Source organism: Labrus bergylta, chromosome 5 (genome assembly GCF_963930695.1).
Source record: "Labrus bergylta chromosome 5, fLabBer1.1, whole genome shotgun sequence".
In the NCBI taxonomy this organism is placed as follows: domain Eukaryota; kingdom Metazoa; phylum Chordata; class Actinopteri; order Labriformes; family Labridae; genus Labrus; species Labrus bergylta.
In genome coordinates this window covers 6,992,869-7,064,957 of record NC_089199.1, presented here as the reverse complement: position 1 = coordinate 7,064,957, position 72,089 = coordinate 6,992,869, and the positions used below count along the sequence as shown (strand labels likewise).

The window sequence follows — 72,089 nt, the reverse complement described above, 5'->3', positions numbered from 1 at the left end:
TAATCATAATTCAATTAAAAGGTTACTCACCTACTCAGTCACTCACGAGGGCGGATGAACACGGCTGCTGGAGCCGCATCTTCCAGTCATAGAGGAAGATCACAGCGCAGCCTAATTGAGGCCTGTGTCTCTCATTTTGTGTGTGTGTGTGTAACGAAAACATGGGGAGCCTCGAACGCCTCCCAGGGGCTCCTCTCCTAATTGGTTAATTAATCCTTACAGAGCTCGTCTGCAGAGCCAGGGGCGCCAGGCGTACAGAGGGAGGGAGAGAGAGAGAGAGGTATAAGGACAGAGGGCTGGAGGGATGAGGGGGAGTGTGTGTGTGACAGGAAGGAGAGCGAGTTTGACAATGACATCAGCAGCGGATATTATCCCTTAAAGCGCCACATGTTTCTCACTAAGTCTGAAACAATCTGTTTCTTTTATGCGATCTCTGTTTGAGTCTGCGTTTTGACAAAGTAGTCTTTTTTTTAAGGTTTTGATCACAGTGATACAAACTTTTTTTTTCACTTCTGAACTCTAGTCACTTCTTTCTCTTTCTCGTTACACTCCTCTGTCTCTGTTTCTCTTCTCTTTTGCAGTGAAGGGTTACACTGGGCTGGAGGGAAGGGCAGCCATGTATAGAGCTTGTCTGGATGATACTCACTGAAAGAGACAAGTATGTAATTTGCCCTTAGATGAAACACAACACATAATCCACACTTGCATAATATGCTGGTTGCATGGGGGTAAAACGAGGACTGTCAAGTATACGTGTTAATGCTCAACTCAAGTAGCAGTCATACAAACGAGCCAAAGTATTAAACTTCATTGTTAAAGAGCAAAGAAAGTAAGAGATGATTTATAGGATTTGTATTAATCAGTCACTAAAAGAGGTGTTCTTTTAAATAGAGGAATTTATTTTTTTTATTTTTGTCTTTAGTGATAGGTTTCTGTTCTTCTGTTCATTAGTTCATTACAACCTTTTTTTTTTTTTTGACCATAAGAATGTGTATCATACGGTGGCCCTGAGGGTCAAACACAAACATTTTAAAAAACATGACAAAACTTTTTTTTTAAATGCAACATTTCACACATGGTTTCAACAAAACTACAATTAATACAACATATTTCACTTTTCAATTTTTTGAAAAACACAACAATATTTCAGGAAAAGGACATTTCTCACTTTTTTTCCAAAACAATTGCCACCTACATAATGTCAGTTCAAGGTGTGATATTTACGCCCATTTTTCGCCTCGTCCACAATGTGTAACGCATGGAGGTGGAATGGTCCGTCAAAGTTGTTCACCCTCGATTTGTTATCGGAGGTAGTAACAGAGGGGCAATTGGGAGGTGATGTGTAATTCAGCTGGCAGGGCAGAACAGCACTGTGTGTGTGTGTGTTTGTTGTGTGAGTGAGGCTCCTGCTGTGTGTTTACACACACTGTGCCTCTTGTGCTTCTTAAACACTGCAATGCAATGTAAGATCACACACTAAGGCACCAATATCACGCCATTGCAGATGCAATGTATGTGGAAAGGCATAATGATGGTTGTTTTGGTTCCAGCGCTGTGGCTAATATTTCATGCAGAAACAGCATTTTAAAAAATAAAACAAGATTTCACAAGATTTCACAAACTACATCATTCATATAAGCTGACATTTTATAAAATGCAACAACGTTTCACAGGACAAAATGGAATTTCACAAAAAAATAACAGCACTTTACAAAAACAAAACATTTCTCAATTGGTGACAACATAAATCACAACTATCTCAAGAAACACAGGGTATCTACCCAACAGGGCGTCAAAAAACAGATGTGTTGTGTTTTGTGAAATGTTGTGTTATCCGAAAATGAAATTGTGTTTTACCCGTCAGCGCCACTTTGTCTTTTGTGTTCAGGACAGCTGTTGTTTAGATTGGAGAGCACTTAAACAATGACAAGGACTTTTGTATTCAATGAAGCGTTAAACTGAGTTCTGACAACATAACTGCATCTTTACAGGATAACAGGATTTTTTTAGCGTGATTAATCCTGTTTTGTGAGTCACTGTGCAGTACCACCTAGTTCTGATTTCTCTAATACAACTTGCAGTTGACATTTGCGTTTAGTGCTCATAAAATTCCTCCACGGCGGACGGAGTCAACAAATGCACACCTGAGCACACAAACACAAATACTTGTACACGTATATACACAAAAACACACACAGAGGCAATCCAGTGCAGATTGAGATGCAGACAGGAAGAAATTACTCACCTACCATCTTTCTTTGACACACACGCGCGCTCACACACACACACTGGTGCACACTGGGGAATGCTGCCTTGTGCAGCTTTGTGTATGTGAACAGGTTCAGTTATTTAATATAAAGGGTTTGATGACTGAGGGAGCCTGTATGCACACTTCTTAATCCCATTCACACTGCTGCTAAAACAAACTAGGTATAATGAGCACACCCAAAACGATGGGCATGTGGTGATTTAAGCGGTAAAGCAAAATTTGATCTAATTTGCTAGTTGGTGCAGATTTGCTCATATGACCAACAATCTTGGAATCACACCCACGGGTGTGACGTGCCTGGCTTCCGGTGTGACCTGCACCGGATATCTGCACTTGCATGCAGATATCTGTCCTTACATTAGTCAGACCTTTATCTTAGTCAGGTGATTTCCATGTATTGGGATTACTTCATGGCGTGTTGCATTCGTCCCCATTTGCGCAACACATCAACTGTTTCCCTGCATACAACTAATGCCTGCTAGAATTTTTCAAAGGACACTACCATTTATGCTACAAATGAAAAACCTGAAAAATGTCCAAACCAAAATCTGATCCCATGCACACAGGTGCATTAGTGCAAAAGTTTTGTGCATCTAAAAGAGAGCTCTGGAATAGTCAGGAAGATTTAAGGGGGAAGGCTGTCGTGAAATTTTCTAGAAATTTCAGCAGTGCATTTGTAGAAAAAGCTTATGTGTTAATGTTATCAGTTGCAGGTTTAAGTTTTGCTCTTTATACCCAACAAGTTTGAGTATAGATTCATCAATATGCAAAAGGGATTTTGCAAACTAAGCAAATTGTTGCTATAAAAGTTTAGTTTTGAAAGTTACATTTTAGGCTCTATAATCACAGCAAATTGTTGCATCATGTAAAACTCAACTATTTTTAACTTTTAAGTCAGCAACGCTCATCATTTGTGTGTTTGTGCATGTGTGTGTTTTCGGGTATGTCTTTTTTGTGGAGACAGAGTGAGAGACTCGGGGTGGGGCAGAAAAAGAAAAACCACTAATTTGCCCATAAAAACTGCAGCATTCATACTTGAAGTCATCACCCAGTTCTTCCTCTCCCGTCCATGTCGTAAATGTAAATGACACAATGAGCAGCCTGCAGGCCTCGGCATGTTCGTCACTGCTGTGGCACCATAAATCAACCATCACTTAACCACCTACAACTATACTGTTTTTCAGTATACAGTCTTTTTAAGAGGCTTCAGTTACATGGAAAATGCTTCTTTGGTTGTTCACATTTGTTTACTCAACTCAGCAGAGTCATGCGAAGTCTCCTCCTGCAGATTTGCTCATACTGTCTACATAATGATATTAAGTTAATGGCACACTGTTGTTCTATTTACTGCTGTAGTTGCACTAAGACATTAGAAGAGATAAAAATGTGAAAGTTTCATAATATCTTTGAGGAAACTTTACATTTGTAATCAAGTGCAATCATTTGTTGGAGAATATCAACAGTTTACAACTTGCATCTGTTTCAGTCTGAAATTAAAAAGTATTATTTAAATTTGTTATTTTTGGGTCATGATTTAACTATTTATCTGTCTTGCTTTGTTAAATCACATTACACTTTGCATGAACTACTTCGATGAAACTCAAACGAGGTTTTATCAATGGATGAGAATCAGTGACTATGTAGTATAACGACGTGAAGACGTATATACATGAAGTGACAGGGCTCGATTGGGGCAGAAGCAATGTGAGTGCAGGCCAGCTGGGGAAAGGGGATGGTGGATGGTGGATAATCGTGCTTCAGCACGTTACAGCACAGCTGGGTGTAGTGTGAGTGCACCTTATGACTAACAGAGAATTTGTAAATATATGAAAGAAAGTGAACAAACCAACATTAATGATGATGTCAAAGCAGATTCAAAGCATCAATACATTTTCTGTCCAGCTGATTTGCACATAGGAGCAAAGGTAAAGTTATGTATTTATTATACGTTAGGGGCGGAATGCAATCCACTGTAATGCCATCAGGCTCCCTTTGGTGGTCAACAGGTGTCTGCATGCAAGTGCAGTTAACAGTCCCCTCTCAGATATCATTTCTCAACACCAACGTCATTATTGATTTCCAATCTGCAAGCCAGGCTGCAAACGAAGGCAACACACAGGAATGGAATGGATCCGTTGGGTGTTGCTCCCAGAGGCCCCAATGTCATCAGACAATCGCTGATGGGCTAAAGAATTGCAATTTGTTAAACTACTTCTATGTAGTATTTTTTTAATAAACAGCTTAACCTTTTATCTCATGCTTTTTAAATCATGTAGTTTTTTTTTCTAAACTTTACCACTAACAATGTTTAGTGCTCCTCTGCTTCTGTGACACTTCCATTTTAGATGCATCCCTGGTTCATTGTGGTCATAAGCTTGGACGTTGAAATACAAAAAAAGGACCCTTCTCTGTCATAGCTAAGATCCAAAGAGTTCAGTAAGGATGAGCCATTCTAGATAAACATGGCCCGAGTCACATCAAGTGCATATCTTGGACGAGTCCGGCCTGAGGCAAGGACGGCCTAGTGCAGCACCGAGCAGACTGTATGTGACACGACAGAGTTTCAAAGCAACCCAAATGGACACACACTGGCTGTCCAGACAAATAGTTTGTGTGTGCTTGTGGTCAGTCATGGAGCAGTGAATGATTCAGACATACATGCACATATGTTTGATGTAGACATGTAGGACATAAACACAGATAGATGGAGCAAGGAGGCAATATGGGAAATTCTTGTTGTTGCGTCTGTGTGCACTCTGTCCCCTGACATTCCTCCTCCCCCAGGCCCTTACGAGTCCAGGTCAGAGATGTTAAAGTAAAACACATGTAGGGTAAATAAACACAAGTAAATGAAAGCAAACAGAACAAGCAACTGTCATGTTTCTGCTTTGGGAGACACTGGAGCATCAAATTTTCCACCGAATCTTCCATCAGAGGACCGAAAGAGCCAAAATGTGAAACATCTTGACAAATGTTCCAGTTTTCTGTGTGTGTTTTAAAACATGTGTATGTGTGTGTGTGTGTGTGTGTGTGTGTGTGTGTGTGTCTTCTCGTCTCCTCAGACATCCGACAACAAGGCGAGGAGTGTCAGAAGTCATTTGGCCACGATGGAGCCACACGGCACGCTGCCATTCACTTCGAATCAGCCGCACACTGAGAGATCCAGCTCAGCCTGAGGGGGCATGGCCACACACACACACACACACACACATACACACACACACCTCCATCACCCCACCTCATTCTGCCTCACAGACACACCGAACACAAGAACTCGAACACGCCTCATCACCCAGCCCCTGGCCACCCCTCTTGACCTGCCTGGCCATACAAACACACAAAAGAAACACACGTAAACACAGACACCTCAAATCTTTACATGTACGCACACACGTCAACAAACGCACACATTTAATACACATGCACATGCACCAGACAAGCCCTGTCTCTCCCATTTATCCTAACTCCATCCTCAAACCTTCTCAGAGATATGTCTTTCCTTTATCACTGACTTTCATATCTCCCTCTCTTCTTCCTTTTCCTTTCCTCGTCTCCTTCCCCCTCCCTCTCTTTTTTTTTTGGAGATTTCAGAGAAAATAGCTAAGGGCAAGATTAGAGGTTGGCTGCCTCTTTGCGTTACCAGCAAAGATAAATATTCCCAGGATGACTCCCAGTGCCTTGAGGATGTTTGTGTGTGTACATGCTGCTCCTAACCCCCCCCCCCAAAAAAAAAAAAAAACAACACACACACGTATGTGAGCAGATGTGCTAGTTTAAACCCACACACACACACACACACACACACACACACACACACACACACACACACACACACACTCTGCTGCATTTCCTCTCTGCTCAGTGTGACACAGTAGATTGAGCGGAGGGAGATCGCTAACATTCTCCTGCCTGTTACGGGAACAACTCGCCGTTACCTGTTGCCTTATCACTGTGTGGCAGTGTATAAATGTGTGTGTGTGTGTGTGTGTGTGTGTGTGTGTGTGTGTGTGTGTGTGTGTGTGTGTGTGTGTGTGTGTGTGTAGCAGCCAGGTGATAAATGCCAGCAGCTGCTCATTGATGTCACTGTCACAGGCTGTGGGAAGAAGATAATGATCAGGCATTCAATGTAGGGATATTCACCTTGAGTTTTTTTATCATGTTATGTGTGGTATATTGCACATAGACTAAAGTGTGTCATCAATAAATCAATCAGTAATTATTACAGATCAAAAAAACATTCAATAACAAATTCATTTTTGCTCAACAATTGATGACAGATTGATTTGTGAAAATTTGAAGTACAGGAAAGAAGAATTTTAAAGCATTCAAGTCAATTTCTTTTCTTTCCTAATTTTAGTCAAATGTCAAACTCCTGATAATAATTTTATAAATAATTTTGTTTCCACTCATTTCAAAAGAGAAAAGAAGGGAGAATGTCCAACTCTGGCTGAATGGCGGCCACTGTGGCTACAAGTTGTAACTGCAGGATAAAGGCACATTTAACTTTCTTCCAATTCTGTAAACTCCTCTCAGTCAAATACTTTGGGGACCTATCGGAAAGCTATCTGAATGAGAATATTAACATCCGTCATAAGAATTAGACGTGAAGATAATTTTAGCGACAACTGCTGGCCGAGTCTGACTCTTCTTTGACTCTTCTTTGTGCAACATATCATAACTGTTTTTCAAACTGGACCCACTTACATTATTATACTGCTGTTTCTAAAATGTGTTTGGATTACATAAAAGTCCTATGTATAGGCTCGAACACAAAAGCATCCTCTGTATAGAAAATTATAATTAAATTTTATTAACTGACCTTTCCTGCAGTATCAGAAATCATTTCAACAGTTTTATAGATGTTTTAATCATGGTTACAGTGATGGGCTTTGGGAACACTGCTTTTACTGCAGTACATCCAGATTTCACTGCGACAAGTTGGCAGAAAATGTAAGTGTCTGTCTCGTTTCCAGCTTTCATAATTCACCCCATGGTGAAATGGGACCACAGACAGACATGTCTCCTGCTCATGTTCAATTTGTTTACTTCCCCTCATACATTTTAAACTCGTGCATTTGGGGGCACTGTGGTGACAATGGAGTTTTAAGGACTGTCCATAAGAGGCAAATCTGACAGTCATTCTAATTTCCTCTCTTCTAATTTCCTGTCATCTCTCTACAGTTGGCTGTATAATTTAGGTATAAAAAGCCCATTAACCCCTGAACATGTTCGACTAAGAAAGTTAGTAAGAGTCACAAAGTGATGTACATCAACAAAATACATTACACATAAAAACATAAATGGATGGCTCATAAAACGACAAGATAAAAATCCTGCAGGACTGACAATGCATAATCATGTACAATAAAGGACACGATAAAAAACAGAAGATTCACAGTAAGTTACAACATGCTTTTAATCAAACAGCCTGTAAAAAGAGTGATAGCTATATTATACATTTCTGACATGAGTAATCAAGCTGCAACCTCCAGTGTTAAAAATTAAGCCTATACTGAAGTGCAAGAAACTGCAGTTCCTCGAGTGTCCACTTAAGACTGGCTCCAAAAGCCTTGGAAGTCACATACACACCCATTCAAAAATGTGCATTTTAAAAACAGAATTAAACATGTTTTTTCATTTCATTTGTTTTATTTCATTAATTTTAAGAAGTACAATATAGAGAAAGGTTTTACAGCCTGGTACAAACAAAATCATTTGGCCTGTATAGTTCATGTCTTTATCGGCACACGCTATCAAGGGGTGAGGGTTTTTTTTACTTTCTCCATTTTGATTTTATCGAGGGTAAAAGGCTTTTGCAATGGATTTCAAAAGTATTTTTCAGCTACCAATCACTGAGACTATTTCCATGTTTTATACAATCTGAGTTAAAATGTTACAAAAGCATCTAACCACCTTCAGGTCGTCGTGCTTAAGCACCGTACAGGACAATGCTGCCTGGTGTGAGTGTGCCGTGAGATGCAGGACAGCAGGTTGGTAGTTCATCGTGACCTTTGATTTTACTAGAGAGCAAGAAAACAAACAACTAAAACAAGAATCACGTAATTATCAGCTTTGTTACGACATTAACACTACATCCCCTACGTTTCTACCTCTCACATTCTGATGAATCTTGAGAAAGAGCAGATGAATACATGCATTTCAAGTGATGCAGATGAAATCCCTAAAGGGAACTGCTTTAAAAGAGACATTTAGAGGAAATTGGAATCCGATGGGGATTAGACAGCTTAAAATGAGTTTCCCTACAGAGGTAAAATAAGGAGAAACTGTGATACAGGGGTGAACGGATGAAGGGTCAGAGTGGAGCTTACAGCATTGTGGGGCTGCAAACACAGGAAAGAGACTTAAAGTGTTAGCTCCTCTGGACAGCATCTTTTCCCCTGTTGACATCTACATTCCCTTGAAATAAATCGACCATAAATCCAACAGTTTGTTAACCTTTTTTCATTGTTTTGTCTTTATTTGTTGTTTAAAAATCTCCAAAATGCAAATGAACAGAAACTCTTACTGAACACAGATACTTTACAGCACAGAGTTACTTTCTTTTCTAAGCTGACTGTAGCTGATCAGGTGTCTGCGCTATCAGTTTGACAAATGCAGAAACATTTGGTATCATGTTTTAGATTCAGATTTTATTTTGTTAGAATAAGAAAGCCCCAGCTCTGTCTGAAAGCTTTTGATTAGCTATATACAATGTGTCAGTAAATTGATAAGAAGAAAAGAAAAAGACAAATTTGATCCATTTAGAAACTTTGCGTTCTTTGACTGTCTTGCTTTGGATCAGCTGGTGAGTCTGCAGCTACTGTCAGGCTGTTGAGCAGACAGCTGTGCTTGAAGAGGCCGTTGGTTTAGAGCCCAAAATGATGAGACATGTCGGAACAAGAAGGAGATTTTCAAGCTTCACATTTTTCTCCCTGCTTGAGACTTGTGTCTGTCTGTTTGCACAAAGCACTACACAAACACACACACACATTCAGACTTATACACTCGCACATTTGTGTAATCATAAGTACTCTGATTCATAGTCAGTCATGAGCGCAAAGACGAAGAAAACACACGCCACACAACACAGCTGCAGAAGTTTTGTTTGTTGTTGTAAGTGTACCTGTTTGTTTGTTTGTCTGTTAAAGTCTCTTTTTAGTGTGTGTGTGTTTTTATGAATATCTCTATATCGTAATAGAATGTATAAGTAGTATATAGTGAAAAATCTATCATGTGTAAAAGCCCAGAAAGTGCCAAAAATATGTATATCAAAGATTTCTCCGATTTTGTTGCGCTATTTTGTATGAAAGTCATGTTTGAAGACATCTAGTGTCTTATATCTCATACACACACACACACATACACACACACACACACACACACACACACACACACACACACACACACACACACATACACACACACGTCTTCCCAGGATGTGTAAATGACAGTGTTTTATGAATGTCTGATTTCCCAACACTGACATGTTCCATCAGTAATATGAATGATGAAATATGTCCTTTACATCTTATTTTTATTTCCCTCCTTGGCACATCCACTTCCTTTTGATACAAACTGTGAGTGGAAAAACATGAATGACGGTTTTCTTCTCCTCCCAATGCTGGATAAAACGAAGGTTTCTGGCCTATACAATCTGCACATTCAGTTTCTGTCATTTTCTGCAGGTACAGCGGACGATGTTTGTCTGAATGGCGTTGAAAGAATAGGATGATAAGTGTAACACCTCTGTTTCTAACGCAGCGATCAGATAGTACACAGCAGCAGTTCTCTGAGTGTAAACATGCTGAGATATGAGCTTTATCAACCTTATATCATCACAACAGGGATCTCCTTCTCTCTCTCTCCTTCTCCCTTGTTGCTCTTTATGTTCCCTTTTTTTTTTTTTGCTTCCCCATACAGGCCGGTTTGTTCAGCAGCGGTTGCATCAGCACAAACGTTGTCCGAGGGAGTCACGCTAAATTAGCTACTACTGTTTTTTTTATTTGCCAGATAGGCAGGTGTGTGTAAGTGTACACAAAAACATAGACGTTACACACATAAACACACACAAACTACTACACATAAACAGAATCACTCGTTGAGTGAGCTGTGCTGTTTGTATAATTGTAATTTGGATGGAGTAGGTATTTACCTAGCTTACTCTATATGTGTAGAAGAAGAGGAAGAAATACCTACTAATCCCTGAGGGGTCATTTTTTTTCACTTCTCTGTTTTTGACACATGTAACACACACGCATGTAGAACCAACTCCGCAGCTGAGGATTTGCAGTGGCGATTCCAGAGTCTGGTGGGGTCCCTGGCAAAAATCAATTGGGGGGTGCTCTCTCCTAAAGACAGTAAAGACGGATAATTCCTCTTCATTTTACTTCGTTGACTTTCATTGACAAACGTTGGGTTTCACAGCAATAATGCATGCCATGCTCAGCAGGGCAACGAGAGTGAGTGCTGTCAGATGGGGCCCCCTTAGGGAGGTTTCCTACTGTCGTTGTAAAATTTGTACATTTTGAGTCACTGTTTTGGTTTAAGTTTGTGAGACCTAAGGGGGCCCCATACTAGTCAGAGGCTTTAAGCAGTTGCCTGCCTCGCCTGTTGACAAGCAGCGCCTCTGAGGATTCGACGCCTTGCTCAAGGGCACCTCTCCAGCAACCACTCCCCATGCTCACAGGGGCGGCTGTGGCTCAGTGGTAGAGTTGTCATCTCTCTAGTTACTTCTGATGGACACTTTACATGGCAGCCTCTGCCATCAGCGTGTGAATGTGGTAGGTGTTACCTGCAGTGCAAAGGCTCCTTGAGTAGTCAGATGACTAGAAAAGCGCTTGACAATCTCTTGACAAGTCCATTTACCATTTACTCTGTTCCAGGGCTAGTGACTGCCCAGTTCCCAAACCAAGTCATAAAAGCTGACCTACTGCTCCCCAATGTGCTATTACATGTGTGTCATCGTTGCTGCTACTTATGTAATACAAATATACAGACCACAAGATAAAACAGTTTATATTCCATTTATTATATTCCATTTATTAACGTTAGTCTTTCCTTGTGGTATCAATTTAGCACATCTGATTATGATTCACCAATTTCCAGACACTGCTCAAACATCTTAAACAAGCACATCTCAGCTAGTTCAGACACTTGACATTTTATTCAACTGTGTGGTTTCCTGATTTAATACACACACACACACACACACACACACACTTCACTCATATACAGCCTGAAGACATCATTTTATTATTTCATTCATGCTGCTTCCATATTCAGACATCAATCTGTCTTTTTTTCTCTTCCAGGCTTATAAAAGTTTGCATTGGTTTGGTAATATTTGGCCTTCTTATTCTACAGCAATCATTTTTGAATCCCTGTTGTTCTGATTTAAGAGGGCTAATATCTCACTGTTAAATTCTTCATAGCACTGCCTCTCAGCACAATCACTGTAGAAAACAGCTCCACTCTCTCACTTTCTCTCCCTCTCTTGTGTCTCTTTTTTTCTCAGTTGTTTAAAGAGGAGGTACGCCAGTGTGACAGTGGACACTGACACCTTTCAACACCACCTCCCCTCTTTATGCAGAAACGGCGTTGTGGCCGGATGCCACGGGTAGGTACTGTAAACATTGCTCCCTTTCTCTCCCTCCCCTTCAACACAATGACTTCCAACATAATTGAAGCATGGGAGTCTGTGGCTGCCATATGCCAAACATGGGGAGGATGGATTGCTGGGAAAGAGGAAAAACGACTCTGTGCCTTAGATTAAATAATTTATGAGAAATTGATTTTAATTAAGGAAGAAAAAATTGGTCGTAAATTAATTTTGATTAAAAAAATCTGGATTGAAAGCTGCTTGTTGCCATTTACATGTATTACCCAGTAGCCATGGCGCTGTCTAACTACTGTTTCTATAAGTGTTACTACATGTTGCTTACGTAAGCATGGCTGTCCCCTGTCTGAGGTGAGTGCATCTCCCTCGCTGTGCACTATTCTGCACTCTGCAAACAAGTCTGGACAGCTTTGTATCTCATCCCTCTTTGGATAAACACAGGCAGGAAATGAATGTGGTTTTACAATGATTCACTCCATACTGGAAGCATTTGCTTTCAAAGAAATCCATTCAAAGCAGCTTTGGCTTCACATGTTTACTATTTTCTCTTGCTTTTGCAGATATGTATCTTTTCATTTGGCCACTTCCTACCTCTAAAATGCACCTTGCCTTATTTGTTTTTTGCCCTGGTTGGATCTGAGTTTTTAAAATGTTGTGTGAGTATGGCTTGTAGTTCTTTTTAGAGAAAACAGTACACATTTTATTCTGTCTGCCCTTCTGTCTTAAATTTTGTCTATTTCTTTTTTTTTTTTAAACTTAATTTTTTTCTTGATTCTTCTCCCCCTTTCTCTGCAGAAACCCATATTTCGACATATTTCCCGGCTATCTTTATTAGTGGAAAGTCAAAGTGCCCGAGGCCACAGCTTAAACCAAGCAGTACAGCTGGTTAGGGACTGTCGGCCGGAGTAATGAGCTTTACCTTTAGCTGAACCATAAAGGCTGGTGCTTGCCTTTAGGCATTCCTGCTCTGAAGTTAGGACGGCACACAAACACATGCACGTGTGCGCTCAACGGTTGTAACAACTCCCGCTCTGCAGCTTTAAACGTTTCCCCTCATCATGTACATTAAGGCAACAAGAGCCGAGTTGTTTACAAGTGTGTGATTATTGAGTGACCTCTGTGAGGAATCATTAGTTGTGCAGTTTCGACAGAGGTCAGTGGGTTCAAATTCAATGTGTTCACTCTGCACAGCTGTTATGTTTGAGATGTTAAAACAGTATGAAGTCATATTTATTTGTTGACCTGCAGTAGTCGATGATGCACCAGTATATTTCCAAATGCTAATGAAGGATATAATGTAGAGGTACAAGCAAAGCATGACTGAAGAGCTGCAGGTAGAGGCATCATTACAGTAAAGTCAGAAATGTTTTGTAGTAAATATGAATATGTAATATGCATGACTGCATTACTATGGTGGCCAACTAGTAAAAACAAGCAATGGCACCAAATATTCCCTTTTGGAGGAACCAGATGCCAAACACTACAAAGTAGTACTACAAATCAATAACAGAAACAACATAAAAATTATGTAAATGGTAAAGAAGTGGTAAAGAGTGAGAAAAGCAAACTAAACATAAAAACGCACTGCAACGCACATTGATCAAAAACCCAGAAAACACACACATGAGCTGCTGCACAACCACATTCTTCTTTCATACTTGATGGAATTTGGACTTGGCTTTTTTTCTTAATTTAGAACCAGCATTTTTGTTTCCCTTGTCGTCCATTGTGTTTGACACTTGGACAATACTTAAAAAAATAAAAAATAAAAATATTATATGGCTTTCTTGAACAGACAGTGTTTATTTGGAGCATTTTTACAGCAGAGCTGGCCTGCTCTTCCAACACACACACAAAATGTTTTTAAATAAAAATATGATTATAACCAGAGAGAGAGCTTGTATTGTTTCAAATAGCAAATATCAGTTATCTAATAAGTCTACCTGTTGTCTCAATTCAATTCAATTCAAATGATTTATCCCTGTAAAGCATCAGTGTGCACACAGCTCACATTGAACTACAGCAAAGCACAAAACAAACCACAAACGCACGTATCACATATCAACATTCAAAGTGCAACCAGAGAGTCCTGAGTGAGTGAAGTTTGAAAGAAGTAACAAATGATTAATGACATATTAGCAATAAATAATGCTAAAGATTATAGGGTTAAAAAAAAAGGTCAGTGGGGGTCCTGACCCCTAATTGGGGCGCTAAGGGGATCACAAAAACTTGAATGGAGTAAAAGTAAAAACAACTAATAACATTAATTTTGACAATTGCATTTAAAAAAAAATCTTTTAAGATGTTATCGATCATTGATCACAACCTACATCCTCTTACAAGGGAACATTTTCTTACTGGGGCACTGATGACCTGGTGATTTGGTCGCACCCCATGTACAGAGGCTCAAAGTGGGCGGCCGAGGTTCAGGTCCGATCTGTGGCTTCTTTCCTGCATGTAATTTCCCACTCTCTCTCCTGATTTACTCTCGCTGATGTCCTATCAAATAAAAAGGCATAAAAACTTAACGATCAGACTGAACAAGACTCAACAGCAAAGATTGTTTAGAGAAAAATGAAAAAAATAAGAAAGACATTTTTTTTTTTATTAATTAATTTAACAGGAACAAATACAATGTACATTGCTTCATGTATTAAATACAAAGTAGAGGTCGTGCATACAGGGTTCTAGCCCTGGATAATTTGCAACCCCAGTCTCTGGCTAGACTTTTAGGATTAAAACCGAATTGTTAGATTTACAGAAATCCAGAAACAGGGATAATATACACATTTAGACATTATAAACTCAATACTAATAAGAGACTAAATTATTTTTTATTTCAGATGGAAAGTGAATGAATTACAAGAAAGAAAATAACTTCAAAAATGTGTTGGTTAATATAAAGACAGAAATGATTAAATACTGTTGAAAAAAAACATTAAGTTAAATGAAATCATAAACTAGTATTTTTTATTGTAATGTACAAGGAACAGAGGAACATTTTGCAAGAGGGGAGCCCTGTCAAAGTGCTACAGTATATACACATGGGGGTCCATGTGTTCATGTCTTTAGACTTTAGAGGTTTACACCATGCATTGCATGCATGTACAACTTCTTATTCAATTTAAAAATTGTATTTGGAAGACTTGGTTAAGAGGTTGTCTCTTGAATAATTTATTTGATGGATGAGATCTTAGACAAGGGGTTCCCAAACTTTGCCCTGCAAATCAGAAACAACCTTGATATTAACGGTCAATAAACTCCAGACCATCCTATGAAACAGGATCATTTTAGTTTTCGAAACACTACATTGCATTTCAAGAAGTGCTCAAAAAAGAATTCCGAACACAAATGGCAGTTTTAGCTTTTCCTTGATATGATTTAACAATAGTACAATATTTGATTATTAGTACTCAATTTGTGAACAGCACTGGAGTTTCAGCAGGTGGTTTCTGGGAAACTTTATAAAACCGCTCCATCATTACTGTAGCATTACCCACAGTGTTGCAGTCATAAGCGCCGTTCCCGGACTTGGGAATCAGCCATGTGACGGCCAATAATGAGACCAAGAAGTGATGATCAGTGAGACACAGACGGATCAATAATCCCTGCTAATCCATAATCCCATCAACAGTAACAGCAGCAGGAAACAAATGGTACTTTTTCATCGATCCATTTAAGGCCTAAATAAAAGTAATCTTTTGTGTTTTAATACGTTTATCCTCATGATCTCTGACTCTGGTAAAGCATTGAAGAGTCCTGTTTGTAGAGTACAGTGTGTGTTTACAGGCCTGTTTGTTGACCAAACAGCTTGTTCCCATTACTGCGCTCAGGCCTAGGTGAACAAGACTTGCTTGTACATTGGTAAGCAGGAGGAAAAGCCAGATGCTTTTCATTAGATAGATCAGTGGCGACAAGCATCTTGTATAATTGAACTGTTTTTGTGTTGGAGTAAATACGAAAGCAGGAGTCCTGGTTTTGTGTGAACGAACTCATATTTGTGTGTTAGAGAGCATCTATATGACTCCTCAACCAACGGCTAATCTCTTTCCAGTTAGCTAAGACTTCTGGGATGTGGCAGCTTTGGAGAGACGGGGGGAAGGCGTTTCTTTTTGTAGCAGAGGCTGCAAGAGGCCAGCAAAGAGTTCCCTGAGAAACCAGGACATCTGTTGTCTGTGAGAAGAGAGCGCACAGGGAGGAGAGCAGGGATTTAGTCGGTCCTTTCAGTCCCCGTTCACGCCGGCAGCCGCTCCTCTGCTGACTAATTGGTAAGAGGCCTCTGCGTGAGCGAGCAAAGGAGGGGCGTCTGGGTGGCAAGCCAGAGAGGAAGCAAGACAGGCCACCTCATTCCCACAAGATGAGGGGAAAAAGGGAAGAAGAAGAAAGAACAAGGTGAACAAAATAGAGAAAAAGAAAGGGAAAAAGAGACAAAAATTGCTGTTTTTGTGCCCTCTTTCTCCCCTACCTCACCCTCCTCTCTTTTCCTCTGTAGCCCTTCCAGACCCAGACTCCAGACTCGCCTCATCCTTGTAATTTAGATTAATTTCTTCCACATTTTCCTCAGGGATTAGGCCTCAACCCCCCTGGACCACCCCCCCCCCTTTCCTACACACTCACACATGCACACTCTGCTCACCCCCCTAAGAGTTTCTTAATGCTCCCATTATTGAAGTAAGTTTCCCCTCACAACAACCCCCTCCTCTCCTGAACCCCTAGCTTCCACACAACACACACACAACACACACACGCACACACACACACAAACACACACAGCTCTCCTGTTGATCATTTAACGTCATTACACATTTCCACTGGTTTTACGAATGGCACAGTTTTGATTTATTTAACTTCATTATAGCAGTATTGTCTTGTTATTGTAATGTCATCAGATGTATTATTAAAATAAATCTACTAAGATACTAATGACATTGCAGCATTTATTGGCCTGTGTGGCCTGTAACTGATTGTTATTGCTTTCTTTTTCTTTACTTTTTCAGATTTTTCTGCTGAATCAAAGGTAATGACTTAAAGCAACACAAAATTGCCCAGATGCACTGAAATGTTTGTCAGAATGCCTCAACAACAGTTTCAAGCAGTGAACATGTGTTCGTCTGGCTCAGCAGGTAAATACCAGCATGGCTCACTCACCCTCAGTATCCAGGTGTTTGAGTTTAATGCCACACAGAAGCGAGTCATGCAGTAAGTAGTCATGAGTCAAAACGAGTAAACAATTCCAGGGAAGAAAGCTAAGAGGTGGAGGTGTTAATCCCATGATGCGTTTTTTCATATCTATTTTTATCATAGAAATGTTTTCCGTGTTTTCTTTATTCTGCCAAATGAAAACGACTTGTTCCCTGCATGCATTCCTTGTTGAGCAGTAAACACCAGCTGTTGACCTGCAGAAAATGTCTCAGAGAAGAAGAACTCCTGCTCATCTTTTAGAACTCTGGCTCTCTCTTTATGGACAGACTTTACACTCAATTCTACTTCTTTTTCATTCTGTGATTTCAGTTTTTTGTCTTCCAGTTTAAAATTAATTCTCCAAAGACATATTTACACAAAATACTGTTTTTTCAGGGACACAACACAACTAATGACAAAATGTGTGAAGAATTAACCAAAGAAATAACTCTGGTCTCAATCCATCACACACAAAAATGTTGTCCTATATTTAACACAAATCAAAGATCTCTGTGTGTGTAGTTCCATTAAGGTATTAGTTTTCAAAACAGCCCTTGAAGGAGAATGGAGAAGGAGATGAAGGTGAACGCATCAAAGTGTTGACAAAGAAAATGTTGACGCTTTTGTTGAAGTATAGCCTGCATGATTGAAGCCAAGTACTGTACTTTGTTTCAGTCATAAATGAGTCACATTGCCTTTGAGAACAGGCCACAGCGCTCTGTTACGGTTACTCTTCAGACAGGTTCATGTGATTCTCATCACAGGTCATTGAAATTCTGTATGAGTAGTATCCAGCAGTGTTGGATGACGTTCAGGCTATCCGTTAACCATGTTTTAGAACCTCGTCCAACATTTCTCCATAGTAGGGATATTTCCAGAAAGAAAATGTTGCCATCCCTGCTATCTTGCTAGTTGAATCAGCTAGGTACTGTGAAGGGATTTTCTATTTGGTGGCACCAAAAAGGAAAACAGCTATTTTTCTCCAGTAATCGATTACTTGTATGTAAAAGTAACTAAATAATGAATGATTTGAATTGAAGAACTAAGGCATTACGTTACTCTTTACAACAAAAATGTCATTTGAGTACTCTAATGGGTTACTTTGTGAGGTGTTACACCCCACCACTCCCCCCCCCAACACTGCTCACTAGTCAAGTAAAATAATTTCTACTTGATTATGACATTCCAGTATTTTGCCAGTAAACATTCCTAAACCTTTTTACTATTTTATCTATTTTCATAAACGACTTAAAGGTTACATATTATGCTAAATATACCTTACCATGTTTTTCTAACACTAATATGTGTCACTAGTCCGTCTACAAACCCCCCAATTATCAGAAAAGTCCGTCCTCTCCATTTTTTGCCTGCTTCACCTTTTCAGAAAATGTGTGCTCAAACAGGCCGTTTGGAGATTTTCCCTTCATGACGCAATAACCCTTCCCCCAGGTGGGTGAGACTTCCTCAGGTGTTTGTTCTGCCCTAAACATTTGGGCGTGGAGTGAGAAAGCCCGAGACACCCAAGCGCTTCCAGAGGGGCGTGGTCAGATACAGCTTATTTGCATTTAAAGCTACAGACACAGAAACAGCCTGTTCTGAACAGGGCTGAAATAGAGGGGTTTATATTCATGCTAAAATGAACTCTGATGCTTATTTAAACTTGTTGAAAGGGAGAATAATATGTGACCTTTAATTATTTATGGAGAAGAAGAAAAAATATCAGTAGTTCTGATTGGTCTTTTTTTTTTCTCCAAATGAGAGATTTATAAATTGCTCTGATTTCTGTCTTCCCTGAGCTGGGATTGACTCGACTTCGCCTCCTGATTTACACATGAGAGTCTTCTGTAGTTGGTATGACTTGTGACATGGGATGTAAGGACTAGAGTTTAACTCATAAAGTGGTTTCAGCGGTCGGGAGCTGCAACCAAGCGATTAGTCTGACTGCAAATGACTCTTAATGTACAACAGATCTCAGAGGCAGTTGTTGAGAGGAAGTGGTTTTTCTAAATGGAAGGGGGTTGAAGAAGTAAAGTGCTAAGTAGCTGGGAACATGTGGAGCAAAATAGTGTGAAATTTGCAACATTCAGGGTGCGTGTAAAAGTCGATATATTTTTAGATTGTTATGAGAAACTGATATACGACTTTCTCTGTCATTAAAGCCTCCTTCTGGATTTTTAAGCTTGATAATATGATAACCTTTAATCATAAAACTGCCACCATTTCAGTGAGTCATAAAAAGAATGGGAAATGAGTAAATATAAATCAAGTTTTCAGCTCTTTGCTGCACTTTTCCTCTCTCCTGACAGCTTGGTCATGTGACGTTCCGTGACCTACATAGAAAAGGTCACTCAGTCAGAGCGTGCGTGAAATACGAGTACAGTTCAGTGAATCTGGAGTTGACAAGTAGCCCCGGGAGTCCTAATGTGATCAAAAGATTCTATATTAGCACGTCAGATATGATCTGTAAGTAAATGAGTTTCTTCTTCTACTTTTTTTTCATTAAGACGTGGAAGGTAACAGGTAAGCTCTACAAGTCCACGCTCGCCTCCTTTTCCCAGCTCTGTGAGGTGTGTCACAGGTGAATTACTCACAGTTACTTACAGTTGAGATTGAAATGTTTGACCAGTTACCATGATAGCTGTGTTTGGGGAAAAAACATGATGAGGAAAGATACATTTCAAACAGGTGCATGGTGGTGACATTAAAAACATGCCAACATGTCTGGATGAACTAGACAAGACAAAAGGGCGCTGTTTCAAGAATGATCCAATGTTATCCGAGTTTATACAACCATTAGTTCCAACTGAGTATTCTGACTGGACAAGAGGGGATTTCATGATTGTTGGTATAGACAAATCTAGGGGGGAAACTAAAGTTGACAAGCTACAGTTACTGTGATGGTGTCCCTTCGACATCTGTGGGTTTGACTGACGGCTGTCCTGAGAACGGAACAATTTCCTACTTTTTACCTTTAATTTTTATGTAACTTAAGCTCTAGAAAACAATGTAAAGCAGGAGTTCTCAACAGGTGGGTCGGAACCCGCAGAGCTGTTTTCAGTGGGTCAAAAAAAGTGTCAAAAACAGCAAGATGCACTTTTGAAATGTTTTTTTTTCTTCTGTCTCTTCTGTGGTATTACATCATTTTAAACAGCTTGAGGTCCAAACTGCCCCTTTTTTCATTAAATACATTTCATTGGATACAAAATACCACAAATATTGGTTTGCGATTTCTCATTAAGGAGTTGGTTGTGGGTTCTGAGGCTAGACCAATTGAGAACCACTGATTTAAAGGATATCTTTAAGAACTTGAGCCTTGACAATCTTTAACTTTGGGAGAAAAAAAACATGAACACAAAAAAAAATAGCAAGAGTGCAGAAGAGTGTTTAGGTTGCGTGGCAACAGAAACATTCCAGTTGAGATGTGGGACTAAGTTTTTACCATCAACATGACGCTGAACATCCTATTACACTGCTCGCTTCCCGGTTATAAGAATGTATCAGTGCCTAGCCGGCCGCAAGAACAGAAATCACAGCTTAACGTCTGCAATTTGTTTCTAAGAGCGTCCATGATGACGAGGTTTTATAGTAAATGGAGGTCATGTTTTTTGCATCCCTATTCTGACACCCAAAGGCACAACAAGACATTTTTTCCCTTAAACCAAGGATCTGGCCTGAGGGCTGTTTGGTGTTTGCACAAAGACTATGATTTCATTTTACACTGCAGTACTTGAAAGTATTATAAGGTATGGTAATCGGCTGGGAACGGCCCAATAAATGTTCAGTTAAAATCTGAAAATTGACACTGTGTTTAAAACAGCTATGAAAGCGATTATAAAGAAGGAACAGCCGTCTCCTAATTCCATTTTTGAAGGATCGGTTGTGAGACAGGCACAGGAGATCATCAGTGAGCCCTCACAATATGAAATGTTACCTTTAAGTGTAAGAGTAACAGTCTTAAGCTCTTGTTCCTTCCAACATCAGTCACGCTGCTGTTGGAAGCCCCTGCTGAACGAGTCCATGCACAGTGCTACATTTATTTTAGCCTTTAGTCTTTTCGTATCTATTACGGTTGTCCAGTCTTGTGCTATGTTTGTTTACTGTAAGTTGCATAGAGCGGTGTATATTTCTCTGCACTTTTGCACAAGGCATATATTCCCCTCAGGGATGATAAAGTATATCTAATCCAATCTAATTAACCTTGAACGATATTTGATCTAGAAAAGCGCCTCAAATGTCAGTCAACGGTGTCCAAACTTTGGATTCTTATCAGACAAGCACTAACTCAAGGAAGAAGCTCTCAATGACAATAAAGTTGAAGAAAGTGAATGGTACATGTGTGTGCTGAAGGTCTCCCATGTGACACTCTGAAAACATAACACAAAAAAGTTGAGACAGAAAGAGAAGGTACGGAGGGAATATCCTCCAATCAAAGCCTCAGACACAGGGAGGTGTCGTCTCAACCGTGTTCAACCGGTAATCAAAGAGACTCCGAATCCACCTCCTCTTTCTCCCTCCAACACCTCCCTCTCTTTCGCCACCTCTTCCTCCTCCCATTATTTCCTCTCTCTCAGGGCCGAGCACACAAGCTAACACAAGTAACTGAAGGCAGTTAAAGTCAACCGCTGCAGTGAGCAGCAGGTTGACAGGTCTGGTTGAACAGGTTCTGAGGGGAGAGGCTGATACTTGTTTAACTGCGAGGTATGGCACTCTGCTGCTGCTACTGCTGCTGTGCTGCTGTCTCTCTCAACATGTAGTGTGGCCTTTGTGAAACACTGCTTTCACCTAGTGACCTCCAAAGATGGATATAGAGCTAATGCAGCACTGATAATGAGAAATATTGGTGTAAGACATTACTGTGCATTGCATAAAAAGGCAGAAACAAACAGTCTTTGTTCTAGTAGCATACTTTAAAGTAGGACAACTGATCAAACTTATATAAGTGAAAAAGTTGTGGATGTGAAATGTGCTCACATATCACATCACATAAAATAAAAAGGTAAAAACAAGACCCAGAGCATACTTCTGCTTGCTCTTTCTGAGTGAACGTAATTGAACCGTAGAAGACTTTTAAATGATTTGACTTGTAGCCTCTTATTGGACATTATAAAGAACTACTTCATACTTAAAGTAATGTATATGGAGAATGTCTTGCTGCCATATTCTGTTATGATGTCTTCAAAAATGCTGTCTGGTCACATGTCTGTTTTTTATGTTATGCACTGAAGGATAGGACAAGGAGTTGTCTTTTCTCTGCATTGTTTTTTGAGCCAGTTCATTTTAAATCTATGGGGAAGAAGGCACACATTGATTAAAAATCATGGAAGCGCAATAAAGCAACAATGCAGGTACAGGTCTTTGGTTGACATGTTGGTGGATTGAGTAAAGATTTGTCAGAAAATGTAATTCTCAAGCAAAGCACAGATACTGGAAAAACTCGGCTTATGTACAAGTATCTATATTTTATTACTTTCCACATATTATACAAATATAACACATTGTAAATCCAACGTTTTGTCCAGTGTCAGTGCCCTGTTTTGGCGAAACCATGGCTCAGACATTTGGCATAGCAGCAAGCTCTGAAACCCATAAACACAGAGACCACATGAATCAGCAGAGACTGGCTCTGGGAGTGATGATGAAGCAATCTTGCGCCACACATGTAAATCCCATCTACAGTTTTTTTGGTTTTTTTGCACCTCTCCTTTTCTCACAGACATCAAAGGAAGTGTCGCCTGCAGAGAGGAACTTGCAACACGACATTTGCATAGATAGAATACACCTGCATAGATAGAGCACACCTGCAGAAAAGACAGGAAAAAATAAAACGAGGTGGAGACACCAGACTATATCATATTCAGGAAGAGAGGATGTCAAACGAAATTATCTTTCTTTCCCGTGTCATGTGTCTCTTCTTTTTAACAAACAGAAAAAAGCCATCATATTGTCAGTTGTGGATCTCATGATGTTGTTTCTTTCTGCCTTCCCAAACCACACAGGCTATTTGTGAAGCTGAAGTGACAGTGAATAATGATGCCTACTGTTCATTTGAGTTTGGGTATTTCTTTTGCTCCTTATTAATAGAAGAAACATCCAATACATGACTTTACAAGCATCTGTGAGCTGAAATGTTCTAAGCGCACTAAAAGAAATTGTGTATTTTAAGCCCCATTTCCAACGATCGGTCCAGTTCAGTTCAGTTCGGTTCACATTTATTGGCGTTTCCTCTGTCACAAGTCGGGAATGGTACCAACATATTTGAACCACCCTACTTAAGCCTCGTTTTGAACAAGCGGTCCGGTTTGGTTAAGTACAGTTTGGTACAGTCTGAAACGATAAACCCTGATCTTGCTTGCGTTTCCCCAGCCAGCCTTACCCTTTGGTAAGTGAGGTGTAAGCAGGATGGGGATAGTCGCGTCAGCTACTGAAGAATGTGACACAGTAAACGAAGGGCAACAATGGAGCACGTCCAGCATTTTGCGTTTGTTCTTTTTGGCATGTGGCTGTTTATCACAAGAAGAAGACAAGCTTTAATTGAGAGAAGGCTGCAGGCCGCAAGGAAAAAGAGTTTGAAATGACTCTTTCAAAATCCAAGGGATGTTTAGAGATGCCGCTTTTGGTGTTTGTCCTTTATTACCGCTGTCACATGTAAAGTGACGATTCTTTTGTTCAATCAACCGACTGCAGTGTGTACAACAGCCCGTTAGGGTCGGGTCGGTATGCTTGGAACCCCTAGCAAATCTTTTTATAGTGTCTAAACAAGACCAATGACTCTCTGAACCAGGCTTGGGTCTTTTCATTTCATTTTTATTTTTCCTGAAACTTTAAAACAGTTTTATTTTACATATTTTCAAAAAAAAAAAAAAAAAAAGTATATCATGCCCACTTCCTAACCTCTACTCGATAAAAAACTAACCCATTTATAAAAGTTGAACACGTCATCATAAAAAGTGAAACCATACACCAGAGGGAAACCATTATTTACACAAGCCCATTAAATTACAACATAAATTAGAAAATATTTACATCCAGGACAAGACACTGGATAAAATTCTATGTTTGGAATTTAATGTCTAATTAAAAACATTTTCAAGAAATAAAAAAAAAGAAATATGTACATTTACGCACACTCTCACAACATACACACATTCAAGCAGGGCTGAACTGGGGGGGGGGGGGGTGGGGTGGGGGGGTAGGTCGATGGTAACTTTGGGTTTAAATACTAAGAATGAGAAATACCTAATATGGTCACAAAAGTAACAAGTTTCTGCTGCTTAAAAGAGCAACAATGGAAGCATTGCTATGCCTGTTATCCACATGAACACTGAAGAGGCTTTAAAGTCTCTGGTTTCTGACCAAACACAGACCGACAAACCAAAAATCGTCTTTTTCTCATTCAGGCCTACATAAGATTCAAATCATCACTCATGAACAAAGCACAATAACACTGGAGCCATTTTGAAGTGGTTGTACAAATCGAGCACAAAACAACAAAAAAATGAAGTGGATTTTCTTCTCTCTATTTCTCATCAAAAATTGTCCATTGCAAGTCCATTGAGACACAGGAAATCAGTGGATTTGCCTCCAGACAGAGCGGGGGGGGGGGGGGGGGGGGGGCTGAGAGGAATTCACAGCCACAGCAACTCATCTTGAAATGATGTCCTCTAGGGAGAAAAAAAAAACAGTATGCACTTTGTTCCTTTTGCTCCTCCTGTCAACAGAAAGCAGGTCCCATGGTTGTAGCTTCAGCACATTGGCAACTGCGTGGAACTGCAAAGTGGTAAGGATGATATGGGTGTCACGCCTCTTAAAAGGTGGGACCAGGACTCGGGCCTTCGTTGTGGGCTAGAGTTGCAGCAAACTGTGACAAGTTCTTATCTCAAACAATCTGATATCAATTCAACAGTGCGAGTACACACACACACACACACACACACGCTAATTCAGCTCTCAAAAATGACAATACTTATCAATCGATTTTTTTTAAAGTCCAAAAAAAAGGGCAGACAGGGCGGCAAGATCGAGGGACTCAAGGGTTTTTCTCTAGTTCATAAGGATTCTCCTTCCAAGCTCTCATTTCCTGTGCTTGTCCATTTTGTCGGTAGATTTGCTCCCACTGTCTGAGGAGCCCTGGGTGTCGCTACCAGAGCTCAGGTACATCTTGTCCACTTGTTTGAGCGCCTCGTTCAGATAGTTCTGCAGCGAGGTCATGGCGGCGCAGATTGCCGGAGAGCCGAAGCCGTGAGTGATGAGACTGAAGTGGGTGAGGCAGCCCTGGATCCCAGGCTCCATGATGGGGGCCGGCCGAGAGTTTCCCAGAGGTGAGCGGTCCTGGGTGAGCAGGTCAGTGAACTCTTTGCAGATTTGCCTGAAGGTAGAAAACCAGAATGATTTAGGAGGAGGGGAAAATAACTTAGCTACATGCACTGATATATTGTGATCTTTTTAACACCCACATCAGTAAACCTTCTATATATGTCGGCTTGGTAAGTCCTAATTTGCTACAGGTCAGCTTCTATTAAAATTTAAAGCATTCATCCAGACACTTACTTTGCAGCGAGTAGCATGTTCTTGCGAGAGTTAACCTCGTTGCGTTCCACGTGCGGCCGGCCCAGGTATTCAGCGATCGCCTTTGCAGGGAACTCCGTCTCACACACGTAACCGAAGTCTCTCGCTAAATGAACAGCTTCGCCTACAAGGAGAAGAAAAGAAAGGAAACATGTAAGATGAAGAATAACGATGTCTTTACCGAGAGTTTATTATTATTTACACAGACACACTGGTCAAAGATCAAATAGTCATCTGGCCGGTCTCAGCCATTTATCAATTCAGAGCATTATTCCCCCCCCCCCCCTTTGAACCTGATTCACACAAGCATCAAGGCACATGAAGTGAAGCAGCTGAAATCCAGAATAATCGTCTATACACAGTCTTCTAGCTCGGGGACACGAGAGCAACAGAGATGAATATATTTCCGTCTTGAGGGTGGTTTGACTTGCATGGTCATAATGGGCTTAGTGAAATAAATGCTATCAAAGAGAGCCCGCGGCCCTAACAGCACCGCTTAATGATAGAAACGCGCATCACTTGAGGACACGGGCGACTATTCAGAAGCACAAGCTTTAAGGTCAGCAGACCCTCCTGGCGAGCCGAACACGAGATAACAAGGCTTAATTCAGCTTTGAAGGTCTCTAAATAACACAAGCCTGCAGTCATTCTCCTGCACAGAACCGTCAGCCCATTTATAAAAATCAAGCGTGTGGTGAGCAAGAGTGGGGGGGGGGGGGGGGGGGGGGGGGGATATTCTACCTTAGCCCGCGGCAGGTGGATGTGATTAAAGTGATAACTATTCATAGTGAAGTGTTACCGCCTGGGTAAGGTATGATGGTGTTTTTTTTTTCGTATTCAAAGTGTGATGACAAGGTAGGGTGAAGGTGTAGAGTGTGTCATCATTAGAAGTACGTAACTCACAGGAAACAAGTAAAGAGCTGCGGCTGTGTGACACAATGAAGACTTTCAAAGAATTTAGGTTTTCAACATTTTACGTACTTTAACTTCTTGATACCGTGTGTTTAAAAAAAAAAAAAAAATTGCATTCTTTGGAAGCTCAAAAGTTTTGAAAAGTACCAAAACTTTACAAAAAACTAAAACTAATGATCTTCCTTTAGCAAAAGAGAGAGAGAGAGCATTGTCTAAATTGGCATTGGCAATACATTGGCAACATATTTGTGCGATCAGTGCAGGAGATTGTCATTTCTTTGATAGTTAAGAACATGAAATTATCCAATATTGGGGGGATTGGGCTTGTTTCTTTGTTGCCATGGTATCAAAACAGATATCGATATCAATATGTTTGATTTTGAATTTTAAAATAGACTAAGAAATATTTGTTTTGCAGTGTCATTTTAAAGAATGTGATCAAGTCAGTGCATCTTCTGCCACATTAACATTATGCAGACACCTGAGATACCTGAGAGAAACGGCGTTCTTTTTTATTTTTAGAGACGCCCAGGTTCCATTCAAATATCAACTGAGTCGTTCTGATTTTGACAGAATCACAAAGGACGCCAAAGTACAACTAATACCCAATCATAACTTGGATAAATCAAACAACGTTCACTCAGAAAGAAAACTCTGCAGCATTCTCATTGTCGTCATACAACGGGGTATTTCAACAATGACTGGCTGTTTAGAGACACTGTGCCCTACTGAAAACACACATGCACTCTGAGAATGAGATTGACGCTCTCGCACAGTTACAGTGACATTCCAGCCGTAGCAAACAGCAATTACACCTGAGAAGGTGCTACGCTAAGCACTGCTGAGTGACATGCCATACCTTCTACTAGTGAGGTAAGTAGAGTTACGTTAGCCGCCTTCCTCCTTCCGGCGGGCAGGTTGAGCCCAATCTTGTCCAGCTTTTCTCTCAGAGAGCGGCCTCCGTTTTTTGACTTGGCTCTGCACAGACGGAAACAGAAAAAAAAAAAGGTACTAAGTTAACAGCTGAACCGTTAAGAAGAAACACAGTCCAATAATGCAAGATTCAAATCTGTTTTTTTACAAAATGTTAAAATCGTTGGAAATGATTTGATGGTGGATTTAAAGAGTCAATAAAGTGCCAATCCCTTTTCATGTAATCTGGACTATTTCACATCCATTAGTATCTGTATTAAGGATATTAACAAATGTTCTTATCATTAGCTTTGTCAATTGTGCTTTCCCTAAGATTCAGACACTACAGAACATGCTGAATTAAATATTTAAACAGTTTGTGGTGTTATATTGTCTATTTCAATCTCATTTTATTGCTGCTTTTGATTTGTTTTTTGGAAGAAAAAAAAGAAACTTTCCTGCCAATGAAGTCTTTTTGAATTGAAATGAATTGACTTAAATAACATGTCCATGAGGCTGTTAATTCTTTCCTGTAGAATATCTTACTGAGCACGCTTGATAACAAATGAACTCATCAAACAGGCTTCCCTGACCCAAAAAACACTGACAAAATTGTTGATTCAACTCAAATAAAAATGGCTGAAGAATCACTTGTATACATCAGCAGGAACGGTTAAACTCCCCAATTGACAAGGAGGATTTTTTTTCCGCCTGACTGGCTGGCGAGCTCTGCCTCTCCATGGCGGGTGCATCTTTAGGGAGGCATGTGTGTACGAGTGTCCTCACCCCCCATTACCCCCTCCTCCCTTCTGTCCCTCTGCTAACGATCTCGCCTCCTATTGCTATATGACCTACTTAAAAAAGTGTAGTATCGTGTGTGTGTGTGTGTGCGTGTGTGTGTGAGAGTGTGTGCATGTCAGCATTAACACAGGCACATGGGAAGTGGCAAACGTGCGACTTCAAGCACAAAACGCTCCGGTCAGCGGCGTTGAGTTTGTACTATAACCTCACAGTCCCACTGCAGACTGCCACACTAACACATGTGCCATAAGGTCAACTGCTCTGCCTCGGATAAACGTACCCATGCTGCAACCCCTTGGCAAACGCACAACAAAACGCCCACAGAGTCTGTAGATTGGTACTAAGTGTGTTGATGTAACCTATCCCCGGAGGAAGCACAGAACCAAAATTGCAGACCACACAAAGAATGTCACGAACCTTACGCAAAAAAAAAAAAAAAAAAAAAAAATGATGAGCTACAGTAACTGAGACAAGCTGTGCTTTTAGAAACGATTTTCCCATGAGCCTCTGAGTTTTAGTCTACAGAGCGGGAACTCTGCAGTCTGATTATTCACTTCTGAGATAACACCACTGCATCATCAATACACTGACAGCATCCTACTTCAGAACAGAAGTTGTGGATCTGGACTCCTTATGGAGTGTCTGAGTTACACTGATTTTTTTAATCAAGAAACAGATCATTTTTTTGGTTTTATAAGCATATTTATCTAAACTTCATGTAAATATAAAGTCCTAAAATGTGTTACCGGAAACACTGACTGCTAAAATTTTGCTAGCTTTGGCTACATTCTGCTCTGGCAGTGCATTGTTTATATTTGCAGCTCAAAAAGGGTAGTTGCCAGAGGAATTGATAATATATATAATGGCTGAGATAAGTAGATTTTTGGGTGGATTTTATTCAAATTGTGTTATCATATTTGTGCATCAGTCACAGCAAAAACCCCAAATTCCATTTCAGGCAGAAGCAGAGACATTTTGTATCAGTATGTCTGTGGTATAACCGAAATATAGACATCAACAAAAACCCAGGGCTCTTCATTATGTTTGTGGTTAGCATCCCTGAAACTTTGTGAATCAGTTCTCGCTCTGTTATGTAGTGGACTTTGGAAACAGTAGTAAATCCAGCCTCCTGGCCTGTTCAAGTGTCTGAGCTCTGACCTGCGTAAAACTCCTCCCAGGAGCGATGCGTTCAGACACTCCGGGGGCGACAGGCGTCTCTGGACCTCAGCCACTGTGACTTTGTACTTGGACGTGGAGCTCAGCAAGGAGAGACGGCCGGGCACCGAGCAAAACACCTCCGTGGGGTTTGATACCATTCCCAGCAGGGACTCCTTCTGGAAAGGAAGACCCAGCGTGTTGCCTTTAGGTAGAGTGACAGGACCTGCAGGGCAAGGGGGGGGGGGAACAAATAGGTTAGCTAAATCATGAAGATGTACAGAGGAAAATAAAAAAAAAATTCTGGTTTGCAATTAAAGTGTTTATATATGCACTTTTCTGTATATGTACATGAGCTCTAATGGTTATAATCCTTTCAGAGCAAAAAGAGAATCTGTGTTTTCTTGTAAATTATCACGAGGAAGAGTGTGTGTACAGCTCTGCATAACTGACAAAACCAGTGTCTGCCTTGGACTTTTAGAAATATATTGTGTGGTTTTCCAAACATAGGCTGGTTAACAGCTGAATTTCCACAAACAGAAACACACACAGACTGCCTCTCATCTAAGCCCCAGATACACCTCAGTACTGTTTTTGCAGTTGGTCTCACAGGCCCTGGATTTTTAGTGTTTTTGTGATCTAAAGTTAGACGGATTTTAATACCCCCCCCCCCTCAACAAAAGCACTGACAAGCATCGGACAAACAAAACAAGTACAGCACACTACAAAACACAGCTATCTTCATCCTCACCCGCAAGAATGCCCCCCTGATAATAAGTCCTCTGTAAGCGATCAAGGTTCCTGCCACCTCGCAGTCCTAATACTGAGACAAAAATCACAGAATCACATGAGTACTTTAAAGCTCCTCTGGGGCACATGGCTGGGAATGACATGCCATTGTTTACAAATGGAAAACCTAAATCGCCCATAGCGTGCCCTTAAGCATGTGCACAATATAATGAGCCATCACTGATTTACGTAGCACATGGTAAATAGGAGGATAGGATTGTAAAACTTTTTCATAGTCATTCTTAACAGAAAACACTGCATGTAGTTTAAAAAATCACACAATAATTGAATAAAACACCAACATAGTCAGGCATGATAATGAGAAGCTAAGGCATATGGTTTGCTTTGAAAATCGACCTTTTATGATTCAATATTACATAACATTTTTACGAGTTTTAACAGGATTTAATAAATGCGTTTATCTTTCATCCCTCACTAAATCCTGTGCATGGTTTGAATAAATGTACCAAAGTGGAAGGATTCTTCTCAAGCTGACCTCTCTCTGACTCAAAGGCCGTTTAATGGAGCCCTGATGACAAAACAGCAGGAATAAGTTCTCCTGCAAAACAGTTCATGTCCCAACAAATTACTAAACTGTCCTTCACATGCAAACCCTTAATGCCACACCCCTCCAAAAGCTGGTTTCGCAGAGCCAAACATTGCGGCGAGATCAACTCGTAATTTCCTGCTAACGTGGACTGAAAAGCGCAGCATTTGCAAGCTTAACCGGCCCAATGATGATCCAAAGCTTTCCTCTTCTCTCACAGTCAACGGCGAAGATTGCTCAATTTTCGTGTCTTGTCAATAGCCTGTCGTTTATGAAAAGAATCACTTTTTTTCCCCCACTGGGCAACCATTCAAACACCTTCACCAACAGAATGGGCTCTGGATCATATCAAGCTTAGATAAGTGCATCGTGTGGCTGTGAGGATTATCAGTGTATGCAGTGCAAGTACAAATACAAGACTCCTCCTGTGTTCCACTCATGCACTGAGTGCCCTGACATGCCACTATAGAAGTAATTGTTATGACAATTCCAAGTATGTGGAGAGTGAAAAAAAACACAGTGCTTACGGTAAATTTCCAGCCCTTGCCAGTAATTACAGCATCTTTATTTGGTTGTACAAAGGCACATGTACCCCAGGCGGCAACTTTTTTCTTCCCCTTTTCTCTCAAACCAAAAGAGCTTCAGTTCTTTTGCTCTAAAGATTGTATTTAAACAAGTAGTAAACTCACCTTTTTTGATGACTGTCTGATCTGCCATAATAATACTGTGGTCATCTACATGCTGATAAAAAAAGGAAAGAAACAGCAATTAGCAATCACTCGCATTGTTGCTAAACACAATTATAAAAAAATGGCATAAACATTGATATTGTTATATTGTGTTAAAAAATAAATAAATACAGAGAACTCATCAAGGAAAACACAATCATATGCACTGCATTAAAAACGTAATATAAGACAAAGACAGCATCTATATTTTTTCCAAATGTTAAACTTTGATCTAAATGACCTTTTCTTTCTTTTCCACATTCATGTAAAAATAAAAACAATATAGTATTTCATTCTAACATAAAAACATCAAGTTCAAGGAGTTTATTAAGGGACGTTTGGTGATTTTTTTTTAAAACAAAAATGACCCCCTTTGACAGAAAGTTAAGTATGTTAGGTAGCCCAGTTAACTTTAGTTGTATTGCCTGCCTAAGCAGTATCCATTAGTGTTTTAGTCTGTAAGTATTGTTCTCAGTCAGATTCACTCACTTGGACATCTTCCAGCCCGTGCCCCATGTCGTGCATCCCCATGTTATCACCAATAACCGACGAGTCTATACTGTGAGCGTGCGGGGGCAGCAGCTCCGGCCGGCGGAACCCTTCCCTCCTCACCCCGGACGAGCCTCCCTCCAGGCCCAGGATCTGACTCGCCAACCCGCTCCTCGAGTGAGCTCCGAGCCCATCCTGACCCTGCCTTCCAGGCCATGGCTGCTGCTGGTTCGACGCCTGCGACTGGTGTAAAGAGTTGATATTGAAAGGGTCGCCGAGGTGGGAGTAGGGGTCGCTGGACTGAGGGTAGGAGATAGGCTGGTAAGGGGGCGGGAAGTACGGGGGCTGGAAGTCCGAACTGGCCGAGTGTGAGAGGGAGGGAGACGGGCTGTAGAGGTGTTGGCTGACCGCTGGCAGGTGAGGCAGCCGGGGGTTCCCATTGCTGTTGCCGTCGTGCCTTTCCTGAGGGATGGAACAGACATGTCAGCTGAGAAAGGTGCAACAAAGATGGCAGGTAGTGTTGACATTTGTCCCTCAGGGGAGTGAAGTGTGTGTTACCCACTGGCATATTGTTCACAGAGGATAATTGTTCAAAGAAGGCGGTGAATAGTTTTAACTCATACATTTGGATGAATGTAGGCCTATGGGCTATTTTATCAATTATTAGGCACGGGAAATAATCGGGGTTTTTTTTAGTTTTATTTTACCAGAAATTTAAATGTTTTGTTTGCTGATACATTGCTATGAAAATGTTATATGTTCGTTTAACCACATTTAAAAATTAGGCTAAAACTTAAACTTATTTTTTAATTAGGCTACTATTTTCATGCAGGTTATATTATCATTCTGTTATTGTTGTCATAGACATTATAAGCCCATACATTTATTCTGAAAAAACTGCATCTTCCTTTTACAGTCGTAGGCGTCTCGCAACTTAATTTGTTTTTCCCCCTAAAGTTTTCTTCTTTTTTTTTTTTTTTTGTAGTTCTTGTCCTCCTGCTGTTGCCAGTTAGCCTAACCCGTTTTTATGACTGTTTTCCTTATCATCCCTTGTCATCTCATAATAACGTATTATAAACACATGATAAAATCAGCCCAGAGTCACTTTGACGTTGAATTGCAAATTTTTGCTCCCTGTTCTTCAAAGTGAACTTTTTCCTTGTTTTGGAAACTCACCTCGCAGTCGTCCTCATATTTGACGTTGTCGGCTAATTTCCACAACATTGTGACAGAGAAAAAAGACCCTCCAAGAAAAAAGAAAAAATAATTTAAGAAAAATATATTTTTTTAAAAGTTGCCGTTCGCGAGTTAATCCAGGTAAAGAAAGAATAAGAGCTTCCTGGTGCTCATGAACAAGGGGCCCCTCGTTGATCGACGTGGTGCAGGATATTACTTGTTGGATGACGACTGAAGAGGCGATCTGACCGAGCGACTGACAGTCCAACCGCAGATATGAGTTCCCACAGCCACAATCAGAGAAAATAATCGTTGTCAACCAATATTTCCCCCCTCTCCGGCCAACGTCCTGTGTAGTTATGCCTTGGAAGTGGGCGAGAGCGGCGCATATAAGAAACTTGACTCCCTCTTATGGACAAAAGAGAGATGTTCAGTCTTTTTGGAGCATATGAGAACTGACTGTACTATATCTGCACAGACGCTCCGAGTGGGCGGCACCTTTCCAGATGATGTCAGTGAAAAGGAAAAATGAAAATACTGCTGATTGGCGGGATAAGCAGCCAATGAAAATTCTGTCCGTATGTATGCAAGGCCTACCGTGTCAGACGTGTAAACCCATTGACTTAACTATCATTCCACTTTTCATGCATTACAGAGTGAATCACTCACCTGCAAGTTTGTTAAACAGTGTTTGTTTTTGGTCTTTTTTAATTTGAAGGACACCCATTGTAGCCAACATGTTATAGGATTATATGGAAAAATGTACCGCTAAATAACCAGTAAATGTGTTGCTCTTAAATTGTTTCATTTAATGACGTGTCTGATAGCCTATATTTTCTATAAAACATTAGGCTAGTTCAACCCCCCCAAAAAAGAGTTGCGGTGAAGGATTGCTGCTTTATAGGCTTTATGGTATCACGTTGACCGGAGTGTCTCTCAGCCAATCAGAAGCCCGGATCTAGATGTTCTAAAATTTCATAGTGAACTTTACAATTAAGAAGTGAAGCGAAGAGTCTGGATTATCACAACAGAAACATGTTGGTTGTAGGAATTTACTTTTTTTAATTGATTAGATTTTTAAAGAGGGTTTATTAAAATGTTATTTGTCTGTTTGTTTTAGTTATTTAAACTATATAGACATGTAATGTGGTTTTTGTGTGTTAATAACATTTTGTCAATATAATTTCGGGAAAATAATTCGTTTTTGAAAATACAAGTAACATTATTTTGGTATAGGATACTTAAGCCTATTATAGGCTACGCATTTACTGTCATCTGTAGGCCCAAGACAATAAAAGTTTGACATGTTCATTGAGTCCCTATCTAGCCTATATGTTTGAAATATTGTTTCTTAATCTTTTAGTCTACAATTATCTATACATACCTGCTCCCCCACTTGGATGGGCAAACAAAAACAAAAAAGCCTCGTGACAGTGTAATGCCGGTGTTTCACAGTGGTGGTTAAGTGTTTGTTTCTAACCGCAATAAGCCCGAGGGCCCAGCAGCATCATTCTCCCCAAAACCTCTAAAGCTCAAAGGATCCCAACAAAAACTCTTTCTTCGCCTCATTTACATATTTGGTGGCGCTTTTGCAACGTCCAAAACAACACTGCTTTGAAGCTTTGATATGCACCAAAACCCAAAGCAAAGACAAAAGATGTTTGTTGATGTTTTCTCTTCGTTGTTATTTTTAGCCAAATTAACGATAAATAGGCTATAGGTTAATAATACTTTGATTATTTTTTCACGAATTATTTTGTTTGTTAAAACTTCCAAATTCATTGTTTAAAATTGTTTAAAATGTTGTCCCTTCACCACCGATGAATGCCCTCTAGGCCCGTTATATTGTCCGTCTATTAATTGGTTTTGTATCATTTGAAGAGCAGGCTACTAAATGTCAGATTATAATTTGTGAGGTTATTAGACAGACCTTTGTCTAACAGCCTGTGGCGTCCGTCCACCCACGCTGTGCTGATCGGCTGTGAGTGAGAACAACGGGACGAGGGTGATCACAAGGATTATCTTTTTTTTTTTCTTCTTCTGTGGCTGCGTGTTGATCTTTGGCTTGTTGTGATGCGCGCTGATTAAATGTTATTTTACACTGAAGGGACACAGAGCAGACCTTGAGGAAGTTAATCACGCTTGAACTGACGGTGTTGTCTTGAACGATCCTGATGCTCATCGTGACAATAAGGAGACTGCAGGGACCACCGGCTCAGCTGATGTCAGGTGTACAGATTAAATGGATCCATGCCGGATAAAATATCAAACAAATCAATGACAGAGTTTATAGCTTGGTGATTTTTAATTTGCTTTGATATAGATGGGCTAGAAGTATCCACATGTGCTTTATTAAAATATGATATTTGAATAGGCTTTACCGATAATCCTAAAATTAGCAATTAATTCATTCTACTGAAAATAAACAAATAGCCTCTGATAAAGGCCACTATTTATGTTTACATATAGGCCTACCCTTAATATGTTTTCCGTAGTAGGCCTTTAGCCTACATCTTTAATTTGAGTATGTTTGCATCTGTTAATGGTGAGCCATAAATACATTATAAATAAAATAATATATTTTTTAAAAGCCTGTGTCTAACCATAACAGGTTTGGAATATCTTCAAACTAAATCACTCAAAGTTTTCCTGAGAATTAAGCCCTGCCCTCATCCACAAGAATCACTGGGTGCTGCTCCAAAGCTGACGCGGCGCTGCGCCATTACAAACAGGTGATAATGGTGGAAAGTGATAAAAACAAATATAAACCCAACGTGATGTAAGTCGGTTAAAAAAAAGAAAGAAGTCAGCTGTATAAGAGACCAATCCACGAGTTAACTCACCCTCCAGTCTATCCTCTCCAGCATAGACATCTGCAGAGCTCCAGTCACACAATCCCACTGACACACTGCTGCGGATCACTGAAACCATCCGAGGGAAACACTGCAGACTTCACCTGGCGTTAGCGCAGTGCGCATGCGCCCAAGCATGTAATACACCTGAGAGGGATAAATCAAAACAATCCATCTAAAGTTGACCTAATGAAAGCCTGCGATGATGGTGTTTATGCTAATCAATACCTTTACTTAAATGGATTACGGTGAGTGAAGAAAAATGTAGGTAAAGTGTATAAAGTTTCGTATTTTTGAATCATATTATGTTCAGTCACATGATCGAACCTTTAATCGGGAAATAATTAAAGTTAACCTTATTTTTAAATCTGCTTTCGTTAAGAAAAATAAGTAAATCAGTAGAAATGTTATTTATGTTGAAGTCTGAAGGAAAAGGAGAGAAGAAAAGACGTGAGTAAATTTCAAGATGAGGTAATTCCACCCCCCAAAGCCACCTCGCCTCAGGCTGACCAGAAGAATCTGCTTTCAAAAGCAACTGAAGCTTTTTAAGGCCTAAAATGGCTCCTGTTATCTGATCTCCCAAATACTTTGGCTTAAACTAATGAACGGATCAAAGTGTCTCGGCTGTGTGGCTTAGAATAGCTGACATATCTAGTTCTGAGAAAATAACCTTACAGGCCTATACCTTTGTGATCTGCTGCCCTGACACCTGCCAGATAATACAGACTCATCCCACAATTACACTTACAAATAATGAGAAGAAATAATATAAGCAATTATGTTTGGCAAACATTTTTCTTTTAATTAAGACCACTTTAACTCATATATTCCAATGTGACAGCATTTAGGCCTATAAGACCAGCTGTAGATGAACTATTTTCTGTGGGGAAAAAGAGAGAGAAGTAGGCTATGACATGGAGTGCATATGACTTCAAACTACATGTTAATAAAATGTTTATAATGTTTGGTCTTTATAAATACGAATCCACAATAATGCAACAATTAACTGAGCCTATCACATTCGCTCATTTCGGTCAGTTCGTGCTAAATTAATCTAAGAGAGAATCTACTAAGCATAGAAAATGTAACTGTGCTCAAAAATTGCATGGGGCCACATAAAACCGATAGGCTGCCCTTTATGATTTGAAAAAATGCCACTGAAAAATCAAAAACGCACGAAAGGGAGGTTGTAAAATGTATCTGTTTTTCTCGTGCCTGCTCAAAGACACAAAGTTTCCATGGTTATAAACAATTGGTAAATTAAAAACAAAAACTAACATGGGTTTATGTGGTTCTTATTATTGATAGATTATTTCTTTGTAAACAACCTCCACAGTGATCCAACGTGCGCTGAAAGATCGAAATAAACAACAAACGTAAAACATGTCATACAGAGCAGCTGGAGGAAGACAAGAGGACGCAGTGTTTATTTGATTTTTCAGCCACAGTGATTGGATTATTTATGGTGTAACTTACATTTAATGAGAAGCAGGCAGACTCCGCCTTGTTGAACCCCTCTGCGATCACAGCCCGGCTGTGTAAAATAAGTCGCTGTCAGAAGACTGCATCTGCTGCCCCCTTGTGGCTGCAGCCTCGTATTACCACCGAGTGAACGTTAACCCTCGTAACAGGGAAATTATCAGGCATACTCTGGAACTAGTTCATGTTACCTTATATAGGCAGTACAATTTTAATAAAGGGAAACCTCAGTACATTTACTTAAGTGCTATCTAATTTGAGAAGTTTACATGTATATTATCAGAAAATGTCCATTCCATGAATTTCTAAATGTCTCCTACACTACTTTTGAAAACAATTATTGATTTTTCTCCTGACTACATCAGTATGGCATAAAATAGCTCATCATAGATGAATGCATCAGTAATTATAGACTAATGAGAAAATCTCTCAAATGTATTTATTCAGTATACGTCATCAAAAGTTCTACACAAATATCTTCTTGACTTGGTGTGATTGAATACAAAATCAGAATATTATTGAATACGCATTAGTCTATGGATATAGATGGACCGCCTGCAGCGGAAGGCATGAAAAAAAAAACCACCCAGGACATTCTCTGTTTGTTTCCCTACCATCAGGAAGGAGATTCCACACTTTAAAAACCTGGACTACACAGCTGAAGAACTGCTTTTTACCCATGGCTGTAGCCTCCATCACTGCCCCTCCCACTCACACTGAAAATAACTAATAAGGACTAAAATACAAACTGCCCTGACACTTGATCTACTTTTAAACCCACAATTGTACGCTGCTGCATTTTTTGTAAGGTTTTCATTTATTGTTTTATATATTGCTGTTTGTCTTCGTGTTTTTTTATGCTGATTTATTGAGAATGCATACTGAATTTCATGAATGACAATAAACTTCCTTATGCCTTATTTTTACAATGAAATATGAAATAACTTGAATGTTCAATCAACTTTAGTAGATGACATCTGAGCATCACTATATGTTCGGCAGACAACAAACAACAGGACAATGAGCTGAAGTCTTATTTATGGAGTTGGATGCTGCCAGCTGAGCGTCCAGATCAGCACTCTTTAACACTTGACCTCATAGCAGATGTCATATTCACACCTCTGCATGTAAACACATGTAACCTGCCATACATAATGAGAGCTTTTTATAGTTTGTTTTCGGTGTGAATTTCCCCTTGAAGGGCACTACAGGGAGTTGATGCTGCTGCTGTCATCACTGGTAATTATTGCTCTTCATTGCACAGACAGCATTACACAGCAAGGCTTTATATCACATGGGGAAAAACACATATTAAAGGTGGCTGGTTTAGAGTTTTACCTGTGATATATGCTGTACAATACACACAGTAAGGAAAAAAATCACCTCCATAGAATTGAATATAAATTTATTTATTTTCCATGCACACACAAAAGAAAAAAAAGACATAGGACTGTCGGTCCTATTGCAAAATGTCTTAAGATCTTCAAAAAAAAAGTAAAAACAGTTCAAGATGGAAGCAACATTTTGGAAAATAATGAAGCCAATGGTACTCAAGACTGAAGAAGAGCACAGAGCTAAAGTATGCTACCTAAAATACAGCTGCTTCAATACACCAGCAAAATGGATTCAACTGTTGCTGTCAGATGGAGACTACACTGGTAAAACATATATAACCCACACATATTCATTCATAGATGAAGTCACATGAAACAGGGAGAATCAGATCAGATAAACTGAACAGTAAAGTCAAGATTTAAACCTTGCAGATGTTAGCTAAAATATCCGCACTCTATCCATCAGGAGGCAGCAGAGTGACAACGATGATAAAGTAACCCTGGCATCAATTCTCAAAGCACCTGTGACTGAGGACAGATACAGTGCAGAATTCATTGGGGAAGAAAAAATGTTGCAAAACAAAGAGTATGACCAGCTTGGGGAGGTATTAACAAAACGTTCACAACATGTAAACATGACGCTACAAGAGCCAAGAGACGGGTAGGGAATGGGTTTACATATTGATGTCTCTAACACGTTGTGTATGTTGGAGGGGTCTACATTAGTTTTGTTGAGGGAACAATCTTAAAAAATGTTGATATTTGCTCTGAGTGATGGTTACTAGAAGTGATATGGGGTGTGGGTGACCCAGTTGGATGTCTGGTCTTTGGTGCGTTTAGCGGAGCTGTGGGTGGTAAAAAGAGATTTGAAGACCTCAGACCTCTCCTCCATTTCCTGGATGGACCGCTTGTTGGAGGAGCTTAAAGAAAGCTTGGAGCCTATTGAGGAGCTCGAGGATCCCGAGGGTCCGGCCGCAACTGCAAAACATGACAAACAATACGATTTATTTTGTTATTGTGTTCATTGTCAGTTATTAATAATGATAATTATACCCGATGACCAAAAACATTGTATGATCTAATAAACATGTCAGCATAAAGCAGGGTGGGAGGGTCGTCTCAGGACGCAGGGCAGGACGTAAAGAGAAAACAGCGGTCGTAAGGTTCACAAGATATCCAAGATGGCAGGCGACAAAAGTCTGACGCTCTGATTACAGTTTTTGCCTTTATATCTATGCTACATGTTATTGGACTAATTCCATTTGCAAAAGTAGAGACGTGTATTTAATATTCTGCAGTCTCATTATTCTTGAGAGAAAAGTGCTGTTACCCACTAGGGGTGCAAACAAGTTAAATAATAATAAATAATAATGGGTTACAAAAAAAATGTAATCGATAATCGTTTTGTAGTCCACATTTTTGTAAAGTTTCTTGTTGCATTGTGGGTTCTAGTATAGGCCTAATTCAAAACAGAAAAAAAGGAGCACACTCAAACAGAAATAAAACTTCAGGTGCACGAGCGCAAAAAGAAAATAGGTGACAAACAAAGCGCTGATAAAGGCTCTGTGCTGAAACGCGTACGTTATTGATCCGTACGCTGTATATCCCTTTAATTTACCCCCCTATGAATTCACAATGAACAAAAAGTCCCAAAAAAAAACAAAATATGCAATATGATATACAAAAGTTCAGTTCAAATTGTCTTTTAAATCCAAAGAAAAAGAAGGACTTTCACTTTGCGATCACCGCCTTACTTCGCCAACCCAATGACGTTTGATCATCCAGGACAGAGCAGCATCACTCGATGTTTTCCTATAGTTTGGAATTTTAGATGATTATTTAAAAATAATTTAATAACTACCAAAAGGAAAAACCTTATAGGGAGAAATAGCTCATAGCGGACGGACGAGCGAGATTGAGTCTTTGTCTTTGTCAACAAAATGTTGCTGTCAAAACAGCTTCAACGTGTGATGAGTGCGCATTGATGTCTGCACGTCCGCTCGCCACACTCACTGCTCTAATTATAATCAAGTGTTGTAATCAAGATGCGTCTGTGTGAATTTTTATTTGAGGTTTGCTGTCTGTTGAAGTAAGAAAATAAACATTAATACAAAGGCCTATTACTAACAATTATTAAAACCCCGAAGATTCAAATGAATCAATAGATACAGTCGGCATCGCGTCATAGTTGGGGGCGGGGCCTCCCGTGGGGGAAAAGAATCACAGAAAAAAAAAAGAACTACAAAACAATTACTCGAGTGCTCAAGGAACAGTAATCGATTAGAGAAAATTTAGCATTTCTGCACCCCTATTACCTACCTGGCTGGCTGTTTTCACCTCCGTTCTGTACTGAGCTTCCTCCTGCTGCCTCCTCTGGTGTAGATTGGGTTTCATCGGCTGGAGGGAAACAAAAGTCAGACAGTTTGATTTAGAAAGAGGACTTCCTTTTTCTTTGTTTTATTATTAACAGTAAACACTTGATATGATTTCTATTTTAGTAGATGTACACATGGATAATGTTTAAATAGTTTAAATCGTTATTGTATTTATTCACCACAAACGGCCTGGGTATATGATGACAAGGAAATGCACTGAATGTTTCTCATTCACATTGAAATATTTTTTTAATTTTATTTATGGCTTTTTACTGTGTTTTTTTAAATACACCCTGTTCATTTACATGGAGATACTAGTTTGTCATATTTACCCATATACCAATGTTTTATCTGATATCTTAGCGTATCATTTATTACATCAAGTGTTTCTGAGCCTACACCCTTCTTCTTCACTTCTGAGCCGAGGGCACCATCCTGTTCTAAAAAAAATCAACAGGAAACCACGCCAAGGTTCTCTGAGGACACAGAACAGAGGAAGTCTCTGATCTAAGCTTTGTAAGCACATTGTTACATCACTCTACCTGTTTCAACATCACTATCTATAGACTTTGAATGTTTTAGCCTTTTGTGCATATGGAGCCTCGGTGGTTTCATGGAGGACAGGGAATCTAAAGCAAACCCTTAAATTATTAAGTTGTGCTCTCAATTGAATAATTCATGCCAAATTGCCAATGGATAAATGGATTTTAGATTGGTTTTGGCACTATGACAGGCTGCTTTTAACTCTGCCTCTCCAGCATCTGGGCTAAAAAAAAAAAAAAGCCAACAGAGCCACTCCTTGATGAAAAATATACAGACACTGTATTGGTTTACTTCTGCCGCTACAGAAGTTTGTTTTTCTCCACATTCCAGCTACGAGACAATGGCCACAGTACGTGTTGCTTCAGCGGACAGGGGTTAGGGTTACATCAGGTGTACATCAACATACAAACCTTGCAAATGATTTAAAAGACAAAACATATATGGTGTATGCGGTATTCAGCTTCTTTAACTTGCTCTATGGCCTTGTCCTTTTAATTAAGAGGCAAAACAGTTGTTTATTAATGTAATATTAATGATAAATAATCATGAATGATCAAGGTATGGCGGCAAGGTTAGTCAGGATCTAATGGTGAAATATATTTTTCAAATTTATACAATAAAGAGAAAAACCATAAGACAGAAATTAAGCTTTTATAGTTGATATTACAGTATTAAAAGGGATCGCGTATCAGAAGACATATTCTTGCACTACGACCCCCCCCCCCCCTCTACCGTCAAACAAAAATTGTGGGATGGGAAACCTAACTAATTTCAGTGCGTTAGATCCATTCCAGTATATAGCCTACGTTACAACCTCAGACAGACAGAATGAGCTGGCTCCAAGGGAGCACACCTACTTAGGTGTTGCTGTTATTTGCTGGCACTTTTTTTTTCATTCTTTTTATAACGTACAATGAAGATAAATACTTCGTTTTTTTGGGAGAGGATATTACTTGATTGCTTGTGTCACAATTTACTTTTACTGCAAACACTGACACCCGCTCTGACACGAGGAGGAGGCGGTGCCCTTTGGTCAGTGAACGTGCAATACCGGTGGATCTGAGTGTCAGATAGAAACAAGCAGAGGACACCAGGGGACTCAATCTGAGAAAATCACAATTTAACGCTACTTTTAATTACCCGCCACTTTGGTCAGTAGGTTAAGTCGACATTACCTTGTGTGTGCACTAAAACCAAACATGTGTATTTAAACCGCCGATTACGATATCGCAAAAATCCATGTAGCCGGAAAGTCTAATACTGGTGCCAGTACTCATTCCAGTATACCTCTCAGGCCTAGAATAAAATAATCTGTCAATAAAATTGAGAGCATAAATGATCTTTGTTGTTGTTGTTTTTGTTGTTGATGACCAGTCTCTGCATTCAAGAGACTCAGATAAGAACATTAATTTAGGATAGGAGTTGTACACATACTCATATTTATAGGGACTTTATTAAATACGACAGAGACATACAGAACTCTGTGACTAATATGTAATAATCTGTCACTTCATGATAGATTTGCTATTTTTTTTCAATGACAAAATGATGACCAATAACGTTTACAAATTTCAACAACTAGCATGGGAGTTTTAACAAATTCACACAGCGAGCCTATGGTCGGTGAGTATGACCACTGCAGTTTAGAATGCCAGATATGACACATCACTTCAAATTAGAAATCATGTAATGGGGACAAAGGCTATGGGAGTACAGATAATGTATAAATGTGTTCATGAGTAGTCTGTATAAGCTTCAGAATGCCAAAAGGGGGTAACACAAACCTTTAGTTTCTGACGCTGTAGACACAGTTTCAGCAGCTTTGCTCTTCTTTGATTTCTGAATAAGGAAGAGAAGAGTTTACCTTTTGTCAATCAACTCTGATGAATCATCAAATGCATTTGGCTCTTATTAAATAAATAAACTACAAATCCCTCTCAAAACCAAATAAAACAATTCTTAATTGATTTGCCCACTCTAAAAGCTCATCATTGAACATTAGCTGTAATTCTGGTTGAATTAAAACCCACCTTAGTTTTGGCTTTGCTCCGCCTCTCTGCCATCTTCTCGGTCAATTTCTCCACTTCCTCCTTAGTGCCGTTAAGAACCACAACATCCTCATCCTTAAACGGGTCCCCACACTAAAACACAAAGGTACGAGATGCTGTCTCACACTGAAGACAAACTTTTTCAACAAATGTAAAGGCAGTTCATATTAAAGGAAGAAAATAAACAGCTCATGCAGCATTTAAACAACTCTGTAAGTCAGAGATTGGGACTGTATGATAATTCAGTGTCTTTAATCACTAACTGTTACTGGAGTAACAGCGTAATAATAGGGCTGTATAATCGGATTTATTGTTTTATTGAATGTGTCCTGACTCTAAACTCAACAACAAAAATGTTGACTATATGAAGTTTTTCCAGTGTAAAGTCAATACAAATAGTGTAACAATGTTGAATTTAATGACCATCATCAGTTCCTCCCTTTAAATGTTCATGTGATTGTTTTATATTGTGATATACAATGATGAAGTCATTGCCCCACCTTGTACAGAATGAATGCTTTAGTCAAGTGTCAAATATGATGAGTTCAACTCGTGAGAACATGTTAACAATATCTTAAAATGATGATGTCATCTTGCATCTTCTATGTTCAAGACTTTCGTAATTTGCTTTCAAATTGTGTGCTTTATTTAGCTTGAATGGCCTTTTTTGCTTTTGCTAGGTGCCCAACAATAAGCAGTCCTATGATCAGTTCTTATACTTAAGAGTATGTGACTGAGAGGAACATCAAATTAATTCAAAGAATGATTTCTCCTTTTTACCTAAAACCACACCAACACCACTCTGGATGCGTTACCACAACAGGCTATTTAAACGCACAGAAGTGTATGACATCACCGCTGATTCAGTAAAAATAATAAAGGCAAGGTTTGAGGGGGCACAACAGGTGAGGAGACGTGGTCCTACTTTGACTTGCAAAGCACTGTTTTGCCTTTCCAACTCAATGACATTTTTTTCAAATGGTTTGTGAGGTTATCTGCGGCTAGGATTAGACTGAAATAGCGAATAGTAAAATAAAGATAATGATAAACTTTATTGATCCCCCATGGGGGAAATTTTTTAATTACAACAGCTCAAGAAAACAGGAAACAGGAATATAATTATTAAAAATAACAAGAAGTGAAAAATCCGACATATGTACATCAGTTAAATAAAGGGAGAAACAAATACAATAATAGAATAATACCAGGTATGTACACTTCCACTTGTGGAAAGACTTATTAATATTAAAAACACACAGTGTGTAGCATTATTGAGGTGGGGATGCTGTTAAAGAGTCTGATTAAACAGGCTGACGGCAGATGGGATGAACGACCTGTGGTAGCGCTCTGTCTTGCAGGGTGGGTGTCTCAGTCTGCTGCTAAAGGAGCTGCTCAGGGCCCCCACAGTGTCATGTAGGGGGTGAGAGGGGTTGTCCATGATGGATGTCAGCTTCACTAACATCCTCCTCTCACCCACCTCCTCTACAGAGTCCAGAGGACAGTCCAAGACAGAACTGGCCCTCCTGACCAGTCTGTTTAGTCTCTTTCTGTCTCTCTCTGTGCTCCCTCCTCCACAGCAGACCACTGCATAGAAAAGTGCAGACGCCACCACAGTGTCATAAAAAGTCCGTAACAGAGTCCTGCACACTCCAAAGGACCTCAGTTGCGTCAGAATGAATCAAGCCATTCCATATGCAAATGAGTAGTTGTTGTTTTTTTATGGTGAAAATAAATACATAACCATGTCATTTCTAAGGAACTTGGTGAACATCCAAATGATGTCAAGTACTTCACTTTTACTCTGTTGACTCTGACAGAAAACCATGATGACGGAGGGGGGCTTGTGTATGAAACTCAGTGGAAAACACATTCTCTGAAAAATAAATAATTAAGCATAGTTGTAAGGCTGGATTACATAAATGTGTTATTATAAAAAAAGAAGTACACTACAGTCACATGAATGCCACAAATTAAAAAAAAGGAAAAACACACCCACACAAAAGCACAGATATTAAACCCCTGAGTAACCAGCAGAGGGTCTATTGTGTTGCCGTAATGCAGACTCAGTGGGTGTGAACTCCGGCCATGTGCTCTGTTCAACACAAGAGGGATAATCTCAGAAGCTGACCAAGCAGCAAACAAACTCCGACCGTCACTCTGCTGCTGCTGCTGCTGCCGCTGCCGCTATTACCACAGATCTGGTGAGCAGAGCATCTTATCAGCACATCAGCTAGCAGGCAACCCTGCTTCAGCACTACACCGGATTCTTGTCAAGAAACACGACAGAAAAAAAATGGCCAAAATGCGTGCCTCAAACTAGGCAAAACAAACTGGATTTTAACCCATTTGAGGGTCCAAATACGAGAGAAATTATGGAAAGAGAGACAGCAAAAAAGGAACGATGCAAAACACCAGTGAGTAGGAAACTGTATGTGGGAGGAGAGTGGAAAAAACCTTAGGGAGTGAGTGTGTGTGTGTGTGTGTGTGTGTGTGTGTGTGTGTGTGTGTGTGTGTGTGTGTGTGTGTGTGTGTGTGTGTGTGTGTGTGTGTGTGTGTGTGTGTGTGTGAGAGGTAGGTGGAATTGTGTATCTGTGTGTCAGGTGTACGCCTGGGTGTTACTGCTGGTAACCAGGCAGGGACAGACCTTGTCTCATGGGGGATGTTTAGGGGTGGGGGCGACTTCATCAGCATTTAATTAATCCATGTACAGGGGAAAAGAAGCATACGCAGAGCACTCTGTCTCATCCTGACAAGGTCTCAGACAGCACAGCATTCTACATCACAAGGAAACGACGATGAAATAACCAGATATAGCGGCAACATCGAGGATAACAGAAACTTCTCAGCTCTTGCCCCTTGTTGTTGCTGGTGATGATGGCGTATAGATGCAAACAACTCGTGCCCACCTCTGGAGTCTGGATGGATTGTAGTAAGGAGCTCGGAGTTGCCGTTTATTAAAATGAACTGGCACTTCTGCATAATGCTTTACTTCTTCCTCGTAAGGACTACAGACTGAACTACCTCCAAGGTAATCGACAAACCTGGTACTGTCTTTGCCATGCTCGTCTTTACTTTATCTGTGTGCGTTTCTGTGTTACACTGATATTAGCACGTAAATAATTACATTATATCGACTATAAATACCAAAGTTTAACCATTACCAGAGTTTAACCATTACCAGAGTTTAACCATTACCAGAGTTTAACAATTACAATGATACTATATGATCATATCATATAATATGGATACCACTGCTACAAAAATAGAAGTCCTAGGCACCCAATATTGAGTCATCTTTGGTTTTTAATTACCAACAATTGCAAGCAAACTCCTGCTGTCTCAATTAAACAAGTGCTTTTTTAAAGCTTTTTGATACTACCAATCGTTTAAATAACTTGTATCTATTTGAAACACGTCGCATCAGAAAGTATACACGACAACAAAGACAACATTAACCATCACAACATATGTGAGAGATGTGGAATACTTGCCTTTAATTTTGTCAGAGCAAACAAAAAAAACAAGAAACAAACTACATGCAAAACCAATAAGCTTTTCCTGGTTTACATGTTCCAAGTAGTTTTATCTGTCAATCTTGGTGTGAAAGAAGGAAGGTGTGTGTTTGAGACAGGAGGTTAGACAAATATACATTTCCATAGCAACCCTTCTTCTATGGAAATTTGTATCTGTGGAGCAACAGGGTTTTTACAGCAGTGGGTTTCACTGACAGTGGATTAAAAGCCTTCAGAGGTGGGAGCTGGCAATAACGTACTGTATGTATATTTCTCTTTAAGATAAAATAAGATAATCCTTTATTCTTCTCACAACAGAGAACTTCATAGTTAGCTCAGTTTTAAATCTTTCGTATGGCAGCATAGAATATAGGTAAATGAGAACTGTATCTCGGTCTCAATGCTCACAAATGTAACGTGCCTAAATACAAACTGTGACAGCCACTGTTATAAACTGGTGTACAGAACCTGAAAGAAACTATTTGTTTGCATGTCCTGAGATTGCCTTACACGAGCAAACAGTCAGAAAGAAGACTATCGATTTGGTATATTTGTTCATGTATGTCAATATCAAAAGGACCACAAATTTTCCTCTGACCTAACGGAGGTTCAAAGGATCAATATTATTGGAAAATAACATTATGTGTTTAAACAGTAGACCAATGTGTGCAGGGTATTATTCTTCAGATTTTAGACTCCGATTCAATTAAGATAACTATATTTATCTCAATGGCAAATCATTTTTACAGCCTTTCAAACCACATAAAGAAGGAAATTAATAAAAACCAAAACGAAACAAACCCAGCCATCAGCAGACGTCAAAGTGTAAGTGAAGGCAGATCCTCCTTATCAGGGTATTGCCCTCCTCTTAACTCTTCTTCAGTTTGAACGTTTTGGCACGCCTCATACCTCACTAAAAATTGTGTTTATCTACTTAATGCTATCTAATGAACTTTGCACTAGCAGCTGTTGTAGAATTCCTGAATTTTTAGATCCTCTGTCAAGGCTTGTTCAGTGAGTCTCTGTTTCAATTGATGATTCAACTGCTTGCATGAATGCTTGAAGTTGCCATCTGTTACAGTAAAGTGGTTTCTTTTCACCCATAGCAGCCTGTTCTACATTGTTTATCAACTGTTATAGATCATTTCTTATTTTTATGAAACAGAGGCTATAACCAGAAGTTGTCTGTTATTCCCACATGATCATTTTTCAATATACTGTATATTTCTAAGGTTTATATTTTGTATTGTCCAACTTATTTTTAACCAACTTGCTGGTCATTTCAAAACCTCTTCCATTCTATCCCATGTTATAGCCAGGATTTAAAAAAAAAAAATCCAAGGATCTGAGGAAAGGACAGTGGATAGAGAAGGAAACATGGGTGAGAGAGTGGGGCGTAACATGTGGCATAGTGCCATGGGGTCTGAGTCCGCCCAGGGCTGCCAGCCTCGAGGACTATCCTCGACTAACCCTAACCCTAAGCCAAAAAAAAAGGAAGAACAGCTTATAATACATTTTGATAAATTAATATCACATTCATTCCAATATACTTCAGGTATTCTAACTTAATAAATATATATATGAGAATATGTCTTGCAGGTTATGTGTCTATTTTCTGCTTAATAGGCCAGAAATATGACACTAAACTATATTTCTTGAGCTAAAAACTGACTTTATCAATTAGTGCTAACCTACATTTTTAACCCTATTTAATATTCCTCGGGACACGACTCAAAATAACTGATCTGGGTTGAATTCAACTTGTTCATTCAGTTTAACTCTGAAGAAGGCCTTGTGCCCAAAAGTGCAAGGCTTTGTTTATAGTGATGTGAGCCAAATAAACTAGTGCAATGATTGAGTGTTTTGTCCTCCTGAACCATGAATTTGAAATGTGCTGCCTTTTTTATTTTTTTTTTAACTGATCTGGGTGTTTTTTTGTTTTTCTTTGCAGGGTTTTTTTTTTTTTTTTTTTAATCTGTGGTGGAGCAGCAGCCTAGAAACAGTAAAGCTGGGCTATTATGTGCCAGATTGAAGGGACCAAATGCAGCTTCCTGTTGTGTCTGGGGATGAGTATTATTATCTGTTCAGTTATTTACTTGAGGACTAGGGCGCCGACAGAGCCCAAACCTCTGGAGACCGCAAGTTTCAGGGCCCTCTCCGGTGAATTTAAAGCTTTTCTGCCTGGCTTGGACAGAGGATTTAAGTGGCACCGACACGACAGCCAAGTATGTTTCACTCACTTTTTAGTGTCAAAATCTAAGTTAAACATTGCAGTGGGCATAGACCCATCACCCTGGACAGTTTTTTTCTCAGCAATGACCTGGCCGGTTTTTCTGGATCAAATTTTATGTCATATATTTGTTCATGTTTTGTTTGACAGCTTTAAGCTAAAAATGAATGGCTTACATCAGTACAGAACAAAGCATCCACTTATTCAAATTTGTATTTGTTTAGCGACAGGCACAGGTATGTAAACCGATACCACACAATGCAGCATTTCACAGCCTAACCTAATTTGCAATGCATGTCCCTTGATGGTGCTTTAAAACACAACCAATACACAAGGGATAACGACTATCACAGAATACTTGTGTGAGGAATATCTGAAAAAACCTTACTGAAAATGTGGGTAATGATGCTTTTTTTCCCTATGTTTCCATGACATGGGTTTTAATAATGTTTGTTCTTTCTATCTACAGGCTGAACAGTTGATTCTTAACAGTGGCCTGCAGTGTTCTGATCTGACCAGACACTTACACTTCATCACAAAACCTCTGAGCCATGAGGAGGTGGACTATCCTTTAGCCTTTATTTTGACTGTACACAAGGAGCTGGGGCTTCTTGTGCGCCTGTTGCGGGCTATATACATGCCCCAAAATGTCTACTGCATCCATGTGGATGCTAAGGCTCCGCTGGAGTACCAGGAAGCGGTACGGAGACTAGTCAGCTGCTTTAAAAACGCATTCCTCTCAAGCCGCAGCGAGACAGTGACCTACGCTGGGTTTTCCCGCCTGCAAGCAGATTTGAACTGCATGACAGATCTAGCAAAGTCCAAGATAGGCTGGAGAAAGGTGGTGAATCTGTGTGGACAGGATTTTCCTATAATGAGTAACCTGGAGCTGGTGCGGTACATGCAGAGCAAAGAGTGGAGGGACATAAACATGACGCCAGGGGTGAAGCAGCCGATGTCTATGAGACACAGGACGCAGCTCCAGCACCGGGAGATCACGGGGTCACATGTAGTACGGAAAGGTCAGAGTTTTAAGAAAGGTCCTCCTCCACACAGGCTGCAGATTTATTTTGGAACAGCCTACTATGCCCTCACAAGGGCGTTTGTAGACTTTGTTCTGAAAAGCCCGATAGCCAAAGACTTCTTGGAGTGGTCCAAAGACACGTTCAGTCCAGACGAGCACTACTGGGTGACGCTCAATCACATCAAAGGTAAAACTGCCAATTCAAATAGGAACAGACATAAAGAAAATTTCTACTAAAGCAGCTGCTCTGTAGCACACATCCTGGTATGAAATGTTTAATTATTACTGCTCCCAAGGTTGGTATGTTTTTATGTGGCTTTTGTTTGTAGAAGGATTATGAGAAAAACAATTGCCTGTTTGCATGGAAGGGTGTAGAGAAAGAACCCATTAAATACCATAAAACAGACAATCATATCAAGCTAATTTGAGTCTTGTACATTTCCAGATATGTCGAGACGTATATTGAGGTTGCACTTGTGGATCCTCATATCACAGAAGCATGACAAAACTTGTCTCAATGGAGGTCGAAGCTCTTTTACTGCACAAAAAAAAGAAAGATGTGATATTGTGTCTAAAATAAGGATGTTTATCTGATAGCAACACAATAAATGTTTAGGATGCTTTCCCTTCCCTCCCTACATGTAAATATATACTTTTGGGGGCTTTTTATACATGTAATTTCTTGATTGTTTTGCATTTCTAACTTGAAATAAGGCTAAATGATGCATGTTTTAGGGAACTGATTTGTTTACTTCTTGGTTTCATCAATTTTATAGGGCTACATTTTTGTAGCTTTGCACTTTCCATAAAAGCAGAAGGAAAGTTCAACTGGTCATGTGAATGTGGCTAAGACTGTTCCACATTTGAACTTTTACTTTGACACAGGCACAAATGAATGCATGACTGGAACTATCTCAAAAACGATATGATTCAGATGTATCGAATAAAGGCCCAAAGCTTCAGGACTTTCGGGCTGGTTTGGCAAATGCAGGTCTGGTTAACGTCCCCATCTCTTATACAGAGTAGCACACACTCAGCCCCCTCCCTAATCTTTTCTATGAGAAGCATCCAGGAATCACTCCCACACAGTGGCTGATAAACTCCCAAACAGGCCTTAGCATATCTTTATAATTCAATAAGATTGTATAATCATGCCTTGCTTTGTTTGGTTATGTGTTTGAAGACGCTCCAGGCAGCCACATAGACGGAGGTTGGGCAGGAAACATCCGAGCAATCAAGTGGAGGGATCAAGAGGGAAGGACACACAATGGCTGCAAAGGTACCGCACACAACAGGGTGTACAATAATGAGCACCTGTTTAACTTGTGAACCACCGGAGTTATCTAAGGTCCAGCTTAATCTCAACTAGTCTTTTTCTTGCTAGTTTCTCGTAACTCCTATAAAACTTACGTTATTTTTAAATACATTACATTATGGTGACCAGATTCACTTCTATATATACAGAAATGAGTCCTGATGATATTGGTATACCTCTCTCATACTCCATTCATGTTTTATGGACTAAAAATGGTCTTTACTTAAACTTTGTCCTACATAGTTTCCAGACTGCAGGACAAATTACAGACTAAGCCATAATTTACTCAACAACAGATGACAAGAAGATGGATTTAAGAATTTATCTGATTTGATGTACTCTTACGTTTAATCTGTCCTTTGTAAGACCTTTGCAGGTTAAGGTAAAAACAATGATGTACTCTTACGTTTAATCTGTGTTTTGTAAAACTGTTGCATGTTAAGGTAAAAACAAGTCCCTTTTTGTAACATTCAAAATAAATACTGAGTAACTCAACATTACTGCAACAGAACACAAACCATCTGACAAACAGAGAGACTATTGTGAATCTTTTTTTTTTCTACTTCTGAAGACTTCAGCCTGATATTTTGTGTTCAAAACTAAGAGCAAAATGTGACTGTTTTCCAGGACGTTATGCACGAGACATCTGTGTCTTTGGAGTGGACGATCTGTCGTGGATCATCAACAAGAAAAGCATGTTTGCCAATAAGTTTGAGAGCAAAACGTTTCCCGAGGCTCTGGACTGCCTGGAGAAGTGGCACAGGAACAAGGTGTTAAACCAGGCAACTGTTCCCATAGAGCCATCATGGCTGCTTACCACACAGAGCAACTCAAGCACGGAATATTACAACAGCAGTGCTGGAGCATGAAGACGATGTTGGGATCATAAACAAATGGCTCGCAACAGACAAATCAGATTATTTGCACTCGATCAGTGGCTGTTGTAAAGTGTGAGATAGGAAAAAAACTGCACTGAGAGCAGCGGGATGATTCCTGCTGACAGGTTATTGTTAAAAGATGTGTTTGTCCATTATAAAACTGTAAGATGGCTGTGCAAGACTGTGTAGGCTACTAAGACTTACGCAATCCAGTTAAAGCTAAAGAATGAAGATTCCCAATAAACAAACTAATAGTTGAACCTATTACACTACGCTAGGTATAACATAACCAACTGAACATGTATTTAATGTTGTTTAACTTTGTTAACATTTTGTATTGTTTTACTTAATAATGTCAATGCCCTTTAATGAAATTGCATAAATAAAGACAATGACACTAGAATAAACCACCAATGTTTATGCCTCTGCCAACTAGTCAAGTGGAAGTTTACATCCATCAGTTTATCAAATATGAGAGAGTACTCAGACCACTTACAGCACCAACACACAAGGGAATATCTGCAGGCAGTTTGGGAAAAATTTGTATTTCCTTATAAGTCTATCAAAGCAGAAGCTTTCCAAGAAAGAGAGACTTTCCCACAAAAGCCCTGTAACTTCTCTGGCAAAGTCAAACAACTGATCTGTGCCAAGATGCTTTCATGTCCACAGAAACAAAATCAGCGACTACATACCATCTGCTCCAGTGTTCTCCCTTATATTGTCTTAAATGAGAAAAACCAGAAATAGCTTTTAAGTTACTTAAAACTAACAGGTCAGGACCTAAACTGGTTCACAGGCATGCTTCTGTGAGAATCCCACGTGGCTCAATTTGAGTCACGGCCAGAACAGCGCTTAAAAGAGGAACAGTGAAGTGTATTGATGCCAACAGTTTAGAAATATTTCATAACCTTACTGGAAAGCTGACATTATTGAACTAATATAAACTGTTTTGTGCTTTTTATAATCTGACTTGTGTTTTCAACATTTGTCTTGTCTATATGAGCAACTGTTTGTGCCTCAATAACACATGACAGCTAGTGAATTATAGACATGAACATCGAGACAGGGGGCTGTTTTAGCCCTGTAACTGACTGATGACCAATCACGTGTACCCTGCTTCTCTCACAATGACAGCAGGCACAGCTCCAGCCCCGCATGTGATAAAGCGGTAAAGATAAAGGATGGATGAGGATATCAAGGCTCTGCAAAAAAAAAAAAAAACCTCTGCAAAATATTCAGAGACCAGTTTGATAAAGGAAAAATGAAAAACTATTAGGAGAAGTAACCAAATGGCACAGCAAATGATTGGTTTATAGCATAAGGTTGACTAGGACAATAATAATCTAAAATTATATGCAATGTCTCTTACCTTGTGGCAGATTTCGGTCTTAACCTCCTTCATGGCTCTGTCAGAAAAGACGCAGCCGCAGGATTGCAGGTAAATAAATCTGAAAATGGTAACAATGGGGTAAGTATTATCAAAAGCATCCATTCAACCTTTTGATCATTTCTTGCTCAATAAAGATTCATACCAGAATGCTGGAGTTAATATCATATCTGACATATATCACGGCTTTCCACAAGTGCCTGTTGTTTATTCTTGAGAGATATTTTGACTAACAAGTTGCGACTGGCTTTTCAAGTACATTTTAGCCTCCACTAAAATCGTTACAATAATGAGAAAGGCGCCTGTCCGTCTGCCTCAACCCAACCCTGTGTGTGTGAGTGTGCGGACGTGGGAGCAGACTTCAGTGTTCAAATAATATTTGCAAAAAAATAATTCAGAATGGAAGAAGAATTACATTACCGCATTTACCGGTAGATGGTCATCATCATTACCCTATCACAATGCATCTTGATAGCGTATTATTAACTTAATATTCAGCAACCTGTTATGCTTGGTTACAGTCTGATGTCATATTGTAACACACCACAGGGCACATAGTAGACTAATACATATTGATAATTAAAGGCTAAAATAAGGTCTCCTTACTAGTAGATAAAGTCTAAATTAAGTACAGAAAGCTTGGTGGTCATTTTGATCGTAAACTGGAAAACATTTGCAGTTATACAGAAAACCTTACATTCCCTCTATATTACATTTTAGTTGTAGACTCTTTGCATGTTTAAGTTACCTGTGCTTGCCATTCATCTCCAGTCCTACAACAGGGCAAATGAACATGCCACAGTGGACGTCCTCATATCTGTCCCCTTTAGTGTTTCTTCTCTCTCCCTCCCACACCGGGTTATCAGTCAAGTTCAGCTCTTTTATATCCTGCAGAGAGGGTAGACGCACAGACATGAGAACAACTACACACGAACCTACAGATAAATACAAAACAAGTGTCAACAACTAGCAAAACCTTACCTTGATCCCACGGATATGGGCTACCGCCTCAACATTTGGTCTCTCAGCAGTCTTATCCAGAAGGTATTCAATGACAGCATCTTTATTGAAGAGCCTGAATGGACATCATAAGATCACCATGAGACTTGTTTTGTTTTTTTTTACCCAGAATTATATACAAAACTCGGTATCACAACAAGTCCTCAGGTCTGCAGAACTGTACCTACGCAGACCATCTATCAACTAATACAATGTATATCCGATAACTCAGAAACATCAGAAATCATCGGAAAGGCAAGTCTCACCTTCCCAGTTCACAGGAAACGATGGGACGTTTGAGTTTCTCCTGGCTCAGGGCACAGTATTTCCATCTGGCAGCCAACTCTGCATTTTTATCAACCTAGACACATGAAGAGGGTAAGACAACACAACATGCATACCCATTATAGTTTATTATTTATGTCACATTAGCGTTAAGTGTTTTTTTATGGAAAACTAACTAACCAGAGCTAGCTGTTAAATAATTGTACACAATGCCTCACAAGAAAAAAAAAAAGCGTCTCACAATTTTGACACAGCTTAAAGTATTTGAGTGTGTAACTCTGTACTTTTAAGGACAGCTAATCATTAGCAACCTAGCATCCGCTTTCGACAACATCGCTCACGTTGCTGCGTTTAAAAAAGGAAGACAACACGCACCTTTTCGACTTTTTTGGGTCCTTTTACCAATTCGTGTCTTTTGGGAATCGTGCCTCCATCACATCCCATCTTGAAAGCGTGTTCTTAGTTAAAACAACAACACAGTTCGCGTACTCTGGACAAAGCTGCTGGCGGGCAGGAAGTGATTCGCTTGTAAACAAACAACGAGAGAACGGCAAAGCTCGCGGGATGTTCGATTTAATTTAAGGACGCCCCCTCGTGGCTCAAACGCTTGAATCTCTTCAGGTGTATTTTGAAGCTTCAACCACGGTGTGGAAGCATCACTCCACATGTAAGGGTACTAGTTTATTATCGTAAAACAGCAAGGAGGGGGAGATCGCAAAAGGATTGAAACACAACAGAGACATATTAAAAGAACACAATTTTAAATTTTAACAAAAATATAGAAGATTAATCAAACCTACTTCACAAGGTTATATAATACAGAGAATGTGCCTGACTTTTATTTATAACTTTGTCAATATTTGGGATTTAGGTTTTCACCAGCATTTTTCTTTGGTTCTGATGCACTGGCTGCTTTAGCCGTGCGTGTACTCGTGAAAAAACACTTTACGAGACTGACTCCATACTGACTTACAGCCCATCCATCTAGTAGACATTTCTCCATCAGCCATTGAACCTAGAACTAGTAAGTGACATTAGTCTGGCTTTCAGGCCTGTTGTAAGAGTGGTCTAAAGATGAAAGTTTCCTTAGAAGATAGTTCAATGAGTGCTAATTAGATCTGTTTCCTGTGCCTTGAAGGCTGCAGATTAGTTTACTATCGACGGTGCTGTCCAAGAGCGACCATTAGTTTGGGGAATACCTCAGTGGAGACATCTCTGGCGGCATGACTGATAATCTGTGTGGGAAACAAAACTGGATAAAAACACAGCATTGGACTTCATTTTGGCTGAGAAAAGTAGATTTCAACCTCTTTACACTCACCACAGACAGGCAGATGTTATAGGCGTTTAAATTGTTGCAAAATGAAGAGATATAAGCAAAAAACATTTCTCCATCTTGCCTGTTGGTTCGATTGGTTCTTCCTGTAATTTACAAATTGTGTTATGTGTCTTATTGAATTTCCCCCCTTTCTCACACAGAGCTAAATGTTTAGTATGGATTTTCATTAGAGGCAATGGAGTGAAAGCTCTGTTAGCAAACTATTTGTGAGAGAGTGGAGCGCCTCAGGCTGATAGTGCAAACCAACACCTCAGGAACACACAATGCACAATGGCAATTGGACAAAAGGAGACTACAACAATGATCGTCTGCCCTTGTCTAGCAGGTTTTGTTGTTTTCAGAAACCACTGATCCAGGTCAAGCAAGTTTTCTTTGATTTATTGAATATTTCTAGATTTATCCTGGCTTTTACCTTATACATCTGATAGATGAAAGATTTCAAATAAAGAATAGTTAAGGCATGAAGAATATCAGGATAGGATCAGATAGGGATTTAAAGAACTTTTAAAGCCCCTGTGAGGAGTTTTTATCTGGTTATGAACAGACTGAGAATAACACTAATTCATTTTTTATGACATACAGAGGCAAATTAGGCCTCCAGTGACAAGATGGATTATTTCTGATTATTTGTGTGTATGTAGATATTTTTTAACGCCTGACACTGCTGTCGCTGGGTAGGTGTCCGACAAAGTGATTAACAGCATGCTGTAGAATTTTTGTTGAAGATTCACAGTGAGTGATACATTTGACTTTGAAGACAGCAGGATTTAAAAAAAAAAAAAAAAAAAGACGTATTACACGTGTCCTGAGCAAAATCAGGAAGAGAGAAAAGGTGCTACTTGGTCCACAGGGGGCACCAAAATAAAAAATAAAAATCCAAAAGTTCCTCACAGGAGCTTTTATTTTTCGAAGATAAATGACAGGGTAACTTTTGTCAGACTTGCCTGAAGTCAAAAGCCAAAAAATGGGCCCAGTACAACTGTTTTGGTCATCATCTCCCTCAGTTTTAATGTTGAAGCCAAAGACTTTGCACAGCTGAAATGCTTCCTCTTCCCCTAATCTCCCACTCTGATTGACCTCCCTACCACACATATCTCCCCAGCCTGCTGTGGAGCTACCCAGCACGACTGACCCAAAGAAAACCCCAACCGCCGAGCGCCCATCCAACCTAATGTTTATACTTCCATGATGAGTCCAACCTGCCCAATCAGACTTCCCCTGCCCAGCCTTGAACTGAAACCATATACATCTTAACCATCCCAGCCATCCGAAGCAGCCCGTGGAGACCAAGGCTGCATTAATTGCACAGACCGGCCCTGCTAGTGCACCGAGTCCAATGCATTTAGCGTTTCTAATTGGGAAGGAATTGCTGTGTTTACATTGGCGCTAGTTGATAGAGCTGGACTCTTAGCCCGGCATCCAACTGAGCTAAAGCCATCTGAAGGAGAAAAAGCAAACAGCCTAGTCCCTAAAATCTCTCTGGACGGAGCTAGAAGGGAATTACTTGGAACAGAGTAGAGGGATATTTACTCATATTTATTAAGCTGGATGGTGAACAAGGGTTATATTTTGTCAGATTCCACCTTAAATCTATAGGGCACTAATTTAATCAGTGATATTAGACTGAAGGAATTGAGTATTTTAAATGGTCTGTTTTGCCTGAATAAAGTCTGATTCAAAACTACTAGACAGGACATTTAGAGAAAGAGAAAAGATTAGAGTTTCAGCCAAAAAATATGATTTAAATGAACTTTTCTTCACTTATTAATAAGTCCCTAAAATTAAAGGAAAAATATAATGTATATGTTGTTTGTACAAACCAAGTTATGTATTTAAATTCATAGTTTTTTTGTCTAGTTGTCTAAAGCCAGAATAATATAATAGATCAAACTTATAAATTATAAGGCAGGAAAAAGTAGCAGATTCTCTGAATTTAAAAATCTGGTAGTATTTTTTCCTGATCAATTTGTCAGTTAGTCATCAATTCATTTTTATAATTGTAAATACAAATGGACAAATGAAGAGATTAACTAACTTTTGAAGCCAAATCATGACGGCCACATTTAATAAGTATCCATTCTATTATTGTCAAAATAAATTCAGTGTTACTCTATTAGAATTGTTTAACCTTGAAGCACATTTATGTTTTTAATAATAAATAATATCACATAGCGAGTTTTGCAAGACTTTTCATAATTTCCTGCAATAACTGTAGTGAACGTAAGGTTACCATAGAAACCCCCAGGTCAAGAATTTAACAGCAAATTCTACCGACCACAACATTTCACCTCAATAAAACTCTCACTTTATGAAATAGTATTTTTTATTTGTGATTTTAAGTTGAATGGGGAACGCTGCTCTCAGTCAGTCTCTAACACCATGTATGAAGCCATGGTAAGTTCATGTACCTCACATAAAATGAGAAATCCAAAACCCTGGAAAAAGCACATCACATCCAACATGAAGACTGCAGCGAGTCACCACACACACCAGTCGACCACAATTATTTTCTCATTCCTTTCTCTGTTTATGTTGAACCTTGCATTGCTGAAATTATGTCAGTTGAAAACTTTGCCCAAAACTAATTGCTCCATCCACTTGGAACAATGTGAGTGTGATTAACCCACTGGACCTCATGTACTCCCACTAATAAAGGTTTTTTGACGTTGAAAAAATATCCTGTGAAAGCTTGGGTAAAGTCATATGTGGAATTTCAACTAGTGTTTTATTCTTATTGTCATTGTTTACGACATGAAAAATCACATTTTAAAGGATAAGGGTTATTATTTTGAGGGGCCACAATTGGATTTGGAAACACACTCGATGAGTAAGCAATAAGGAAATCAGGATTTTTTTCTGTATTGCTGTTTCCACAGTATTACTGTTAAAGAAAAACATTTTTAATGTTGCCATGATTCCACCAGTTGATGATTGCAGACCATTTTTCCTTGTTGCACCAGCCTGCTGTGTGACAGTTTTAATCCAGCGTTGTCTACGCTAAACTGTACAGCTCAACATTTTATTTACCACAAACTCCATGGAGCACTGGGACACACACACACACACACACACACACACACACACACACACACACACACACACACACACACACACACACAACACACAGCCCACCTGCACACATTTCCACCATCAGCCGGTTTATGATTATCTTTTCCACTGTGGTAAACCAGTTCTGAACACCCAAACCCACAAACAGATAAATGGACCCATACAGACACACATAGCTCACATACATATGTATACACTCACAGTCTGTATAGGCAGACACCAGTATGACACACACTCACTCATGTTTTATGTCCTTATTGATGCTTGGGACTTGAAGGAAAGTCTCTATACATCAGTTGACGCTCTATGGCAGGAACAATCGCTTTAGCGCTGGTAGCACAAACTCAGTCACATCTCATTAGCTTGACGGGATACCCGAAAGGTTTTGACAGGCTGCTGGCAGTGATTGGTGTTGCTCCGGGTGATGGGAACATACCTGTGGCTGTCGCGTGTACTTTGTGGGCACGTGGTAAAGATTAAGCACACGTAGCAGCTGGGGCCTGGCAGCGACAGTAGCTAAGGTTCTGGGTGTCCATGCCAGCCGCCGCCTCACTGTACACGTCTTTAGCAATAATAAAACTCACTCTCACTTTTTTTCTTTACTCTCACTTTCACCGTCTCTTGCCCTCTCTCACTCTCTCCTGCCCAGACACACTCACATTACACAGACTTGAATGGAAATAGAGGGTGATTCTGTGAACCACAGTGACCTTATGATCTCAGTGCTAACTTTGAATGCTAGCCAAAATTAAATTTGTGGTTCAATCATTATTGTAAGTTTATTAACCTTCTTTAATAACCTTCTGTATGAGGAGTTGTATGAGGGTTTGAAAAAGGCCTTCACCACTTTTTTTTGTTTCGGTTCAGAACTTTCCCACTTTCATGTCTGTCAAGATGAATACTCAAAGGCAGCTAAGCTAGTTAGCTTGGAGTAAAGATTAGAGACAGGGAGAAACAGTTCACCTTTAAGATATCTTACTGATTGCCTGAGAGCCTTAAGGTTTGTGACACACTAGCAGGTGTTTTTCATTACATTTGGAGGAAGCAAATTTTGAATTGCCCCCCGGGGACAAATAAAGTTTTTTGAATTGAATTGAATTGAATTGAAGCAGGGCAAGCTGTTTCCCAATGTTTCAAGCCTTTTAGCTAAGCTAACAGCTGTTAGCCCAAGACTTCTCTAATAGAAGGCAAAAAAGTAATACAAAAAAGTAATCCTTCAATGTGAGAAAACCTTTAGTGCTGCTTTTATCACTTTTTCCTATGCTAAGATAATAGCTGCTAGCTTTCAGAGAAAATATATTTAAGACCACTGGGAAAAAAACAAGAGGGCATGATACCAAAATGGCAACCTGTTTCTTCAATATGACAAAACTTTGTCTTCCTTTTCTTACAAGCACTTAAATGCCCCAGAAAACTTAGGTTGTGTATTTTTTGGCATGCCAGTGTGTCCTGTTTAAGACAACACACATTTCTTCAACGATGTGCTGAAATGGGGGTCTTCACTCTGCAGCGTTTATATTCAGTCCCTTGAATGTCTCTCTGAGGGGTCTTTTGGAGAACACATGTTTTTAATGAGGGTCTTTATGTCTGGCCTTGCATAAATGTTTAGCAGCGTACCTTCTGGGAACTGGGGCCTGTCTTTACTGTGGAGGCTAATCAGCTGTAAATTCAGTTTTAAAAAGAAAAAGGAAAGCATGGAAGGAGTTAATCCTCAGGCCCATTGCACTCCCATTCTCACCCTGTGTTCATACTCTCTCTCTCTCTCTCTCACACGCACTTAAAGATACACACACCCCTCCATCCAGAAAGTGAAAGGAGGGGATGATGACAAAAAGAGAGAAGAAAAGCTTGAGGCTTTGACAAATGATCTAATAAACGGGTTGGTAGATTACAGGCTAGGTGCCCGCTGGGAGAGGAAGTGGGGCAGTAAATATTTTTTAAAAGCTGTCAATAAATTTGTAGTGTTGAGTTGAGTGAAGCATCAAGGGTTGAGATTGGGCTCCTGTACCTGGTTGGAGCCTCTATTTAAAGGCTATTGCCTTTTTTTTTCAGGACTAAGTATTGTTTCAAAGATACTGCTAGAGTAATCCTGCACAAGTTCTCCTCAGATGTTCCTTTTGTTTTAAGTCATATTCTTCCACTTTTGCATGACTCTTATCGGATAGAAGCTAACAGGTTTAAATGTATATAACAGCTAAAAACAAGCAAAAGACCAATAACATTAGAATTAATGTAAAAAGGTTTTAAAAGTTTCTGTTCAATAAAACTTAAAATCTGTCAATTCACAAAGAAGTGTACCAGAGTTTTTTCAAAAAAGTTATTCCTTCTTCAGGGAGACTTCAGTAAAAATAAACTCTTTCCTTTTTTTAAATTATGCAACCAATATTTGCAGTATGAGACATAGAGACCCAATTTCAAATCAGCGTTGGATTAGCTCAGTCAGTAGAACAGGTGCCCCATATGAAGAGGCCACAGTCCTATAGACACAGCAGCCCCAGGTTTGGTTCCCACCCTCAGCCCTATGCTGCATGTCATCCCTGCTCACTGTAATATGCTGCTTTTATAGCAGAAAATGAAACTGATAACTATCTTTCCATATTTTCTTATGTAAGACTACAGAAGGTAGGGATGGAAAATATAATAACATATTATTGTAATCATAAATCTTTGATAATACTTCAGGAAAAGATAAAATCATTTTATGATGTGGTGTTGTGTTTAGAAAGCCATAATATATGGGCGAGCCATTGTTTGGTTTCTTTCTTCAGGCATGTTGGAGAGTGGTGATAGAGGGACTATTATCAGAAGCTCTGCCTCCACAGTTGGTTAAGAGTCTTTCAGAGCTCCATAAAGTTCACAGACACCAGTCTCACTTTCCCACACCTTTCAACCACGCTTGTTACTCAGAAGCCCAATTAAAGCTGATTTAAGGGTTCACCTGCATGCCTATTGGCAAATGCTCCCCTCAGGGCGGTGCTTCCGTATGATTGATGGGTTGATGAGATAATGACAGACAGCCACAGGTCTCACCTGTGGTCGCCTGTTTTAGTGCTCCTACACTGATTGGCTAATTACCTGGATAAGACAGAAATCTGTGATGGAAAAAGTTGAACTGACAATCAGATTACAGTGAAGAAGGACACGGTTGTAATGAAAATATTTTCATTGCTTTGTCCTCTTTTGTTACAGGAGAAGGCTTCTGTTTTTGAAATGTTTACCTTTTAACCCATATCTTTACAATGAGAGTGTTATTGTTCTTCACAGATCTAATACAACGCTATAAAAAAAATTGAATGTCAATTCGTCCTTTCACTGAAAGTGGATAATTGCTTGATTTGTAAAAAAAAAAATTAAAGTTCAATCTTAAAAGGCCTTATGTAACTTGTGGATGGGTTGAAGAAAACCTATAAGTGAACTGAGGGTTGAACCAATACCGCCTATTTCTCTCGCTAATCACGAAAGGAAATTGAATTTTTAGACCTCCCAGTCATCAGATGTAACAATAAAAACTTGGATTTAATGCCCCGTTATTCCTCCCCCAACAGTGTGTTCACTTGGCAAATGATCATCATAAGTGGTCTCACTGTAAAAATAAAACCTATAGCTCTGTTTTGTGCTGGCTATGATGGGCGGTGTAAAATATTTTTCTAAGACCAGGAAATCCCTCTCCTTCACACACACACACACACACACACACACACACACACACACACACACACACACACACACACACACACACACACACACACACACACACACACACACACAGTCTCACACTCAACCGCAAACACAACAGAAGGCCCTGCAGATACGAGAGAAGCTCCAGGATATTGATACTTTCTTTAACACCTTCCTCCTCGCCCCTGGAACACATCTTCTTGAGTTTCTGTTTGGTAAGCAGAGAGAACATCCCCAAGTCGCTCCTGTTTTCTGCTTCCCAGCTGGTTTCCCGTCCTGTGGATAAAGTTTCACTGATCCCCTGACACATCAGGCTGCTGCTGCTGCCAAGGTGTGGTGGCCAGAGGTTCAAGAGCTCCAAGACAATTAAACAGAGAAAAGATAACAAGTGTGTCCACAAAAATATTTCAACCTGGTGTTAGCCTTCAGTACATATATGCTATGGGGGGGATTATGGACTGGAGATGGTAAAAAGAGACGCGTCATATGATTCATTTAATTCAAGGCGATTTAAAAAAAAAAAACAAGAATAATAAAAACTGAATTTTGGCTTATTTGAGGATGTAATACATAATGCAATATGTGTAAAATGGCACACTTACATTATATTAATTTATTGTGGTGATCAAAAATGGTAACCTATATATACCTATATATATACATATATATATATATATATATATATATATATATATATATATATATATATATATATATATATTATAAACTGTATATATGGGGTTGGCTGAGGTGGTAATACAGAAGTTAGATGTCAGGTGAACAAGCAGGTGAAAGGGTAAAGACGTTTATCACGTGGCCTGTGAGATCATCATGCTCACCAGTGTGTTCTTCTCCACTCTGTTGGTAAAATTGTGGGGAAGTCAAATTACACCTAACATTGAAATAAAGACGGAAACTGTCATTACAGCGTCAGTCTAAGCCTTGATTAGCATTAGCATTCTTCATTCTATAACTTCTGACAGCAGGATATTTTAACCACTAATATCTTTTGAATCATTTTACAGTCTTTTCCCGCTATTTTACTTTCAATATTTTAATGAAGAAAAACATTTTTATATAGAATGAGAGGAATTTAACAGTTCTTTAATTGAATTTAAAAGGTATTTTAGCATAAATCTGTGCAAACAACTGTTTCGGAAATATGAATATTATGAAGAATTATAGTTTTGGTTTAGGGATCTTTGCCGCCCATGAAAGGTCTCTGACAGCCAGCTCGACACTGGACTTGCGGCTTACTGCTTTGCGAAGCTCTCACCAACATGTAAAAGCCCGTCAAGTACTTTAGTCTAGTTTCTTGCTCGGTCACTCTCTCTTTTTTATTCTTTGCTTCATCTATCACTGTCCTCTTCCGTCTCTTATAGCCTCAGCCATTCCGTACAGAGACAGGCTAACTGGCTTCTTTTTTACTGAAGGCTGGTGTGTGAACTAGAGCCGTATAGCTGTAGGCCTAGAGAAGAACCGCGGCCTGCTGTCAAAGTTATACAGTGCTGAAAACGTTATATAAAACTATAGTGCTCTGTGGAAATGGGACAGACGCCATCCTCATGTTGTTACGTTTTTGTGGACTTTGAAACTACTTTAAGTTGGAAAAGTTTCATATTGTTACTATAAAAGAAATATTTAGTGAGTTTTTTCAAATCTCAGTCATTCCTGCTTGTTCTAACCCACAGTTGAAGTAGCAGTTTTACCTGGTGCCCTTAAGACATCTCAGGCTATTAAACGCCACTCTTAATCTTACATCAATCCTTCACACAGTTTAAATTTACCTTTCTGAGCCAGGGACCAAGGTTCAAACCCGTCTGACATTTATACAGCTGTCCTTCAAGCGGCAGCAGCAGCTACCAAACACACATCACATCCAATCATCATCATCACAGCCCTCGGAGCCCTCAGAGAACATGCAGTCTGATTCCAGGTCTCTAGTTTCTTTCACGAAACTCCTCAAAATCCCTACCAGCCTCCGTTGGATTGTTGTTCCCTCTAACCGACAGAATCTTGAGTGCATGTCTTCTCACTGTAACAATAATTGGAAATCAGACAGCAGAAAAAACTCACTGCAGGATTTTTTTTTTAAAAACCATTATCTTTTTTTTGATGGGCAATTGACTCTGGGAACAGCAAGAGGGGAGGGGGGCGGGAGGGGGGTTCGCGCTCCAGGGCCTCCTGCCCTGCTGTGAGGCCTGTGTGCTGAGTTTGGCTTGGCTCGAGTCTCTGCACTTGATGGTTTATTCATATTCAGCGGTGCACGACGCTGTGCCATGAGGTTCCTCTCACACTCAATATGTCTGCAAAGAAGTAACAGAAAGGAGGTAAGGAGGTCTGAATCACAGTTTGCTGAATGAGGGATTGAAATGTTTGGCTCTCGTCTGGAGATTGGAACAACGATCATTTGTGAAGTCGACCCACATTAGAGATTTTCTCAAATTATCTCACAAGATGTAGATCTTTCATGGCTTCCTAACTAGTTTTCTTTAATTCACTCTCTATCTCAATCTGTTTTAGCCGACTCCTGTCTCTTCATGTCTCTGCTGCATTCGTCTTCATGTCTTTCATTAGCTTTCTTCAGCTTTCTTCTCTTCACCTCAGTTCTTCTCTATTCTTCTTTTGCGTCATCCATTCCAGCCCTTTTTCAATCTTTTCTTCATTTGCATGAACTCCCTGAATTCCTGTGGTTTTTAGAGCTCCTGCGACCCTGGAAAAAGGATTGTTAACAAATTTGGCTCTTGTCCTTCCTACATCAAAGAGCATTAAAAAAAAGGCTTACAATTTCAGGAAAAATGTATGCGTTGTATATATTCCAGCCTCCCCCGCAGTCATTCCCACAAATACATAGTGTACTTGGTTAAATGCATGTGAAAACACAAGCAGATAACATAATTAGAATTAAATTGTCTAATCTTTTATCAGTCAATGTGTCTGAGGCTTGTGTCCATCAATTAAGAAGCCACTTGCTATTAAAAAACAAACAACAGCAACTTCCCCCTGAAAAGCCCAGTCAAAACAAGCAGTAAAGGCTTGCTTGTCGATGCTGCCCCTCTAAATCAAAACCAGATGTCTCCTCAAAAACTATTTCTCTCTTTTCCTCACTGCACCCCTCTCTCAAATCGCTCATTCTCCCCTTCTCTTCCCCCCACATTCCCTTTCCTGTCTGAGATTGTGTAGACGGCTGCTCCTCAGAAGTCGTGATTTGGCACTCTTGTTGGTTCTCTGCCGGTCTCTCTGTCTTTTGCTTTTACTCTCGAGCTCTTGAACTCTCGATTTCTTTTGTTTTTCGATCAGCATCTTGTCAAGCAGGCATGGACCTACGCTGACCCTGAACAGCTTTCACAATCATTCAAGGTTACGAATTAGACCCACATGGCAAGATGAAGAAGTGCCTCTTGCAGAATAACTTCCTCTCGATCTGCCTGCCTATTTGATGTGATGGCAATTGTGAAATACATGCCACAGCCTGCCTGTCTCACTGAGGGCTCTGGACTTCTCTCTGTTTACTTTAGCATGAGCCATGTCCCTTCAGTTCGAGCCCTCTGAAGAGAGCGGTCTTGTGGCTGTCGACACACCATTCTCACTTTGTCAGAGCCGGAGCCAGGCTCACAGTGAACGCTAATTTACTTTTCCACCTCAGTGCCGAGAGAAAACACCCCTTCCTGAAGATGCTAAACAATACGGGCAGTCCGTTTCAGCTAACTGCTCTTCAGGGGGGAAACCTCTGGAGCTCGTCTTCCTACTGCTGCCGCTGTCTTGCTCAGCCTCTTTAATCTGAGAAGCAAATAGCCCCCAGTGTTGTCTTAAGAGCTCAGGCACAACTCTGGACGGCTCAACAGGTCCTTGGAGAGCAGCAACAAAAGCACAAGTCGGTGTGTTTGAAGTCAGCCTCGTGATTGGCACTAATTTACTGGCTCTTTACCCCCTATTGTACTTTTGTAATAAATTATGTTGTAATGCATCAGAGAATTAGCCATGATTTATTCTGTGCATGAAAAACAGGAACTGCTCTGTCAAAAGTGTCAAATGTTCTGCTCCTAGTTGAACTCCTAAGAGTCATTCATTATGCAAACCACAGAAACCGCAGAACAAATCCGACAAAAGCTGAAATATCCGAATGTTCTACCTTCCTTTACATTAGAAATCACAACAGCGACCAAATGACTTAGTCCTTTTGGTCATTTAATTAAAAGTAGGCTATTAGAATTTAAATGTAGTCCTATTCCTTTCTTCAGGTATGTGGTAAGTAAGGGTGCTTATCATACTGTCCGACAGAGCAGCATGACAATGTGTTTCTCTAGAATTTGGAGTTTCCTAGATTTGTCTTCTAGTAATTTGAAAACATCTTCTGATGGTGCAGACCCACTGCAAAAATCCAATCATCAACTAGACTCTTAACTTTCTCCGCTGCTTGTTGAAGTTTCTTTTAAAAACATGCATTTAAATAAAATGGTGGGTCGCACCATGAGGGGGAGAGAGCCATACAGACAAGTGAGAGTGAGGGAACATGCCATGACACACATAGGTGGAGTAAAAAGAAACAGAAACTTGATTTGACGATCCGTCTTATTATATCTGCAGTTTACAAGTGAAGTGCGTGAACAACACTGGAGACTGCAGACTCTGTGAACCGACTAATGCTGACCACATCGCTTCAACAGTTGTTGAGGGCTCATTTGTCAGCACGTCCCCTCATCACCATCACTGCTCTGTTTGTTATAATCTATAAACTGGTCATGAGCCACGTGTGAACTTTCCCTCTGAGGTTTGTCATCTGTTGAAGTGTCAAATGTTCTTAACAGGATAAAATGTGACTTTCGGGGCACATGTCCAGTAGATGTCACACTCTAGCACCAGTCTCTCAGATCAAAACAAAGGTAAATGGTAAATGGACTTGAGCTTATATTGCTAGTCTTCCGACTTCTCAAAGCGCTTTTACACTGCATGTCACACCTACCCATTCACACACTGATGGTAGTGGTCACTATGTAGTCTCAACCATCAGAAGTCACTAATCCCATTCATGCACTGCCACCGAAGCAGCGGGAGCAATTCGGGGTAAAGTGGACATGTTGCCCAGCTGGAGATCGGACCTTCGACCTTCCACTTGAGAGACGACAACTCTACCAACTGAGTCACAGCCGCCCCTTTAGCACACCACTTCCCCTCAATCCCCACCCCTCCCTTCGGGCGCACTCATACTTGGCCCAGTTGCCCTGTTCCATGCTGAAGCACGATCGTTATTTATTGGCAGTAAATATATTTTACACCACGATTATGCTTGATTATTACGAGCTAGACTCTATACGCTTAGCATTCATTTATGGTCAGTACTCGTGAGCTAGCTAGCACTTCTGGGATATGTCTGTGTTTCAATATTTTCACAGGTAAATGCCAATCAATAGCTGTGCCATGTGCCAAAACACATACAATTAAACAGCACTCTGCTAACAGGAGCTTTAAATAGTCGATTTCCACAGGTATCAAAAGCCCTTCAGTTGTTTTTATCCATATTTAAAATGTATGTTGAACCCAGTGTATAAGAAGTGTTAGCCTTGGAAAAGTAAACAGACTCGTTCAGGTCATTCAAAATACAAGAAGATTTGCTTCCACCAGCAAATTTCTTCATCACTTCCAGACTATTTTTCTCTAAACACTGTAACGACCATGACATTTTTAGAAATCCACCTTTCTGGGCTAGCTATCAAAACATTGAGAAAGCTGAAAATTGCATGTTGAATTCAAAATTATTAAGGTTATTTTAAAGCTTAGCTGTTAGGGGAACTAAGAAAACCCTCACATACACTTGCATTTTTAAAGCACACATTTGAGGTTAATGTCACACATTACCTCACAACTACATTATCCCTATTCCTGGCTCTTATCAGGCCGGGCTGCATGCCTGACTTGCAGCATGTGGACATAGCTTCCCTGCTTCAGTGGGACTGAGGGGATGGAGGAAGGGGCAGCAGATTCTTGAAGGGGACACTTGTGGGAAGGAAAAGGGTCTCATTGCGAGAGATCAGCTTGTGTAAACATTCAGGTTAATGAAGCTCTGTGGGCCTAATCCTCAGCCCTCTTTCTCACTCTCCCTCGCCCCGGCCTCAAACCCCCTCACCCCTCCTCGGGACCCAACAACCCCTCCACCCCCAACCCCTGTATTTCGCCATAATCTCTTGCAGAAGTGGGCACTGTCAATCAAAAGGACTCCAGGGATAGAGGGTAGGGGAAGTCGTGTGTGTGTGTGTGTGTGTGTGTGTATGCAAGGGAGTTTGCATGTACATTTGTGTATGTTTACATATACACAACCTTTGTGCGCCGGTTATATTTTGGACTTGGGTTCACAAACGCGTACCTGTGCACACAAATCTGATGCAGGGGGTTTGAGTTGGGAGTCCATTGGGGGGATTTATTGCAAAGAAGTCGGCTGCTTCAAACCATATGATTGGAGAAGGTGGAAGCTCTGGGTCCAGACTTGGACTTGGGGGTAATCAGCAACACATGAACCGTATATGAGGAAAGGGAAAAGGGGATAAAGGGGAAAGGGGGGCGGGGGGAAGGCAAGTTTCCAGTCTAAGCTCTCAAAACACTGACATCACACATACTGGTCAGGCTATCAGACTGAACACACAGAGCTTCAGGATATCTTTTTATATCCTAAAACAACACCACATGATCACTGTGTTTTAGCGTGGTGCAGAAAGATGTGTTCCACTTATGGGTACTGAAAGCTGTTTCTTCATGTAAAAACAACATTTAGGCTTCAGTTTAACAGTTTTGATTAACACTTAACTTTGGATGAGTTTGTTATATTTCACACAGTAATGACTTTGATGAATCATGCAAAACTAACAGTCATCAAGCAAAGGGAAGGCCCAGGAGGTCCAACAAACTTGGTATCTTACAGATGTCAAAGCAGAATAAAGGGCTTTAAGTGGTAAATGGACTTCAGCTTGTATAGGGCTTTTCTAGTCGTGTGACTCAAAGTGCTTTTACACCGCAGGTCACACCTACAGTACCTCTTCACACACTGATGGAAGTGATTGCTTTCTAAACTGATCATCAGAAGTTACTAATCCATTCATACGCCGCAGACGAAACAGCAGGAGCAATTTGGGGTTAAGTGTCTTGCCCAAGGACACATCGGACATGTTGCTGCAGAAGATGGGGATCGAACCGTCGACCTCCTGATTGAGAAACAACAACTCTACCAACTGATCCACAGCCAACTGTAGAGAGCATAATATTATCAAAAAAGGAAAACACATTTTTAATGAAACGATGAAACAGTCTGTTAGGTTGCCTTCACAAAGCTCCTGAACACTTCCTGGCATGACATGCAGCAAAGGAACCACAGTTCAGATTTGAACCCTGGCTGCCATTTGAGGACTGTAGCCTCTGTACACCTACACCCCCAGCAACCGTTTTAAAATCAGTGGTCCGGTGATGTATATTATATTGTTCTTTTTTTAAACTAAATCATTCAAATAAAACTTTGCAAAAAAATGTTAATTTTTTGTTTGTATGTTTGTCAAATATAACAACAGCAAACAGTTAAGTGCCACAAGAGTTTCCTAATGCATAAGAAACCATGTCTCTTTTTCCGTCACATTTTGCCCTGAGGAACCATAAACAGTGTTAACTAACTAACACCTTCTCCACGCCTACTTCTGAGCAGTTAAACCAGATGGCAAATTGAAACAGATACGTGAGAACTACATACATGTGTTAGTGTGTGTGTGTGTGTGTGTGTGTGTGTGTGTGTGTGTGTGTGTGTGTGTTAATACAGTATGTACAGTTGTGTGTGTGTGTGTGTTTGTGTGTGTGTGTGTGTGTGTGTGTGTGTGTGGATGGATGTTGTTTTCACTTCCTCCTTGGCCAACTCCCTGTACTGTCTTCAACAACAATACCATCACAGCCCAAGGAAAGAGGCTGAACTGGTCATTCAACTCCACTGTTGCCATATCAGTTTCAGCTCTGCATCAGTGAGAGAAACATTAAAAATTCTCGGGAGTGTTTACAAGCTTCTTCTTTTTTTTTCTCGTAGCGTAACAGTGTCTTTCCTGGATGGTCTAAAGCCTGAAATAGATTTCTAGTTGTCAAAAATGTGACACAGAATGAAACCATACATTTTTAACATGCTCCTTTCCCGCATGTCATACCCCACTCCCTCTCCCTGATTTCCAACTCTATCCACTGTCCTAGCTCTTCATTAAAAGCCCAAAAATGAATCTTTAAAAAAAAAAAAAAAAAAAAAAAAGAAGCACACATTTGAGGTTAATGTCACACATTACCTCACAACTACATTATCCCTATTCCTGGCTCTTATCAGGCCGGGCTACATGCCTGCTACTTTAGCCTACTCACAGTCAGCAATCTGATGAGTGTTATTATTTTCTTTCCTATTGTTTTACATCAGTAACAGTATTTTTTGCCATTTTGAGCCTGAGAACAACAGCAATGACCTAAAAGACAACAACGACTTCAGTCTACCTAAGACAAACTTTACAGTTAGGTGGTATTTGTCTTCAGGCTTCATATAACTTATAAAGTCTTTGGTAATTTAAAAAAAATCAGACATGGATTAATTAAAGCC

The 72,089-nt window shown here is 39.9% G+C and overlaps 3 protein-coding genes across 7 annotated transcripts; 1 reads left to right on the top strand and 2 right to left on the bottom strand.

The window, feature by feature from the left end:
• Positions 1-23,849: 23,849 nt before the first annotated feature.
• tfap2c (transcription factor AP-2 gamma (activating enhancer binding protein 2 gamma)) lies at positions 23,850-36,078 on the bottom strand. 4 transcript variants are annotated; one of them, XM_065954657.1, is made up of 8 exons: positions 35,984-36,078; positions 31,965-32,426; positions 31,437-31,488; positions 30,163-30,234; positions 29,415-29,637; positions 27,403-27,521; positions 25,614-25,755; positions 23,850-25,431 (listed from the first exon to the last, which is right to left on the bottom strand). In XM_065954657.1, the coding sequence occupies exons 1-8, from the start codon at positions 36,011-36,013 to the stop codon at positions 25,137-25,139; spliced, it is 1,395 nt and encodes a 464-aa protein (XP_065810729.1). In that variant the 5' UTR covers positions 36,014-36,078; the 3' UTR covers positions 23,850-25,136. The 4 variants fall into 4 exon arrangements, with proteins under 4 accessions (XP_065810729.1, XP_065810728.1, XP_020485082.1 ...); XM_065954656.1 differs by lacking the exon at positions 35,984-36,078 and adding an exon at positions 33,141-33,585; XM_020629426.3 differs by lacking the exon at positions 30,163-30,234.
• Positions 36,079-38,859: 2,781 nt separating this feature from the next.
• Positions 38,860-55,938, bottom strand: rtf2 (replication termination factor 2). The gene is made up of 9 exons (XM_020629367.3): positions 55,777-55,938; positions 55,383-55,477; positions 55,099-55,192; positions 54,866-55,005; positions 54,100-54,178; positions 43,754-43,864; positions 43,508-43,562; positions 41,125-41,202; positions 38,860-39,783 (listed from the first exon to the last, which is right to left on the bottom strand). Exons 1-9 carry the CDS (start codon positions 55,843-55,845, stop codon positions 39,587-39,589), a joined length of 918 nt encoding a protein of 305 aa, XP_020485023.2. The 5' UTR covers positions 55,846-55,938; the 3' UTR covers positions 38,860-39,586.
• Positions 45,858-53,140, top strand: gcnt7 (glucosaminyl (N-acetyl) transferase family member 7). Of its 2 annotated transcripts, XM_065954655.1 has the most exons (5): positions 45,858-46,799; positions 49,235-49,508; positions 49,983-50,724; positions 51,721-51,816; positions 52,480-53,140. In XM_065954655.1, exons 2-5 carry the CDS (start codon positions 49,302-49,304, stop codon positions 52,719-52,721), a joined length of 1,287 nt encoding a protein of 428 aa, XP_065810727.1. In that variant the 5' UTR covers positions 45,858-46,799; positions 49,235-49,301; the 3' UTR covers positions 52,722-53,140. The 2 variants fall into 2 exon arrangements, with proteins under 2 accessions (XP_065810727.1, XP_020485022.1); XM_020629366.3 differs by lacking the exon at positions 49,235-49,508 and having other exon boundaries at positions 45,859-46,799.
• Positions 55,939-72,089: the final 16,151 nt, after the last annotated feature.

Coding starts and splice junctions, on each gene's coding strand:
- tfap2c (XM_065954656.1), bottom strand. CDS start 33,188: ATGTTGTGGAAATTAGCCGACAACGTCAAATATGAGGACGACTGCGAG. Junction 27,522..29,414: donor CTGGGAGGAGTTTTACGCAG/GTCAGAGCTCAG, acceptor CCGTCTGTGCAG/AGCCAAGTCAAAAAACGGAG. Junction 25,432..25,613: donor AACATGCTACTCGCTGCAAA/GTAAGTGTCTGG, acceptor TTCTACCTTCAG/GCAAATCTGCAAAGAGTTCA.
- gcnt7 (XM_065954655.1), top strand. CDS start 49,302: ATGTGCCAGATTGAAGGGACCAAATGCAGCTTCCTGTTGTGTCTGGGG. Junction 50,725..51,720: donor GACGCTCAATCACATCAAAG/GTAAAACTGCCA, acceptor ATGTGTTTGAAG/ACGCTCCAGGCAGCCACATA. Junction 51,817..52,479: donor GACACACAATGGCTGCAAAG/GTACCGCACACA, acceptor ACTGTTTTCCAG/GACGTTATGCACGAGACATC.
- rtf2 (XM_020629367.3), bottom strand. CDS start 55,845: ATGGGATGTGATGGAGGCACGATTCCCAAAAGACACGAATTGGTAAAA. Junction 55,478..55,776: donor GACCCAAAAAAGTCGAAAAG/GTGCGTGTTGTC, acceptor TCATGTGTCTAG/GTTGATAAAAATGCAGAGTT. Junction 54,179..54,865: donor GAGATGAATGGCAAGCACAG/GTAACTTAAACA, acceptor TACCATTTTCAG/ATTTATTTACCTGCAATCCT.